Below are 70,634 nucleotides of genomic sequence, written 5' to 3' on the forward strand. Positions count from 1 at the left end.
TGGCTGTGTGTTTATAGAACTCTACAGATGTTTTAAAGTGCTGTGTGTTTATAAAACTCTACAGATGTTCTAAAGGGCTGTGTGTTTATAAAACTCTACAGATGTTCTAATGGGCTGTGTGTTTATAGAACTCTGCTGTTGTTTTAAAGTGCTGTGTGTTTATAGAACTGTGCTGTTGTTTTAAATGGCTGTGTGTTTATAGAACTCTGGAGTTGTTCTGAAGGACTGTGTGTTTATAGAACTCTGCAGTTGTTCTGAAGGACTGTGTGTTTATAGAACTCTGCCCCAGGCCAAATCCCCGTACTTTTTCTGGGAAGCCAGTTAATGGACAGGTCTCGTGCTTTGGGTAATGGGTACTATGGCGAGGCCAAGTATTTTTAGGCCGGTACGCGCTATACCAGCGCCCCGCATTTACCAGGGGGTAGTGGGCATCCAGCCAGAAAAGGCGATGCCAGGTTTGAGCTCGAGACCGCCAGTAAGCCTCCACGGTCCGATATATCCTGTTCCCGCTCCACGCACTAGCCTGGAGGTGCGTGTTCCCAGTCTGGCACGTCCAGTACCAGCACCACGCACCGGGCTTCCAGTGCGTCAGCCCAGTCCGACTCGTCCTGTTCCCGCTCCCCGCACTAGCCTGGAGGTGCGTGTTCCCAGGCTGATACCCCCAGTACCAGCACCACGCACCAGGCTTCCAGTGCGTCAGCCCAGTCCAACTCGTCCTGTTCCCGCTCCCCGCACTAGCCTGGAGGTGCGTGTTCCCAGGCTGATAACCCCAGTACCAGCACCACGCACCAGGCTTCCAGTGCGTCGGCTCAGTCAGGAGTCGCCAGAGCTGCCCGTCAGTCAGGAGTCGCCAGAGCTGCCCGTCAGTCAGGAGTCGCCAGAGCTGCCCGTCAGTCAGAAGCTGCCAGAGCAGCCCGTCTGCCCAGAGATGCCAGAGTGGCCCGTCTGCCCGGAGATGCCAGAGTGGCCCGTCTGCCCGGAGTTGCCAGAGTGGCCCGTCTGCCCGGAGATGCCAGAGTGGCCCGTCTGCCCGGAGATGCCAGAGTGGCCCGTCTGCCCGGAGATGCCAGAGTGGCCCGTCTGCCAGGAGATGCCAGAGTGGCCCGTCTGCCAGGAGATGCCAGAGTGGCCCGTCTGCCCGGAGATGCCAGAGTGGCCCGTCTGCCCGGAGATGCCAGAGTTGCCCGTCTGCCCGGAGATGCCAGAGTGGCCCGTCTGCCCGGAGATGCCAGAGTGGCCCGTCTGCCAGGATCTGCCAGAGTGGCCCGTCTGCCCAGAGTCTGCCGATGACCCGAAACCAAGGGAGTCTAGCAGCAACCCTGAACTAAGTAAGCCTGACAATTTAAAACGAATTATGATTAACTGTATAACTAATAAGTCTGCCTATAGTGTGGAGTGGAGGAGGTCTACATACGATCCGGAACAAAGGGAGTCTGCCTACGGCCCGAGGCTGATCGGGTCGGTCTGCATTCTGGAGGACAGTAGGCCGGAGCCTGAACCACCACCTGCATAGGTGGGTTGGGGAGGGGGGGTGTAGCACTAGTGCCGTCGGGGACGGCAGCCACCCTCCCTTCCCTCCCTTTAGTTTAGGGGGATTTTTTGTTGTTGTTGTTTTGGGTTTTGTTTATTTAGGAGGTGCGTCCGGGGTCTGCACCTTTAGGGGGGGGGGGGGGGGGGGGGTACTGTCACGTCCTGACCAGTATAAGGGTTTGGTCAGGACGTGGCAGAGGGTATTTGTTTTATTTGGTTCGGGGTGGTGGTTGATTTAGTAGGGCATTTGATTTATGTATTCCGGGGGTTTTGGGCACTGTGTTATGTTTAGGTATTTCTATGTTTAGTCTAGTGAATCTGTTTCTATGTTTAGTTAATTGGGGTAGGGACTCTCAATTGAAGGCAGGTGTTGTCTATTTGCCTTTGATTGAGAGCCCTATATATTAGGGTGTGTTTGTGTTTGTAGTTGTGGGAGATTGTTTCTTGTTTAGCGTGTGTGAGCCTGACAAGACTGTTGTGTTGATCGTGAGTTCGTTGTGTTGATTATTTTGGTGTTCACTTTTGAGTTTAATAAACGTCAAGATGAGCATCCATAATCCTGCTGCATTTTCATCCTCCTTTCCCGACGACATCCGTGAAAGACTGTGTGTTTATAGAACTCTGCAGTTGTTCTGAAGGACTGTGTGTTTATAGAACTCTGCTGTTGTTCTAAAGTCGCATGAATTTTAGGCCTACATTGAATACCACACATTAGCTGCAACTGTAGGCTGAATGAAAGAACAGCTATTTCCATGTTAAAATGTTATGGGATGTATTTTCTCCGTTGTTTGTAATGGTAGGCCACTCTGGTAGGCCTACAGTGCATTCAGTATGTATTCAGAACCCTTTACTTTTTCCACATTTTGTTATGTTACAGCATTATTCTAAAATTGATTAAATTGTTTTTTTCCCTCATCAATCTACACACAATACCCCATATTGATAAAACAAAAACAGTTTTTTTTTTTTTTTAAATGAAAATATCACATTTACATAAGTATTCAGGCCCTTTACTCAGTACTTTGTTGAAGCACCTTTGGCAGTGATTACAGCCTTGTGTCTTCTAGGGTATTACGCTACAAGCTTGGCAAACCTGTGTTTGGGAAGTTTCTCCCATTCTTCTCTGCAGATCCTCTCAAACTCTGTCAGGTTGGATGGGGAGGTCGCTGCACAGCTATTTTCAGGTCTCTCCAGAGATGTTCGATCGGGTTCAAGTCTGTGCTGAGGCTGGGCCACTCAACGACATTCAGAGACTTGTACCGAAGCCACTCCTGCATTGTCTTGGCTGTATAAGTTATGAAAGTAAGACCCAGATGCAGACCACGTCGTATAAAAAATGAATAAATCAACAGGAGCAGGCGATAGACAGGTCAAGGCAGGCAGGGGTCAATAAACCAGAGGTGGGGCAACGGTACCGGACGGCAGGCAGGTCAGGGTCAGGGTAAGGCAGAGGTTGGTAATCCAGAGGGGGGCAAAGGCACAGGTCGGCAGGCAGGCTCAGGGTCAGGAAAAAGGAGACAAAGGGCTGTGAGACATGGGTTTGACTCTGGACACATGAAAGATGGGATGCATAGGAAGGGTACGGGGCAACAGAAGATGAACAGCAGAGGGGCTAATGATCTTGGAGATGGGGAACGGGCCGATAAACCGGGAAGAGAGTTTGCGGGATTCCACCAGGAGGGGCAGATACCGGGGGGATAGCCATACCTTCTGCCCGAGAAGATACCGGGGAGCTGGGGTCCGATGGCAATCCGCTTGTTGTCGTTTCCTGTAGGTGGTCTTGAGGAGGGCCGACAGGGCTCTCCTTCAGGTACTACGACAGCGGCGGACAAGCATCTGGGCAGAAGGTATGTCGACCTCCTCTTCCTGCTCAGGGAAGAGCGGGGGCTGATACCCCAGGGAACACTCAAGCGGTGATAGGCCCGTGGCAGAGCAGGGAAGGATGTTGCAGGTGTATTCCACCCACACCAGCTGCTGGCTCCAGGTGGTGGGGTTGGCGGAGACCAGGCAGCGCAGGGTGGTCTCGAGGTCTTGGTTGGCTCGCTCTGACTGGCCATTGGACTGGGGATGGAACCCGGAGGACAGGCTGGCCAATAACCCAATGAGGGTGCAGAACGCCTTCCAGAACCGGGACGAGAACTGAGGACAGCAGTCGGAGACCATGTCCACGGGCAGTCCATGGATCCGGAAGACGTGCTGGACCATGAACCAATTCAGCATGACGCGGAGAACGTCATTCACCAGAGCCTGAAATACGGCAGGGGCGTTGGTGAGGCCAAAGGACATTACCAGATATTCGTAGTGGCCACTTACCTTGTTGAAGGCGGTCTTACGCTCGTCCCCCTCTCGTATCCACACCAGGTGGTAGGCGTTTCGTAGATCCAGCTTGGAGAACACAGTGGCTCCTTGAAGTGGCTGGAAGGCCGAGGAAATGAGTGGTAGCAGATAATGTTTCTTTACAGTGATGTCATTGAGTCCCCGGTAGTCAATGCACGGGCACAGGGTCTTGTCCTTGTGCTAGCGGGAGAGGAAGAGGGACGGATAAATCCAGTAGCTAGGGAGTCCCCAATGTAGTCCTCCATTGCTTTGGTTTCAGTTCCCGACAGTGAGTACAGATGTCCCCGGGGCGGCGTGGTGCTAGAGAGAAGTTCAATCCTGCAGTCATAGGGGAGATCCTGGTACTCCGCGGGAATGGCAGAGAGATCCAAAACCACATCCGAGGACACAGGAAGACGCCCCGGGGAAGGTTGCGCCAACTTCAGACAATGGGCGTGGCAGAACGGACTCCAGCCCATGATGGAATCTGTAGACCAGTTGATGAGTGGGTTGTGTCGCTGGAGCCAGGAGAATCCCAAAACCACAGGAATCTGGGGGGGCTTGATGAGCAGGAACTGAATGGTCTCGCTGTGATTCCCTGACACACGTAGGTTGATGGGAGTGGTGTTATGGGTGATCCGACCTATAGAGCACCTGTCCTATGCTCTAACATCCACGGGAATGGAGAGGGGCTGAGTGGGGATGTTCAGCTCGGAAGCCAGTGTGGTGTCAAAAAGCTCTCATCAGCCCCGGAGTCAACGAGGAAACTGAGAGATTTGGACTGGTTTCCGCACAGCAGAATGACATGAAAAGGGGTGTGAGTAAGGGAAGCAGAAAAGTTCCCCATATGGCCCATCAGAGTACTCGCTCTTACCGGTGAGCCTGGTCTTTTACCAGGCACGAGGACACAAAATGACAAAAAGTCCCGCAATACAGACAGCTCCTTGTGCTGATCCGGTTTTGCTGCTCCGCTGGCAACAGCCCAGCCCTGCCTAGTTGCATGGGCTCGGGAAACAGTGCCTCGGCCCTTGTCGGTGACTCTCAAAGAAGGTCGGGAAATCTCGGGTGCTCTCGGCCACGGGACTGTCGTGGACTTCCGGGATGACTCCGAGGCGAGGTGGAATCCCTGGACATGCGAGTGAAATCGAATTTCTCTCCATCCGTCATTCCTACAAACACCCATCGATGTGGATGGTCATAGCGATGAGGGAGTCAAAATCTGTGGGTAACTCCCAAGGCGCAAGCTCCTCCTTAACCTCCTCTGAGACATGTTGAACAGTGCTTCCGGGTTCCATGCACTCTCCCCTGCCAACGTACAGAAATCCACCACATAGTCCGCCACAGTGCGGACGTCCTGCCGGAGCTAGATTAGCTTCCTGGCAGCTTCTCTCCCGGACAATAGGGAATCAAAAACCTTCCTCACCTCTCTCATGAACCCCTCCAGGCTCGCGCATATGGCCGGATGCTGTTTCCATACAGCTGTAGCCCAGGTGAGAGCGCTACCAGACATCAGTGTGATTAGGTAGGCAATTTTGGAGCGATCCGAGGGGAAGGAGGATGGCTGAAGCTTAAAATTGAGGGCACACTGAGCTAAAAACGCCTGACAGGTGCTCAGCTCTCCATTAAAGCGTTCTGGAGGAGGTAACCCGGGGCTCCCAGGAAGGTGGAGTGGCCGGTGGGGCGGCATTGTTAACCGCCGAGTTGCTGAGGGGCGGTGGGGTTACCACCGAGGCAGGCTGCCCCCCAGACGACCCGCAGAATTGCTCCAGCAGCATGTCCAATGCCCGGTCATGACGCTCAGCCAACGTTTTGTCTCCTTAATCAGCCAACGAAGCAATTCCTTGTGCCTACCAATTGAGGCTCCTTGGGAGGTGATGGCGTTGTGCAGCTGGTCCAGGTCTGCTGGGTCAGTCATGGCCAGTTCATACTATCAGATATGAAGGTAAGACCCAGATGCAGACCACGTCGAATAAACATCAGTTTAATAATTCAACAGGGGCAGGCGATAGACAGGTCAAGGCAGAGCTCAGTAATCCAGAGGGGGGAAAAGGTACAGGTCGACAGGCAGGCTCAGGGTCAGGGGCAAGCAGAGTGGTCAGGCAGGCAGGCTCGGAGTCAGGACAGGCAAGGGTCAAAACCAGGAGGGCGAGAAAAGAGAGACTGGAAAAAGCAGGAGCTGAGACACAAAATGCTGGTTGACTCGAACAAACAAGACGAACTGGCAACAGACAAACAGAGAACATAGGTATAAATACACAGGGGAAGATGGGTGACACCTGGAGGGGGGTGGGAAAATCACAAAGACAGTTGAAGCAGATCAGGGTGTGATAGGCTGAGTGCTTAGTATCTTTGCCCTGTTGGAAGGTGAACCTTCGCCCCAGTCTGAGGTCCTGAGCACTCTGGAGCAGGTTTTCATCAAGGATATATGCACTTTGCTCCTTTCATTGTTCGCTCGATCCTGACTAGTCTCCCAGTCCCTGCGGCTGAAAACATCCCCACAGCATGATGCTGCCACCACCATGCTTCACCGTAGGGGTGGTGCCAGGTTTCCTCCAGATGTGACACTTGGCAGTCAGGCCAAAGAGTTCAGTCTTGGTTTCATCAGACCAGAAAATCTTGATTCTCATGGTTTGAGAGTCCTTTAGGTGCCTTTTGGCAAACTCCAAGCGGGCTGTCATGTGCCTTTTACTGAGGAGTGGCTTCCGTCTGGCCAATCTACCACAAAGGCCTGGTTGGTGGAGTGCTGCAGAGATAGTTGTCCTTCTGGAAGGTTCTCCCATCTCCACAGAAGAACTCTGGAGCTCTGTCAGAGTGACCATCGGGTTCTTGGTCACCTCCCTGACCAAGGCCCATCTCCCCGATTGCTCAGTTTGGCTGGGTGACCAGCTCTAGGAAGAGTCTTGGTGGTTCTAATCTTCTTCCATTTAAGAATTATGGAGGCCACTGTGTTCTTGGGGACCTTCAATTCTGCAGAAATATTTTGTTACTCTTCCCCAGATCGACACAATCCTGTCTCTACGGACAATTCCTTCGACCTCATGGCTTGGTTTTTGTTCTGACATGCACAGTCAACTGTGGGACCTTATATAGACAGGTGTGTGCATTTCCAAATGATGTCCAATCAATTGAATTTACCACAGGTGGACTCCAGTCAAGTTGTAGAAACATCTCAAGGATGATCAATGGAAACAGGATGCACCTGAGCTCAATTTCGAGTCTCATAGCAAAGGATCTGAATACTTTTGTAAATAAGGTATTGCTCTTTCTTTTATTTTTATAAATTAGTAAAGAATTCTAAAACCCTGTTTTCACTTTGCCATAAGGGGGTATTGTGTGTAGATTGATAAGGGGGAAACATATTTTTTCAATTTTAGAACAAGGCTGTAACGTAACAAAATGTGGGGTCTGAATACTTTCCGCATGTACTGCACATTATGATCAAACAGCCACAGTAGCCTACATGGCCACTGTTAAAACTGTAAGTTAAAGTTGGTACAGCCTCAGTGTTCAAAGTAAGAAGTTGTGCTGGAATTTGCACAGAATTTTCACAAAGTTCAAGTTTGTGCTCAGCAGACCTGAAATTTGCTCAGTGCCGAAAAACATTACAGGGAACATTGGCTGTGTGTTTATAGAACTCTGCAGATGTTCTAAAGGGCTGTGTGTTAATAGAACTCTACAGATGTTCTTAAGGGCTGTGTGTTTATAGAACTCTGCAGATGTTCTAAATGGCTGTGTGTTTATAGAACTCTACAGATGTTCTAAAGGGCTGTGTGTTTATAGAACTCTACAGATGTTCTAAAGGGCTGTGTGTTAATAGAACTCTACAGATGTTCTAAAGGGCTGTGTGTTTATAGAACTCTACAGATGTTCTTAAGGGCTGTGTGTTTATAGAACTCTACAGATGTTCTAAAGGGCTGTGTGTTTATAGAACTCTACAGATGTTCTAAAGGGCTGTGTGTTTATAGAACTCTGCAGATGTTCTAAAGGGATGTGTGTTTATAGAACTCTACAGATGTTCTAAAGGGCTGTATGTTTATAGAACTCTACAGACATTCTAAAGGGCTGTGTGTTTATGTGTTTTTGAAAAATAAAGTTGCACACTTTATCTTTAATACTCCCATGATATGTATTGTGGATGAACCAGTTTTGACCTGGCATTCAAGCAATAGAAAATCTGAGTTACTGGGTCAGTGTACCAGCCCCTTCCACCCCATGTCAACCACTGTATAGGATGATGGAGAGCAGTGATTGTTTCCTGGTTTATTTTAAGCTCTTCTGATTGAAACATCCTAGTTGGCTTCATGTATTTAGGTGTGCTTATCCCTGTGTTTTCCCCTTGTATAAATACAGAAAGTGTTCTGGTTGTTGTTTGGGTTAATTGATGTTAAACTAGACTGTCACAGCCACAGGATCCTCTCACGCTCTGCCTGTTTGTTTCCTGGGATCCTGGGTATTCCCCTGTAGTATAACGTTTCCAATGTTTATGTGAGGTAATTATGTGAGTGTAAAACTACACCAGGCCGGAGCACAGAGCACTGTCAGAACCTCTGAAGCCTGCCTCTCCAGTCCACATCAATTTAACCTGAAATGGAACAATGATGTCAGCTGTAAATAGATGCATTTAGCTGACGTAAAAGGAAGGAAGGAAGAGTGAACGTGACATCATTTGTCAATCGATAGAGACCTTGCCCAGAATCTAGTTTACCATCACCCTCACTTTTCTTACACAAGTTTTTCTATATATTTTTTTAGCTAAGTCTACTCAACAAAAGTTTCTAAAAACTTGTATGTATTAGAAATGCTCTGACTGAATAGCACTTCTGAGATTCCAATCACATTGATTGAATTTACCTCTTAATGTGATTTGTCAGTCAATTTTGAGGAGAAATATTATTGCCTATTGATTGATTATAGCTGCCAAACATAAATCCAGTTTTTATTGTCTTTCTTCTGTAGCAGCCAATGCTGTCTCTGTCGCCTTCATGTGCATCCATAAATTACTGCCACTTCCATAACTAGTGAAATATGTGTTTTCATACCTTTGAAAGGGAATAGTTTAACGTGCCACTCTTTTAGAACCCTATTAATTTAATGGCAGACAATTCACAGTAAACTAAAAAATTTACTGTTTTGTTCATGACCTAGGCTACAAGAAACTGCCAGCTTACATAAAGTAGCCCAGGCTGTGCTTAGGAATTGACGACTTTCCTCACATAATTGCTTTAAAAGCTTTTTATTTGGCCAAGGATCAAAATATCACTGCTCCCTGATGTAGCATGCCTGCCCCCTTGTGGAATGATGGGACAATGTCACTTTGAAAGTCATCAAAACTTGAAATGGGGGAAAAAGATCAGTATCATTCTTTCAGTATGAGATTTTTTTTTTTTAAATAGGGCATAATTATCCGGTATATAACGTTTTATTATTTAATATATTATACCATCATGAAACAGTAACCCAGTTCAAAAATAGACAGGATACGTTTAACTCCATCTAAGGGAAAAATTGGGGTTTACAATGCACCAGTAAACCCATCATTTTTGGCAGAGAGTGTCTGAGAAGTATTGATGGTTCCACCATATAGACTTTCACCAAAATCGTCTCTCATTAATATGCTCATTCATCTCTATACAAAAGCAACTGTGTAACGTAATTAGAACCGTCAAATCAAACTGAAATGCAAAAACAAATCTACTTGGCAATTAAAGCTGTTTCAATGGTTCACCACCCGAAAGCTATTTCAAAGCTCCAGGGATCCAGAGTTTAGAGTTTAACATTTCCTTTATGAGAAACACACTTCTTCATTAAAGAAAAACTCCAGTCACAGAGATCGGGAGACGCCAAACATACACACACACACACACTCAGACGCCAGTGAGTGGTATTTTTGAAGCTGTGCGTCAGAGCCGTGCCATGGGCCAAACCACTTATTAAACAGAGGAAAGCCAAGTGCCATAAAGGCAGGAGGCGGGCAACTTGTTATTATTCTTTCTGTGAGGTGAACAGCCAGAGATCAATGGCCATGGTGGTTTCCTCTGCCACAACTATGGCCTAGTAAAGTACAGAGCTCCAGCCTACAGAGACAGATATTAACTAGCTCAGTTCCTTTGAAGCCAATGCCAAGAATAATTTCCCACATGTAACATTTCCCACCAAAACCACAGAGTCACTGCTGCATTCTCTACCCCACCACACAGAGCCAGGCCTATAGGCTACATTCACACAGAGTGAGAGAGGAGAGAGTGACAGAGAGAGAGAATGAGGGTGAGAGAAAACCAGTGAAAAGGGGAGTGGACACATATAATTTCTGTCATGAAATTGTCTTTGTGAAAGTACATACAGTGCCTTCAGAAAGTATTCACACCTCTTGACTTTTTCCACATTTTGTTGTGTTACACATTGGGATTAAAATATATTTAATTGTCATCTACACAAAATACTCTGCCATGTCAAAGTGGAATATTTGTATTATATTTTTATGAATATAAAATAAAACATTAATATATCTTTATTAGATAAGTGCCCCAAGTCAATACATGGTAGAATCACCGTTGGCAGCGATGACAGCTGTGAGTCTTTCTGGGTAAGTCTCTAAGAAAGGGGGACACCTAGTCAGTTGTATAACTGAATGCATTCAACTGAAAGTAAGAACTTTGCAATCCAGGATTGTACAATATTTGCCCATTCTTATTTTTCAAATTCTGCAAGTTCTGTCAAATTGGTTGTTGATCATTGCTAGGCAGCCATTTTCAAGTTTTAGTCAAAACTGTAACTAGGCCACTCAGGAACATTCAACATTTTGCAGACAGGTCACCTGTGATACAAGTCAATATTCGACTTCCATTCTTGTCTGAGGATGTTGGGAGATGACGTGGAAACCAGCCACTAGGGGCAACAGTGAGCGCTGTTACCTTCGAGTAGGTTTTGGTTTTGTTAAGGTGTTGTGGAAAGTGGTGGTGGGTGGGTGTAAGCGTCTGCCTCTGGTTGCATGTATGAATCCAGTGATAGAAAGTTGTTTTTGATATTTTGGTTTTAAACCTATCCAAAACCTTAACCTTTACATTAACCATTCAGAGTTAATGCCAAACCTTAAGAATGTGGAGTTAATGCCTAAACTTAACCTTGGAACAATAAAGAGAAGTAACCAAAAACTTAGAAATTTGACGTTTGAGAAACATGGATGAACATCTAACTCTGACGTGAGGCTGTGAGAGTCCTGTTTTTTGCAGTATTATTTAGTGCCTTATTGTAAACAGGATGCATGTTTTGGAATGTTTGTAAGCTGTACACGCTTCTTTCTTTTCATTATGTAATTAAGGTTAGTATCGTGGAGTAAAAACAATGTTGTTGATCCACAGTGGCGTGTATTCATGGATATCTCTGTGTTTCATAATTTTACTACAATTCGCAAGAAGCTGAATGTATCTCACAGGAGAAAGCATCCGAGCGAGCGAAACAGCGCCCCGCTGTCTAGTCTGTCTCGTCCAAATGAGTATACTGTTGCCACCCTTGGCATTGAAGGCAAGGGAAGCCAGCGAGCATCTGGCCTTCCTTGACAAAAAGAGTATAATTTGCCAATCAGCGTTGTGCTAAACTTAGCGAGCTCAAGTGTGAATGGTCCTGTCACACCAAAAAAAAGTGTCAATGGAAGCCAGCTTGGATTTGGCCATCACTCCTGTCTTTTAGATGTCACTGTATTAGACCAAGCAGAAGTGATTTGATGATGTTGAAATGTTGAAGTTGAAATGGTGGAGGCAGCTCCTGTTTTCCACTTCTGGATTTGCTTCAGGGGGGGTTGAGCATTGGCTTCCCCCAGGGATTTACCATCCAAAGTAATAACTTCACCATACTCTAAGGAATATTCATTGCCTGCTTATTTTCTACCAACAGGTGCCCTTCTTTGTGAGGCAATGGAAAACCTGCCAGGTCTTTGTTAGAAATGCATTGCTTGACTGAGGGACCTAACAGATAATTGTATAGGTGTGGTACAGAGGTGAGATGTCATTCAAAAAATCATGTTAAAGACTATTATTGCACACAGAGTGTAATTTATGTGACTTGTTAAATACATTTTTACTCCTGAACTTATTTAGGCTTGCCATAACAAAGGGATTGAATGCTTATTGACTCAAGAAATTTCACCTTTGGTTTTTGATTAATTATTAAATGTTGAAAAACATAATCCCACTTTGACATTATGAGGTATTGTGTCTATAGCAGTGACAAAACAATCTCAATTCAATCAATTTCAAATTCAGGCTGTAACACAACACAATGTGTGAATACTTTCTGAAGACACTGTAGCTACCTGGACTATCTGCATTGACCCTTTTTGCGCTAACTTTGACTCATCACATGCACTGCTGCTACTATTTATTATCTTTCACTTTATTCCTACATGTACATACAGTATCTACCTCAACTACCTTGCACATGGACTCGGTACTGGTAGCCTGTGTATATAGCCAAGTTATCATGACTCATTGTGTATTTGTTATTACATGTCTTACTTTTCTATTATTTCTCTATTTTCTTTCTCTCTGCATTGTTGGGAAGGGCCTGTAAGTAAGCATTTCACTGTTACTCCACACACGTTTACGAAGGATGTAACAAAAAATGTGAATTTGATTTGAAAAGATCCATCTTTTTGTTAGTGACAGTAAATCAAAGTGAGGATGTCATCCTTTGACATCTTCTTCAACAACTCTCTGCAACCATAACCCTCCTTGTAATTAAATCCTGACATTTTAAAAACTACAAAGAGCTCATTTAAAATCAGTAACTTGTGCTGAAACTTTTCATAGTAACTTGATGTCAGATCATGCCAGCAATATATGCCGATTTAACCAGTTCAATTTCAGCAGAGCATATCTGGGAGCTTTTGATTTCAATTACGCAAAATAGAAACCTTTGTAACCTCAATAAAAAATGGAATTAAATGTTAAACATTTGGTTCATTAACCAATGTATTGATGGTCTATTGCAAAATTATTGCGCAAAACATTGAAAAGTAATGCAAATTCAGTGAATTATAAGACTGCATAAAGCACAGGTCGAAAGAGAACATATACTGTAGGACTAGGTGCATTCAGAAAGTTCAGACCCCCTGACTTTTTCCACATTTTGTTATGTTACAGCCTTTTTCAAATTGATTAAATTACTTTTTCCCCTCATCAATCTACACACAATACCCCATAATGACAAAGTGAAAACAAGTTTTTAGAAATTTTCGCACATTTATGAAAAAATCTAAGCAGAAATACCTTATTTACATAAGTATTCAGACCCTTTGTTATGAGACTCGAAATTGAGCTCAGGTGCATCCTGTTTCCACTAATCATCCTTCAGATGTATTTAGAACTTGACTGGACTGCTGTAAATTCAATTGATTGGACATGATTTGGAAAGGCACACACCTGTCTATATAAGGTCCAACAGTTGGAAGTGCTTGTCAGAGCAAAAACCAAGCCACGAGATCGAAGGAATTGTCCATAGAGCTCCGAGACAGGATTGTGTCTTGGCACAGACAAAAACTTTATGCAACATTGAAGGTCCCCAAGAACATGTTGGGGACCTTCTGTGGAGATGGGAGAACCTAAAGGACTCTCCGACCATGAGAAACAAGATTCTCTAGTCTGATGAAACCAAGCTTGAACTCTTTTGCCTGAATACCAAGCTTCACGGTGAAGCATGGTGGTGGCAGCGTCATGCTGTGGGGATGTTTTCAGGGACTGGGAGACTAGTCAGGATTGAGGGAAAGATGAACGGCGCAAAGTACAGATATTCCTGATGAAAACCTGCTCAGTACCTCAGACAGGGGCGAAGGTTCACCTTCCAACAGGACAACGACAAAAGCACACAGCCAAGACAACGCAGGAGTGGCTTCGGGACAAGTCTCTGAATGTCGTTGAGTGGCCCAGCCAGAGCCCGGACCCGATCGAACATCTCTGGAGAGACCTGAAAATAGCTGTGCAGTGACATTACACATCCAAACTGACAGAGCTTGAGAGGATCTGCAGAGAATGGGAGAAACTCCCCAATACAGGTGCCAAGCTTGTAGCGTCATACCCAAGAAGACTTGAGGATGTAATCGCTGCCAAAGGTGCTTCAACAAAGTACTGAGTAAAGGGTCTTATGTAAATGTAATATTTAAGTTTATTTTTAATAAATGTGCAAACACTTCTAAACCTGTTTTGGATTTGTCATTATGGGGTATTGTGTGTAGATTGATAATTATATATATATATATTTTTTAGAATAAGGCTAACATAACAATGTGGAAAAAGTCAAGGGGTCTCAATACTTTCCAAATGCACTGTAAGTCACATACCTGATCAATGTCAATACAGTTAATATAATATTTGCCAAACAGGATGACACAGAGCGAAGCAAACAGTACACAAGCAAAGGTTTAAATTATTTTTAGTACTGGTATGATACATATTTACAATATAATATACTTCAAGTTTTAGCCATATACCGTTACCGATGATAGAGGCATGCTTCTGCTTACTTATAGACTATTCTACATAAGGCACAGATCACAGGTCATTGAAGGGAAAACGCCTCAAATGACAGAACAGAAGAATCGTGAAAAACACACATTCCTACACCAACCAAGAACTTTTCCCATGGAGAGTAAACCTAAACATCCTGGAATATAGTATTAACAGCAGTAAATAATAGTTAACTATATAGTATTGAGGAAAACAGACCATGAAATGTATGTTTACCCCATCATGACAATTAAATGACTTGCATAATGTATTGAGTTCACTTTGTCTTTCATTCTCACAGGCATATCTCTAACCACTGCTCCCTTATGGTCTACAGAGCTGACCTCTTCTCTTAGTGACACCAAGTGTGAATTTCAATAATCTGAAGTGTCTCTCTCTCTCTCTTCTTCTTTCCTTCATCTGCACTGACCTGAGAACCCAAGATAGGTGAAAACAATATGGTGGATGGTGACGTTGGCAATTTACTTTCACCTGTCCATGTTTTTCACGAGTGCAGATAAAGGAAAGGAAGCAAGGAGAGGAAGCCCCTTTAGACTATTGGGATGCACCTCAGTTCCCTCATCTACAGAGCAGCTGTAGTTCAGAGGAGCTGCAGGTCAGTGCAGGCGAGGCCAGCTCCTCTGCTCCTCCCAGGGCATCCTGCCCCCTGATCTTCAGGTCGACAAACTTGATCTTCCAGCTGTTCTGTTCCAGCGGTGAGCGGATGAGGCCAAACACCTGTTCATAGACTCCTAGGCAGACATCATGTCTGTGAATGGTCCCTGCCACAGCCACCAGCACCAGGCCGTGGGGGGAGGACAGGACCTTCAGGCCAGGAGGGTCAAGGTTGGGGCTCAACAGGAGCCTCTCGTCCCTCGCCAGGGCCAGGAGACGCAGGCTGGTCAGCTCAGAGCCATGGAACTCTTCCATTTGTTGGCCATCAGCACTGAGACAGAGAGTGAGAGAGGTCCTATGAATTAATATGGTATTTAATACTGTATGTTCAATACAAAATCAAATGGTAAGTTAGTCAAAATCAATACTTAGTCCCTAAGAGACTAAAAACTATATAATTTGTGTCCAGATTTTTACCTGGAGAAGAGGCGCAGACGGACGTCCTCCCAGAAGTGTTGTGGTCCCCAGTCCTTAGAAGGCTGGCCCAGGGAGGGGTTCTGACTGTTGAGAAGCTGGAAGAACCACTGACAGAACTGTCTGGCCAAGGCCAGGTGGTCAAAACCAGAACTGTACCCTGCCTCAGAGGAAACAGAGACACTCTCAGCTGGTCTCAGACTTAGGCTGGTCTCAACTGCTGGGGTTTGATAGTCCAATGCCTACAAACAAGACCACAGACATTAAGTGACAAAATTCTTGCCAAATTCAGCCTCTATGAAACACAGAAACACGAATGTGTCTATACCTTCCCAGTAGACCAAAACTCTAGAGTCCGCTTCACTAGCTGGTGTTTCTCACTGTTGGGGGGCATCACCACCCCCTCCTTTGCCAGGTACTTGAATATAACGTCACGGTGCACCTTTTTTCGTTTTAGCAGCTCCTCCGTATCCTTGGTGTATGAAAGAATGGCCTCAACTGCTTCTGTAACAGACAGAGACGACCCCAAGATTTTACTATGGTATACCAGTTACGGATCAAAACCTGCAATGGTTGGCAGCTAGCTAGTTAGCTAGCCCAATAATGGACTAAAGGAGCCTAATGTTACTCCTTATAGTCCAAGGACCTTACATGTTCTGTTTAGAGGCGAATTGGCTGTCAGCCAAATACTCCATCTAAATGTGAATCGATTCTCAATTGAGGTATGGTTCTAGAAAAAAAAAGCCCTTTACCTTCATATCACAAATGAAAAATATACACTTACTGTACACTGTTTTAACACAGATGCAGCCAACAGTGCTGTAACTTGGAAATATTGCCTTGTGGGAATCTTAACAAAGGTGTGTAATAACTGAACCTTTTGTTTTTTGAAAAATATTTCTCGATTATATGAAAGATGTACAATCTTTATGTTTCTAAAACCATACCACAAGCGATGCGTTTTAACGTTCAGAACAAGCATCGAGGCTCTTAACAAAATGCCCTGGCCAGAAGACACTATCATCAATAGGCGCTAGAGGTAGTTATGAGTGGGTTAGCTACCCCTTGATCATGACTCTTATTACACATAAGAGTCATTGGATGAAGGCGTCTTTTGTATGGGGGTGTTTTGTCAAGAGTCCCGACTTTCAGTCTGAACATTAACAGCATGGCTTGGGGTATGGTTTTTGATGCATGAAGGGTCCTTATCTTTCATATCTGGGAGAAATCATAAAAGAGGTTTCATTGATACACATATTTATAGGGTTTGGGTTCCCACACATATGTCCATGTTACAGCGCTTGTTTGCGGAAAAATACGTTAGACAGTGGTTGGACTAGTTACATGTGCTAATTAGCTATCTGCGTCTCCGAACACCAACCTGTATTAGAGGTCGCCCGATTAATCGGAATGACCGAATAATTTGGGCCGATTTCAAGTTTTCATAACAATCGGTAATCGGTATTTTTGGACACCGATTTGCTGATCATTTTTTTTATAAACCTATATTTAACTAGGCAAGTCAGTTAAGAACACATTCTTATTTTCAATGACGGCCTAGGAACGGTGGGTTAACTGCCTTGTTCAGGGGCAGAACGACAGATTTTTACCTTGTCAGCTCGGGGATTCGTTTTTGCAACCTTCAGGTTACTAGTCCAACGTTCTAACCACCTGCCTTACATTGCACTCCACGAGGAGCCTACGTGGCAGGCTGACTACCTGTTACGCGAGGGCAGCAAGAAGCCAAGGTAAGTCGCTAGCTAGCATTAAACTTATCTTATAAAAAAACCAATCAATCTTAACATAACCACTAGTTAACTACACATGGTTGATGATATTACTAGTTTATCTAGCGTGTCCTGCGTTGCATATAATGGATGCGGTGCCTGTTAATTTCTCATTGAATCACAGCCTACTTCGACAAACGGGTGATGATTTAACAAGCACATACGGTTCCGTATTTCACTGAAAGAATAAACGTTTTGTTTTTTAAATGATAGTTTCCGGATTCTACCATTTTAATGACCAAAGGCTCGTATTTCTGTGTGTTATTATGTTATAATTAAGTCTATGATTTGATAGAGCAGTCTGACTGAGCGATGGTAGGCACCAGCAGGCTCGTAAGCATTCATTCAAACAGCACTTTCATGCGTTTGCCAGCAGCTCTTCGCAATGCTTCAAGCATTGTGCTGTTTATGACTTCAAGCCTATCAACTCCCGAGATTAGGCTGGTGTAACCGATGTGAAATGGCTAGCTAGTTAGCGGGGTGCGCGCTAATACCGTTTCAAACGTCACTCGCTCTGAGACTTGGAGTAGTTGTTCCCCTTGCTCTGCATGGGTAACGCTGCTTCGAGGGTGGCTGTTGTCAATGTGTTCCTGGTTCGAGCCCAGGTAGGAGCGAGGAGAGGGACGGAAGCTATACTGTTACACTGGCAATACTAAAGTGCCTATAAGAACATCCAATAGTCAAAGGTATATGAAATACAAATCGTACAGAGAGAAATAGTAGTATAATTCCGATAATAACTACAACCTAAAACATCTTACCTGGGAATATTGAAGACTCATGTTAAAAGGAACCACCAGCTTTCATATGTTCTCATGTTCTGAGCAAGGAACTTAAATGTTAGCTTTTTTACATGGCACATAGTGCACTTTTACTTTCTTCTCCAACACTTTGTTTTTGCATTATTTAAACCAAATTGAACATGTTTCATTATTTATTTGAGGCTAAATTGATTTTATTGATGTATTATATTAAGTTAAAATAAGTGTTCATTCAGTATTGTTGTAATTGTCATTATTAGAAATACATGTAAAAAAAATAATAATAATAATAATCGGTATCGGGCATTGAAAAATCATAATCGGTCGACCTCTAACCCGTATGTAACCAAACCGAAGACAGACGCCAAAAACATGTTGACACTTAACAATACTGTGGGCTGCGACTGTATTAAAACAATGTACAGTAAGTGTGTATTTTGCATTTGAGACATTTTTTCGAAGTGTGGCCTAGCTGTTAGAGCGTTGGGCCAGTAACCAAAAGGTTGCTGGATCGAATCCCCGAGCTGACAAGGTAAAAATCTGTCGTTCTGCCCCTGAACAAGGCTGAACACTGTTCCCCGGTAGGCCGTCATTGTAAATAACATTTTGTTCTGAACTGACTTGCCTAGTTAAATAAAGGTTACATTTATTTTAATAATACAAATTGTGATATGAAAGTAAAGGGATTTAGGGTTCTACAGCCGAACCGCAATTGACAATCGATTCACGTTTAGATTGAGTATTTGTCTGTTTTTGCATCCAGAGTCAAAGTCATTTCGCATTTAAACAGAACATGTCGTCATTGGACTAAAAAGCAGCAACGTTCGGCTCCTTTAGTCCATTATTATTGGGCTAGCCTAGTTTACATTAGCCGCTAAGTTCTCACCTGTAATGTTTTCCACTGCAATCATTTTGTTGGTGACTGTATCGCTAAGCGAAAGTATGTCGCCCCTTGACATGATACCCAACATATTTTTACAGCCCTTACGCTCCGTATCGGACAATACAGGCATATTTAAAACAATAGCATACAACTTTTAACCCAGTAAACACCTGCAACGGCTGTGGTTGTACTTCCGTCATCCACCACTCGAGGGTACCAAAGGGAACGTCCGGGAGGAAACACCGCATCCCTCAAAGGTTCCGCAAGTGTTTGCACGCTGCCTGTAGACAGAAGCAGAAGTGACAGTGCCATCTATAGTGAGTTAACTAATCATTTTCAGCATGTACTAGGTACTATTTTTTTTCTTCTTAATAATGCATACTAAGGCATTATTATCGCGACAGAAGAACATAATTTATTCCGTGGCGATAACGGTTGTGGCGTATTGCAAGTAACGTTAGGGTGTCCGACGTCGTCCCAAAACAAGGTAGGCAACGATGATAACTAGCTATGCTAGGGTGAGTATCATTAGCTACCTATGTCAAGAATCTGCATTTTATATGATAGCTTAATGTTGGCCAGTGGCCAGTTGATAGTACACTACTGTACTGGGCTTCGCAATCATTTAGCGATTCAGTAGCTAGCTATATGGGACTTGCTAGTACAGTATGATGACGTTCATTAGCTGAGGGTGTTCCTGGCTAACGGTACGTTAATAGCCCTAGTAACCCAAACAACCCTAACCCTAAACGAACCTTATTACCAGAGAGGATGAACCTCTTTGCAGTAGATTTGACAAAGTGGATGTCATCAGTAGCCAAGTTTTTTTTATTTCTCATGGTTGCTCTATGTTGTCAGATTTATTAACAGGAAGTTGTAGGCAATGTTTAAACCACACAGTCCTTCAACAGTGTGTTAAATGTCATCATGGAGGTAAAAATATACTTTTTCCAGTATTGATGAACTCTGCAGGTAAGCTTGTTTTGAGGAGGAAGTTGATTGTGTACCATGATTTCATCAACCCAATGAACCTATATTGCAAATCACTGTCATTTCCCCACAAGGAACTTGGTACATAATTATTGCTACACCTCCTCAAGGAAGTGTTGTCAAAACACTTATTTTCACCACTACCACCCAACAATAGCTGCTTACTTAACCTCTGTCTCTTCTCTGTTTATCCTCTCCGGTGGCTGTTCAGATGGGGGAGACTGAAGGCAGGGTGCTGGGCAGGGTGACGGTGTACTCTGTGCTGGGCTGTCCCCACTGTGTGCAGGCTAAGACAAGCCTTGGCCGTCTGGGTCTGCCTGTGTGGGATGTAGACATGGGAAAGCACCCAGAGCTGCGGGGCAGTGTGAAGGAGCTGACTGGACGGAGCACAGTTCCTCAGATCTTCTTCAACAGTGTCCACATTGGGGGGAATGATGACCTACAGGAACTGGTGAGAACACTGTCTCTCAGATGGATGGATACATCGTCTCTTTGACTGTTGTATATTCAGTCATTCAGTTAAGTGAACTTTAGGTACTTTACCAAAAAATGTACGAAAGGTGGGTTTGCTATTGTAGTAAGTAGAGGCTTGCTTCTGAATGCCTTGCCTGGCTAAATAAAGGTTAAATTAACACTACTCTCTGAAGCTTCCAGAGGAGTTGGAGCGTCTAGTGCGTTTGGTGAGGGAGGAGCCTGTCTTGCCAGAAGCCCTGCCCCTGCCCGAGGAGAACCAATCAGATGGCTCCGACACAGCTGAGGAGGCTGATGGAGGTCAGTGGACACACAAGAAGCCCTGTGCCTGATTAGATTACGGTCGATTTATAGTTGGGCCCTGCTCTATAGAAATGTTTGCACCTCAGAACTGTAATGGGTAGACTGGAATGGCTGCAAAGACACATTCAGTCAAATGTGTTTATTAACCATTTTTGCCTATTGCAGTTAAGACAGACCTCGTGTGGCGAGACTAATCTAGTCTTCCTCTAGTTATAAACATGAGCTCTGATTCGACAGGGTTATTTGGATATGATACGGATATTACTGGACATGCTACTGTTTGAATACCAGCTGTAATATCAGTATCTTAAGACCTGGGGAAGAAGTGTCTGTCTTGTCAGTGTGGAATGTTGGCGTCTGCTGCATGAGAGACAGGCTGGTTTTGATTCAGCAGCCACAGCTCTCTGTGTGAGTGTGTGTGCGCCCGTCTCCTGTCACCACAGCAGACGCAGAGACAATGGATCAGTGTTACCTGATAGCCCCAGACCAGCCAGCACCTGGCCTCTCTGCCCAGCCACAATATGCGTCTCTGAGTTCTAGTCTCCTCTGCTATCACTCAGGTCCATAAAATACATTCAAATGGACTACAGTAAGAAATAAATATTGTCAATTGCTCCAACCATTTTCTCTTACACATTCCTATAGTGTTGATGTCTGGTAGGTGGCATCCATTCACACATTAAATGATTGCCAAGCCTTCTGTGCATTCTCTGCAGAGTTTAAGTGTGAGAGGGATGCGTTAGCGAACGTGGTAGAGGATCTCAAGCGGAGCGATGTGATTGGATTTCAGTGGAGGGGACTGAGCATGTGCAGAAACAGCTTCACAGGAGCACAGCTGGTTGGCTGGCTGCAGAAAGACAGGGGCATGGGTAAGGAATGAGAATGAGTAAACAGATATTCCTAAATTCTACATTCTAATTCTATTGTTCTATTCTATGATTCTAACTGATTCTAATTCTCGGATTCTGGCAGAGATGACTAAGGCATGTGAGACTGGGCAGGTGTTACTGGACAGGAAGTACATGGTGGGCGTGGCTGGGGCAGGGAAGGGGGAGGGGTTTGGAGTGAGTGACAGGCTGTACAGGCTGATGGAACACAACCCTCACTCGGCCCTGAACGCAGGACAAACTGCTGCATGCTCCCCTTTACAGAGTAGGTAGGGAGGACTCCCTTTTCCGAGTCTGGTTCTTCTCAAAGTTTCTTCTTGCTAGTGAGCTTTTCCTTGCCACTGTCGGCTCTGCTTGCTCTTTGGGTGGTTTAGGCACTTTCAGATAAATCCCACTGTGTAGGTGGGGGCTTTCCTGCATGGAGCTTCTCTTTCTGCTAGTTAAACACACAAGTGTAAGAGGCAATCCACACCTGGTGTGGGCTATTACATTCATTCCCTGATACGATTAACTGGGATTGCAGTAGGTGTCCTTAAAAGCAGCTGATCTGTCTGTGTTCGTGCAAACGTGTGTGTGTGTGTGAGTCTCTGTCATTGCATAAGTTTAGCCTTTCTGCATGCCTCTGTTGTCTTGCATAAGAAGTAACCTTAATCAGAATGTCTTTCCTAGTTAGGACATCTGCTCATTATCTGTTAAAAATAGATTATTAATTATATAATGTGTCTATATTCTCTCTTTCTCCCTCTGTCTTTCTTCCTCTCTCTCAGCTGCTGAGTTGTCTGCCATTCTAAGGGATATGATCCTGAAGTTGTTCTCTGAGTACCTCTCTTCTGATGGAAAGGTAACAGTCACACTGAACTAACTGAACCCTCCACTACAGTAGATCTATTATGACATGACAGTTGTACTACAATATGTGCGTTTCCTTACAGTGTGTGGACTACAAGGCCATGTCCCTGAGCCCAGTGTTTGAGCGCTACTGTGAGCTGGCTGTTCAGCTACAAAGAGTGGAGCTGCTGTCGCTGACCAGAGAGGAGAAACTAGCCTTCTTCATCAACACCTACAATGCTCTGGTCATCCACGGAAACGTCCGGATGGGAGCCCCAACCAACATGTGGCAGAGATACAAGGTAAGAGCACCATCTAGGATTGTGGAAAGACAACAAGTCTGTTTAGCAGTGATATTACTTTGTTCCTGTGTGTTGTTTGCAGTTCTTTAACTACGTGAGCTACCTGATTGGAGGAGAGGTGTTCACTCTGCAGGACATAGAGAACGGAGTTCTGAGAGGGAACAGAAAGGGCGTCGCACAGCTTCTCAGGCCCTTCTCTAAGACTGACCCTCGCCTACAGGTACACTACTCCGCTGGACCGAGAAAACTATTCAACTTATTATCATTTTTTTATTCACATCTCTGATTTACTGGTGCAAATGTATGTTTTTATCTGAAATGTTGCACAATCTGTGGTTGTAGTGGTGATAGTGGTTGTTCTGTTTGTCCACCAGGTGGCTCTCCCAGATGCTGAGCCTCTCATCCATTTTGCTCTGAACTGTGGAGCTATGGGCTGTCCACCCATCAAAACATACACTCCACAGGTAACACACTGGGTTTGTACATTGAAAATACTACACAGGTAGTGACACAGTATTTTCTGAATCTGGAGTTGAGTAAAGTCACATGATTTGTCCTCTCTGACCAATCAGGACATCGATAGTCAGCTGCGCACGGCGGCCGAGTCCTTCCTGGAGAACGATGATGGCTGTGTGGTGGATTCTGAGAAGGGCGAGGTCCGTCTCAGCCAAATATTTAAGTGGTACAAGGCAGACTTCGGAGGCACAGATGAGAAGGTACCTCAACACTAACCTTTCACCTTTAACTGAAGAGTACGGTCTCCTGTCCTAACACAGCCTTGCCCGCTCTCTCCTTCAGCTGTTGAACTGGATCCTGGAGCACATGGGGGAGTCTCCCAAGAGGTCCAGTCTGCAGAGTGTCCTCTCCTCTGGGAAGATCAAAGTCAGCTACCTGCCCTACGACTGGAGCACCAACAGCTCTCACTGAGGCAGAGTAACAAGCCATAGGAACACACTGTTCTGTCCACAACACAGAGAAACACACAGCTCAGCCTGCAGACATATCTATCCTCAGTAAAGAGGTCTGTGTGTCTAACAGCATGTGAACCTATAGTTTAACCTGATTTTACTTCCTCTTCTTACTGGGTCTTCCATTTCCAGCCTTGGAAGTGCTAATGCTGCATTTTAGCACGCACCTACTTATTATAAATCAGTTTTATCATTGATTATAAATATATTTATTGATACTGTATATGTTAGGAAGGCTTGATTAATTCCATGCATGTTTATGATCCAATTCAACACTTAAAGGACACATTTGTACTTTTTCTAACAAAATAAAAAGTTAACTATTTATAAAAAAAGCTAAAACTGTTTAAAACCTTTAGCCCAAATGGTTTGTTCATCTCCTGTTTTATGCATACCACATGGCGCTGGTCTCTATAGCCAGGTACCAGTAAATTGTTCTCCAGAAAGAGCTTTGTACTGTGTAGCACACTGAGTCTATTCTAGCCCATCTGTTTCTAGAACTCTCCCAACGGTATGACAAGAGGGGTATGTCTCCCTCTTTACCCACAAATCACTTGTGTGTTTATCTCAGGTCAGCTGCCCCATGATGCAATGGTAGGACTTCTTGTATGAGCAAAATCTGGAAAACTGTTGTCATGATATCACAATAACATGTAATATCTGTATCATTCATATACCTGCAGTGTACTGTACTATTTCTGTCAAATCCTGATGTAGCTTAACCATTTGCTCTTTCTCCCACTCCGATGTTTGGCTTTGTTTGTTGGGTTTCTGTGAGATTTGCTGTGCCTCTAGTGAAGCAGATTCTCCAGTGAGAGGAATAACTCTCCTGCTCCGAAGGCAAAGCCGACCTTAGATACTGTTTAGAAGTATTACTAGGCATTACTATTTTTACTGTCTCATTCACTCACTGAAATGCATGTTACAATGACTGGAATGCGTTAGTTTGTTTGCTGCATGTACTACTGTATGCTTGGGATGCTGAATCCTCTCATCCTGAAGCCTGTTGTTAGAATATGACCCTGTTCTCTAGCCAGTGCCTTCTAACCCTGCATGAGAGAGAGAGTACCTCAGACCCTGGCCACATCTATAGCTAGTACTCCTAACCCCTACTGCTAACAACAGGCACCAGTACTTCATACTAACAGAGTTATAACTACTAGTAAGTACTACACTGGTAGACATGTTGCCGGGAAATTCCAGTTGGGCAGTGTTCTTTACTCCTGGTCCTGGATATCCACAGTATGTGCAAGCTTTTGTTCCAGCCCTGCACTAACATACGTGTTTGACCTTGATTAGCTCCAGGACCAGTAATGAAGAACACTGATTTAGTAAGGTTTCATGCTTCTGCAACAGTAAGAGCTTGTACTCTGAATGATACCCTAGAAGTTGGAGAGCTCAGTCTGCTCTGACGACTACTGTACTTCCCTAAACTTACCTCATCTCTCTTTGTATTTGTCAGGGGGAAAAAATGTGATGCAAACCTGTAGAGAACAACACTGTCGTGGCTTTTGCCTGGATCTAACTCTGACCTAACTCTGAAGCAATACTTTTTATGATGGAAATGATGCAATTTGTCATCTGAAATAAATATCTTATAGTTCACTGGCTGTGCTCTCCCTTCTTGACCCATTGCAGTAAAGCACTACTTTGGTTTATACTGTAAATAGTTTATTGAAAACAAGTGACTTTTCTTTAAGAAAAATAGTTGAATTGAGGATATTTACATTGAGTACAAACTTAAATAACATTTGTACATATAAACAACCAATGTAGGTAAGTGCACATCACTATATTCATCCCATTATGGGCTCAACAGTGATTTTTATTCTCAAATGCATTTGGATTCTCTTTTACAAAATATTTAAATTAAATGCATAGATGATCAATTTCTAATACATTGTGAAACAGTTTAATTTGTCAGAACAAAATCAGTTAAAATACTGAACTAAAATACACATTTTATGTGCCAACTAAAACTTATGCCTAACAATACAATTAGAAGTACTTTTGAAGCACCATACCTACAGTGTGATTCTTCATACTGATTTTAAAGCAAATAAGAATTGAACAAAGTGTAATGACTGAAAGGCAGTACTGTTCGGTCCACATGTATGTACAGTGAAGTGTAGCAGTAACACTGATTGCAGAGGATTGTGTGTGTTGTATTTTTAGTGCCCGGCAAACTTCAGGCTGCAAGTATTAGTCTGCCACAAGAGTCTGGCCCTACAGCTCTCAGAGCCGACTGTCTGCTAGTAGTGCCTGTATTAGGCCCAGTTCAGAGAGTACAGATAAAACACAGAAGTAGAGACACCTGTCTGATAGGAGCATTGTGGCGCTTCATATGGTCTCTGTAGTGCTCGAACATGAACAGAAAATCATTCTCCACCGGCACCATGAAGAGCATTTCACTCCACCACTAACCTGGGAAGGAATAGAGCAACATTTATATTTGCTTTACAAAACAGAGTTGTCACATTACTATGCAAATGCTTATTGTATACGATAGAAAAATTGTTGACCAAGTTTGTCATTGTTGTTGACCAAATTCATGTTTCAAAACATTCTCTCCCTTTTGATATAAAGCTGTGCTCTATTCATTAGGTGTACCGTAGCTCCTTTTCAAAGATGCATTATGGTACATTACAAGCTCAAAACATGTTTCAACAAATTACAATTCTGATAATAAATGGATATTTGCATGACAATTAATCGTTACCCCAAATGTAATAATGGTCACAGCCCTAGCTCCTCGTTTGACAAATTCACTGAACAGAAACTCCCATGTACGCTACTCACTGTCATCATCGGAGTCGAAGCTGAAGAGGGAGGAGCAGGTATTTTGGGAGAGGTGTTTCTCCAGTTCCTCGGTGCTAGTGAAGGAGGAGAAACACTTGGAGCAGCGCTGTCTTTGAGGGGCCTCCTTCCCCACCACACTCCCCTTTACCGCAGCCTTACTCTTTTTGCCAGTCCCGCAGGAAGTGATCTCGCTGGGCTTCCTGCGCTTGCGCATGCTGAGGGCTGCCTCGGTCAGGTATGTAGAGGGGGGCGGGCGGATGAGGGGAGCTTTGGCCAGTGGTAGGTAGGAAGGATCCTCTAGTTTGAAGGTCTTGTGTTCCGCAATGACAGGTTCCTCTCCGCCAGGCACCACCTGAGCCAAACTAACGATATTGTCCACGTCCCTCATGGTCATTGGCTCAGTGATGTTTTGGAGGATTCTGGGATGGGGGTGTGTGGATGTGGTGGTTTGGGATGGGGGTGCGGGAGAGGGAGAGGTGGTAGTGGTGGTAGGGACGGCTGTCTCGGTGGCTTGGTCTTTCTTATCCTTTTCATCATGGCCGTTGATGAGTTTCAGTGTGCAATGATTAGGTGTGGTGACAGCACCATGAACAGTGCCTGGAGTCTCCATTGGGCCGTCATAGTCGTTACCGTTGGTGTCTAACTCCGGAGTCTGCCCCTCCTCTTTGGTAGCGCTCTGCTCCTCTGTCGGCTCGTCTTTAGGCTGGGCCTGGATGTAATGCCTCCACTCGTGGTCGTGGAGAGAGGGGAGGTGGGAGAAGATCAGCCCACAGCCGGAGTACCCACAGGGGGCCTGGAGAGGCAGGTGCGTATCCATGTGCTCCCAGAGTAAGTGGGTTATGGAGAAGCGCTGGCCACAGTTCAGGTGGAGACACACCTGTTTCAGAGGAGCATCATGGATCTTCATGTGTTCTAGGAAGTGCTGGTGGTTCCACAGGTACCTGGAACAGAAAAGAATAGAGACATAAGCAACACCATTTTCAACAGGCCTTAATTTACCAGCTTAACCATCTATGGGCTGGTTCCCCAGCCTAATCATGGAGAGCAGTAGATTTGGTGCTCTCACTGGCTTCTGCAAGTCGTGTCTCAGGCCTGGCCTGAAGAACACCTCAAGGTTGAAATGTTGTTTTGATAGAAATAATTTGACAGCAGTGTGTGGAGTCTCCCTCTTTTCACCTGTTACAGTAAAGGCACTTCTCATGAGGATCAGAGCGCCTGCTTTTGGGAGTAGGCGTTTCCCTCTGCCCCTTCCACCCGTGCACTGTCACATCCTGGCTCTTCGCCCTCTGTTTCCCGGGGGCCTCGCCCTCAGGGCTCAGCTCTGTGGTAGCGCCCTGCTCCAGCTCGTCTTTAGACTGGTGCTGGGTATAGTGCCTCCACTCGTGGTCGTGGAGAGAGGGGAGGGTAAAGAAGATCTCCCTACAGCCGGAGTACCCACAGGGGGCCTGGAGAGGGCAGTGGGTGTCTATGTGGTCTTTGAGCTCCTGGGCAGTCTTGAAGCGTTGGCCACAGTTCGTGTGGAGACACGGATGTTTTAGAGGAGCATCGTGGAGTTTCATGTGGTCTCTGTAGTGCTCAATCACCAACAAGAGCCTGGGGCACAACAAGAAAAAGATGGAGACATAAGTGACACCATAGTAAAGTTGGAACCCCTGCCCCACCTAGGTACATTTTGGTCTAGTTGGAGCCTACATATTTTTCTGTGCCTTTGCATCTGACCTGGGAAATAATCTGTGGGGAACACCATTCTTACCTCTGGCAGATCTGGCACTTCCCCTTCCCCCACTGGAAGGTCTTGTCCAGGACGGCTGCGTCCTCCATGTGGTAGGTGACAGCGTGTCTCAGCAGCGATGGGCCGATCTTCATAAAGATGCTGTCACAGCCCTCCGCAGGACACAGGTGGTACTGCTTCTGCTTCCCCTCCTCCTCTCCTCCCTCGCTCTCCTTGTCCTCTCCTCCCTCTGTCTCCTTCCCAGGCACCACTTCTCTCACGATCACCACTTTGTCTTTCACAGTCACCTGTTCATCAGTCACTTCCACAGACTTCAGGTTGTCCGTGTCCATTTTACACTTCTGGGTCTTTCTGATCAGGTTTCTCAGGTTCTGGATGATTCTACTCTGCTTGCTCACCACCGGCTTGGCTTTAACACGTTTGGGTTTAGGAGGCTGGTCCGTCGGAGTCGAGGGCTCGGTCACGTTCTCACCGGGTTTCGCTTCGTTCTCTGAGGCTTGATTAATATTCTTTGAGGGATATGTCTCCCCATTGACAGCGGGTTTGACCTTAATGTTGGCTGTGGAAGTTCTCAGTTCCTCTATGTGCTCTAGAACGTGTTCCTTGGCGCGGTTGTACCTTTGGAAGTGTTTGCCGCAGAAGACACAGCTGAGCCTGGTCTTCCTCAGCTTCAGGTGGGCCAGGGTGTGTCTCACCACGTTGCCTCCCTTGAAGAGTTTCTGGCAGTGACTGCAGTGGAAGCGCAGGTGTTTGGAGCGTACTGGAGCCTTGCCTGGCTCAGTCTCTTCACCCTGCAGGTGCAGAAACAAGCTGTTATGCTGTCAAAGTGTAGAGGTGATATTCACAGAACCGGGTGTACTAGATAAACACTAAAGAACTCTGGAGGAAGGTTAAGAATACATTATAGATTAACATTATAGATGAATGAATCACTAGATTTTTTTTTGCTCCAGATAACACTAACCTGAGTGTTTGAGTCTGGTCCCACCTCTGTCACTGTGAATTCACTTTCTCTAGAAAGTAGTTCCTTAGCAGCTGTCCCTTTGGAAAGTTTGGCGTAGATGTGGAACAGTTTCAGTGGACACTCCTCCATCTCCAAGGCTGGACCATCCAACTCTGGGTCAGTCTGCTCACTGGGACCTTCTAAAACCTTCACGTCTAAAGGCTCCACGTCTAAAGGCTCTACTTCTAAAGGCTCTACTTCTAAAGGCTCTACTTCTAAAGGCTCCACGTCTAAAGGCTCTACTTCTAAAGGCTCTACTTCTAAAGGCTCTACTTCTAAAGGCTCTACTTCTAAAGGCTCTACTTCTAAAGGCTCTACTTCTAAAGGCTCTACTTCTAAAGGCTCTATGTCAGAAGGCTCTACTACTGAACGTTTGGAGTCTAAAGGCTTTGCGTCTGAAGGCTCCACTTCTAAAGGCTCCACCGCCGAAGGCTCCACCACCGAAGGCTCCACCGCCGAAGGCTCCACCGCCGAAGGCTCCACCACCGAAGGCTCCACCACCGAAGGCTCCACCACCGAAGTCTCCACCACCGAAGTCTCCACGTCTGACTCTGGTTTATACTTAAACGGTCTCTCACCATACACACCATTAGGCTGTCCCATGTTAACATATTTCTCAGAATCACTGTGCTGTTGTTTAATACGAACACTGGGTTCTAGATGACTCTCTACCACTTCCTGGTCAACAGGCACTTCATTTTCAGGGAAGGACAGCTCCATGCAAGATATAGTCCGACGGTAAGGTCTCTTACTCTCCCTTCCCTGCCTCATCTCTCTCTTATCCTCCTTTCCATGCCCCCTCTCTTTCCCCTCCCCTCCCTGTCTCTTACCCTCTCCTCTCCTTCCCTCCCGTCGCTTCTCCCTCGTTCCCCCTGGGGACATGTTCTCTGTCTGTCTGGTCATCTCCAGGAGCAGCCATCTTGGTTTCCTGCTGCGTCTCTTCAGGATCTTGTTCTTCACATGTCTGGCCAGGTATTCTCTCTGCCGATTGGCCGGTAGCTTGGTGGAGCTTTCAGAACTGAGATTGTGAATGAGGGAGTACTTAATGTCTGGGTCGTCAGCATACTCAATATCTGACCTACACTTTCTTCTCCTCCACCTCCTCTTCCTCCTCCTCCTCCTCCTCCTCACAGAGAAGTCCTCTGTCTGTGACTCAGGAGCATCCCCATTCAATGCCTCCTCATGTTCCTGACCTACAGTGTCAGAGCTCTCCAGTGCTGTGTTAGTGTGTGGGTGGAGGTGGGAGGCGTCTGTGTGTATTCTGCATGTCTCCTCCTCCATCCAGTAGCTTGGTATCCACTCCTCCTCCACCTGCTCCAATTCCTCTTCCTCCTTCAGCTCATTGAGAGCATCCCTCATGGCCTTGTCAGTCAGCAGCTCCAGACAGTGGGTTCTCAGGGTCAGCAGATTCCAGAACTCTGGGTCAAAGAACAGACCTTTCTTCAGCACCTGGACCAGGACAGAGTTTTCAATCCTAAGTATTACATTATTATTACAACATGTATCCTCAATGAGGAAATCCAACATTTTCTTACATAGAAAAAAAATACATAGCCCAATGGGCTTTCAAATGCCATACTGTACAATGAAATACGCTTTTGACAAACGTACTCCCTGTCTGACCTGTAGGATATAGAAGCGGATGTTGGTTCTGACATGGGTGTGCTGGGGGTGTGGCTCCTCATCGGGGTATGTGTAGAGCAGATACATGGTCTTGTAGGCCTCCATGCTACGTTCCAGACAGAACACTAGCAGGGCACAAAGGCGACATACCTCCAGGTCCCTGGGGAGCAGGAAGGCCATGGTCTTACACAGCAGACAGCGTGTTACAGGGTCAGACTGGAGGTCTGTCTGTAACGCTGTAGCACAAAGCTCCACACACAACGGCACTCCCTCACTACCCATCTGGCAAAGAAATAAGAACAATGTGTAACACTTAATTATGTAAATAGCAGAACAACAAAGTTGATTTCTAAGTCAGGGTAAACTAGGACTACAAGCAAACAAGAGTGTCAGATGTGTTGGTGGTTGGCTGTACACCCACCTCTGCTGTGATGACTTTGATGAAGGGGAAGATGGCGCTGGCGTTGATGGCGGACAGCATCAGCTGGCGACACTCAGACAGGAAGCCCTGCTTAGAGGGATGGGCCCTGAGGTACAGTCTGCTCCACAAGAACACCAGATCCCTGTAACAACACAACATTCTATTATGTTACAGTACTGTGTTATTACTCACCAGATGTAGTACATGAGGTATATATATCACAGTGTTACTGACCAGATGTAGTACATGAAGTTATATATATCACAGTGTTACTGACCAGATGTAGTACATGAAGTATATATATATCACAGTGTTACTGACCAGATGTAGTACATGAAGTATATATATATATCACAGTGTTACTGACCAGATGTAGTACATGAAGTATATATATATCACAGTGTTACTGACCAGATGTACTACATGAAGTATATATATATCACAGTGTTACTGACCAGATGTAATACATGAAGTATATATATATATATATATATATATATATATATATATATATATATATATATATATATATAACAGTGTTACTGACCAGATGTAGTACATGAAGTATATATATATATATATAAATATATATATATATATATATATATATATATATATATATATATATATATATATATATCACAGTGTTACTGACCAGATGTAGTACATGAAGTATATATATATCACAGTGTTACTGACCAGATGTAGTACATGAAGTATATATATATCACAGTGTTACTGACCAGATGTAGTACATGAAGTATATATATATATATATCACAGTGTTACTGACCAGATGTAGTACATGAAGTATATATATATCACAGTGTTACTGACCAGATGTTGTACATGAAGTATATATATATCACAGTGTTACTGACCAGATGTAGTACATGAAGTATATATATATCACAGTGTTACTGACCAGATGTAGTACATGAAGTATATATATATCACAGTGTTACTGACCAGATGTAGTACATGAAGTATATATATATCACAGTGTTACTGACCAGATGTAGTACATGAAGTATATATATATCACAGTGTTACTGACCAGATGTAGTACATGAAGTATATATATATCACAGTGTTATTGACCAGATGTAGTACATGAAGTATATATATATCACAGTGTTACTGACCAGATGTACTACATGAAGTATATATATCACAGTGTTACTGACCAGATGTAGTACATGTCTCCGTTGTGTAGCCGTTGGCTGAGGAAGGCTTTGCACAGAGACAGCAGCAGCTCATCTTTCTCCTGGCTCTCTGCGTTACAGATTATCTCTACTGCGTCTCTGCCATCAATCTCAGCCATCTGAGGGAGGAAACAAAACCATGAGTCCATGCTGATGATGCTCATTGTCCATCAACCTACTCTGATTAGAGAGACTGTCTGAAGATAGAGTGAAAGGTAGTTATAGATGGTTGCTGTACCTCCTCGTGCAGGTGTTGGTGTAGTGAGGCCTTGTACAGGCAGGTGAGGTAGGCCTGGTGGAAGAACAGGTGCCTCCACACCTCTGGGTGCTCCAGGCAGCACTTAGCCAGGGCCATGGCCTCCCGCACGCGCTCACAGGCCTGCAGGTACCGCACACGCAGCTCAAAGAACACTGGCTTCTCTGAGCTCAAATACTTCTCCACTTTAACAGGGAGAGAGAGTGGGAGAAGGAAGAGAGGAAAAAGGAAGAGAGGGGGAGAGGAGATAAGAGACAATAAGAAATGCATAGGAACCTCACAAACAAAAAAACAAACAGAGAATGTGTGTGTACCTTCTGTCTGTGTGAGGGCTGTGTCTTTCAGGATGGCCTGCAGAGCAGGTCTCTCCCAGGGACCGCCATCTTTGATGATCTGCCTCACCTGCAGCAGGTACACGTTCCTGTGTCTCAGCAGGCGGCGATGGCAGGCCTACAGAGGAGTAATAAAAAAATAAAAGATAGTCACACACTCTATATATAAACTCCCAGTAATGTATTGGGTAAATCACCAACATTTCGGCATCACTGTGCCTTCTTCAGGGTCAAAGAGGAGGAAATGGGACTCACGTTAACACAGTTTACATGGATCATCATGATGATTGACAGTGAGAATAAAAACATGACTCTTTTTTGCCTCACCTGAAAAGAGGCTAATATGTCCCTCAGGGGGGCCTCCAGGAACTCCTCTTTCCCAAAGAACAACATCAGCTCAAAGAAGCTCCTGAAAATGACATTTACACACACACACACACACACACACACACACACACACACACACACAGCATTTGGAAAGTATTCAGACCCATTCCCTTTTTCCACATTTTGTTACGTTACAGCCTTATTCTAAAATTGATTAAATACATTTTTTTACTCAATCTACACACAATACCCCATAATGACAAAGCGAAAACAGGTTTAGACATTTTTGCAAATGAATTACATTTAAAAACAGATACCTTATTTACATAAGTATTCAGACCCTTTGCTATGAGACTCGAATGTATTTTTTTTACCTTTATTTAACAAGGCAAGTCAGTTAAGAACAAATTCTTATTTTCAATGACGGCCTAGGAACAGTGGGATAACTGCCTTGTTCAGGGGCAGAACGACAGATTTGTACCTTGTTAGCTCGGGGATTCGAACTTGCAACCTTTCAGTTACTAGCCCAAAGCTCTAACCACTAGGCTAGCTCACTAGCTCAGGTGCATCCTATTTCCATTGATCATCCTTGAGATGTTTCTACAACTTGATTGAAGTCCACCTCTGGTAAATTCAAATGATTGGACATGATTTGGAAAGGCACACACCTGTCTATATAAGGTCCCACAGTTGACAGTGCATGTCAGAGCAAAAACCAAGCCATCAGGTCAAAGGAATTGTCCGTAGAGATCCGAGACAGGATTGTGTCAAGGCACAGATCTGGGGAAGGACACCAAAAAAATTCTGCAGCATTGAAGGTCCCCAAGAACACAGTGGCCTCCATCATTCTTAAATGAAAGAAGTTTGGTACCACCAAGACTCTTCCTAGAGCTGGCGGCCTAGCCAAACTGAGCAATCAGGGTAGAAGGGCCTTGATCAAGGACAGGATTATGTCGAGGCACAGATCTGGGGAAGGGTACCAAAACATTTCAGATCCTCTCAAGCTCTGTCAGGTTGGATGGGTAGCGTCGCTGCACAGCTATTTTCAGGTCTCTCCAGAGATATTCGATCTGGGTTAAAGTCCGGGCCACTCAAGGACCTTCAGCGACTTGTCCTGCGTTGTCTTGGCTGTGTGCTTAGGGTCGTTGTCCTGTTGGAAGGTGAACCTTTGCCCCATTCTGAGGTCCTAAGCACTCTGGCTCTGAGTGCTCTCCACCACCACGCTTCACTGACAGTAGAGATGGTGCCAGGTTTCCTCTAGACGTGACACTTGGCATTCAGGCCAAAGAGTTCAATATTGGTTTCATCAGACCAGAGAATCTTGTTTCCCGTGGTCTGAGAGTCCTTTAGGTGCCTCCAAGTGGGCTGTCATGTAAGCCACTCCTCAGTAAAAAGCACATCTGGCAACTCTACCATAAATGCCTGATTGGTGGAGTGCTGCAGAGATGGTTGTGCTTCTGGAACTATATATACACACAGTACCAGTCAAATGTTTAGACAACCCAGGAATGAGTAGGTGTTTCTTTATTTTGACTATTTTCTACATTGTAGAATAATAGTGAAGACATCAAAACTATGAAATAACACATGGAATCGTGTAGTAAACAAACAAAAGTATTAAACAAATCAAAATATTTTTTATATTTGCGATTCTTCAAAAAGCCACCCTTTGCCTTGATGACAGCTTTGCACACTTTTGGAATTCTCTCAACCAGCTTCATGAGGTAGTCACCTGGAATGCATTTTAATTAACAGGTGTGCCTTGTTAAAAGTTCATTTGTGGAATTTCTTTCCTTCTTAATGCGTTTGAGCCCATCAGTTGTGTTGTGACATGGTAGGGGTGGTATAGAGAATATAGCCCTATTTGGTAAAAGACCAAGTCCATATTGTCAAGAACAACTCAAATAAGCAAAGAGAAACAACAGTCCATTATTACTTTAAGACAGGAAGATCAGTCAATCTGGAAAATATCAAGAACTTTTTAAGTTTCTTCAAGTGCAGTCGCAAAAACCATCAAGCGCTATGACGAAACTGGCTCTTACGAGGACCGCCACAGGAAAGGAAGACCCAGAGTTATCTCTGCTGCAGAGGATAAGTTCATTAGAGTAACCAGCCCCAGAAATTGCAGCCCAAATAAATGCTTCACAGAGTTCAAGTAACAGACACATCTCAACATCAACTATTCAGAGGAGACTGCATGAATCAGGCCTTCATGGTCAAATTGCTGCAAAGAAACCACTACTAAAGGACACCAGTAAGAAGAAGAGACTTGCTTGGGCAAAGAAACACGAGCTATGGACATTATACCAGTGGAAATCTGTCCTTTGGTCTCATGAGTCCAAATTTGACATTTTTGGTTCCAACCGCCGTGTCTTTGTGAGACACAGAGTAGGTGAACGGATGATCTCCGCATGTGTGGTTTCCACCATGAAGCAGGTGGTGTGATGGTGTGGGGTTGCTTTGCTGGTGACACTGTCAGTGATTTATTTAGAATACAAGGCACACTTAATCTGCATGGCTACCACAGCGATACGCCATCCCATCTGGTTTGTGCTTAGTGGGTCTATCATTTGTATTTCAACAGGACAATTACCCAAAACACACCTCCAAGCTGCATAAGGGCTATTTGACCAAGAAGGAGAGTGATGGTGCTGCATCAGATGACTTGGCCTCCACAATCACCCGACCTCAACCCAATTGAGATGGTTTGGAATGAGTTGGACCGCAGAGAGAAGGAAAAGCAGCCAACAAGTGCTCAGCATATGTGGGAACTCCTTCAAGACTGTTGGAAAAGCAATACAGGTGAAGCTGTTTGAGAGAATGCCAAGGGTGTGCAAAGTTGTCATCAAGGAGAATGGTGGCTACTTTGAAGAATCGCAAATATAAAATATATTTTGATTTGTTTAACACTTTTTTGGTTACTACGTGATTCCATATGTGTTATTTCATAGTTTTGATGCCTTCACTGTTATTCTACAATGTAGAAAATAGTCAAAATAAAGAAAAACCCTTGAATGAGTAGGTGTGTCCAAACTTTTGACTGGTACTATCTATATATACAGTTGAAGTTGGAAGTTTACATACACCTTAGCCAAATACATTTAAACTCAGTTGTTCACAATTCCTGACATTTAATCCTAGTAAAAATTCCCTGTCTTAGGTCAGTTACAGGCTGACCACACCGCTCGCGTCGTGTGCGTTGCAAAATAAATTTAGAAATCTATGTTATTCAATTATTGCGTGCGCCAACGAGCGTCTGCGTTGCCAAGGGCTAAAATAGAACTCAGTTCCATTTCTGACACAGATTGCGCTGCAATTCCTGCCTCTCCCATCTCCTCATTGGTTTATAGAAGCAGGTACCCACGTGCCATCTCCTCATTGGTTATACCCACGTGGGTGACTGAAAGACAAACAAGGTCAGTGGCGGTAATGCACCTAATTTATGAAAGTTGCCAATCGCAATATAAAGTCAAGAGAATAAAAGGCCTGGAAGGAAGAGAGATGACTAGAAACGATTCGGTTGACTGTTTTATGTGTGGATTAATTGCCGGAGTAGAAGACCTTGTGCATTTCAGGTAAAATAACAACTCAATGTTTATATCCCTGGAAAAATTTGCTAGCAACAGCAAGCTAGCTAAATAGGATAACTTAGCTAGCAAGTGCAAGCTAGCTAGCTAAATTGCCATAAAGGTTTAATGCTTTTCGACCTGTCTCCAAATGAATGTAATTGGTTCAGAGTTTGTTTTGATATTTTAACCTGCGTGTCGTGATCGTGTTTGGTGTGGGGGGACAAAATAAATGTATGCGCAGCCGGTTTGGGTTCCGTGTAAGGATCTTTAAGCTTTAACTTCCTGACTGATGTCTTGAGATGTTGCTTCAATATATCCACATACTTTTCCTCCCTCATGATGCCATCTATTTTGTGAAGTGCACCGGTCCCTCCTGAAGCAAAGCACCCCCACAACATGATGCTGCCACCCCCGTGTTTCACAGTTGGGATGGTGTTCTTCAGCTTGCAAGCCTCCCCCTTTTTCCTCCAAACATAACGACGGTCATTATGGCCAAACAGTTCTATTTTTGTTTCATCAGATCAGAGGACATTTCTCCAAAAAGTGCTATCTTTGTCCACATGTGCAGTTGCAAACCGTAGTCAAGCTTTTTTATGGTGGTTTTGGAACAGTGGCTTCTGTCTTGCTGAGCGGCCTTTCAGATTATGTCGATATAGGACTCGTTTTACTGTCGATATTGATACTTTTGGACCTGTTTCCTCTAGCATCTTCACAGGGTCCTTTGCTGTTGTTCTGGGATTGATTTGCACTTTTTGCACCAAAGTGCGTTCATCTCTAGGAGACAGAACGCGTCTCCTTCCTGAGCGGTATGACGGCTGCGTGGTCCCATGGTGTTTATACTTGCGTACTATTGTTTGTACAGATGAACGTGGTACCTTCAGGCGTTTGGAAATTGCTCCCAAGGATGAACCAGACTTGTGGAGGTCTGCAATTTTTTTCCCATGATGTCAAGCAAAGAGGCACTGAGTTTGAAGTAGGCCTTGAAATACATCCACAGGTACACCTCCAATTGACTCAAATTATGTCAATAAGCCTATCAGAAGCTTCTAAAGACATTACATCATTTTCTGGAATTTTCCAAGCTGTTTAAATGCACAGTCAACTTAGTGAATGAAAACTTCTGACCCACTGGAATTGTGATACAGTGAATTATAAGTGAAATAATCTGTCTGTAAACAAACTGTATATATATATATATATATATACACACACACACACTTTCAGAGAACAGTCGTGCTGGATAGCACATTGTTGAAAGAGAATATTCAAGTCAGCTTTGTACAGTGTGGGTCAGCATTACATGATGAAAACCAAACAAGTACTTACAAAGCCAAGCTGCTGAGAGCATAACAGACGTGCTGACAGTCATCGGGGTAGGCAACAGTGGCTCTGGTGAAGCAGGTCAGAGCCGTCCGCAGCACCTTCAGCTGGGGCAGCGGCACCTGCCATCTCCCTGTGTGCACCTCTACCAGCTTTACAGGAAGACAGAGATACAGGGGCTGTGATTGAGATACACAGGCCAGTGCACATTATTGGATCCGTATGTCATGTGTTGTTGTGGTTCCTGAATTCTGAAATATTAAAACCTTTTTTCAGGTGATTTTCATGTATTGTAGAGATCTCAGCATCTGTGCAGTCGAGACGTGTGTAGCTGGCTAGCAATCTAGATTTTAGACCATGTGGCAAGGGAATGTTTCATGGAAGAGTGCTACTCAAATTGGGTTTCATTTCTCGTTAGATGTGCTGGGTAGTACCACCTCAAGACTTACTATAAAATCAAGTGACAGAGCGCCTTATTTGTCAACGTTATTGGCAAGTGGAGTGAGCCAATATATTTTTTACATGATCCTCTCTTTGACTAGACTACTAACGTTACACAAAATTCAAAAGGAAGTAAGGCACATTTGCTCATATGAATAAATTCAACGTTTCTGCTTACCGTTTCATACACATCTGTGTGGTTTTACTATGAAGATGATACGTTTAATTTGTAACTACATCCTTCGTAAAAAGACATTGATTACACTGGTGGTCATTATGTCAACAATATCTATGTTTTTGCCACCCGTTATAACTAATTGGTGGCGCAGTCCGTTGCTGTTTTCATGTTATCCAGAGTGTTGGTGACTGGAACTGTGCTGCTGGCAACAATTTAATTACGCTTTTTTACTGACACCCGCCATATTCAACCGTGCGAGTGCTCTGAAATCGGAGAAGATTGACAATTCTTGCTATGTCCATTGAAACGCACAATGACTATCCCACTTAGCTAAGAATGATGTGAATAATCAAGTCAATAAACGTTGGTTAGTTGCATGGCAAGTTCGATGTATTTTTTATCCAACTACGTAACTAGGGGCGGACGGTAGCCAAGTGGTTAGAGCCAGTAACCGAAAGGTTGCTGGATCGAATCCCCTTCTTCCCTGGTAGGCCGTTATTGCATATAAGAATGTGTTCTTAACTGACTTGTCTGGTTAAATAAAAAAAAATGCTATTCGTAGCTAACAAATTGTCAGCCAACGTAACGTGTAATGTAACTTGTTTGAAAAGTCATTACATTTTCTTAACATTTGTCAGTTAGTTCTCGTTGGACTTTGGCTGCATATTTTCCGCCATTTTCTTCAAAACTGAAAACTATGTGAAGCCACGCCCATTTCCTGAAGAACGTGCGTATACTTCATATTTTCGCGAAATTAGTACGCAGGAACTTTTGGCATACTCACTACATCCATACTATGACCAGTAAGCATACTATATAATCAGTGCGGGTTAGTATGAGTATTCGAACACAGCTCTAGTTAGTTTCTAGTAATCTCTCCTAGTTCAGTCTTGTTCTTTGGATTTTATATGGCATTTGGCAAGCAACTTTAAGGTGCATCAACCAACTGGACTGGAGTGTGGACATCATTCGTCTGCCAATCACCCACGTGGGTATATCCTCCTAAAAACAAATGAAATGGGAGAGGCGGGACTTGCAGCGCAACAAGCGTCTAAAATAGAACCAAGCTCTATTTTAGCGCCTGGTTACGCAAATGCTTGTTGACACACGCGAGCAGTTTGGATGAAATTATTGAATAACATGCATGTGTACATTTATTTTGCAGGCGTTGTGGTCTGCATGTTACACAGCAAGTGGCAATAGATTTCATGAACTCAGCGCCTTACTACTGTGAGGTAACTGTCCAGAACCACATTTGTAAGCGATGGCCATTATTTTATGAGTGTGCCAGTGGACTTATGGTAAGAATGCTTTACTGAGAAAGTGTTGGGATCAGGTACATTTACCCACCAATAAACGAATATTTATGAGCAATTCCCCCCAACCACAACTTCTCACCTTAATGCATTATTTTCTTTTTCTTGGAGGTGCTGGGCAAAGGCTGAACTTGGGGTTGAGAGTTACTCTTTAAACGCATATCCAGTCGTTGAGATCTGATTCTGCGCAGCGCAAGATGAGACAGGCATATCATCAATCAACCACATTTCTCAAATACTTTGGGGCTAAATTCCAGTAAAACTTGGGAGAAGGGTTCAAGTGCAGCCTGCAGTTCAGATCGATCCTGCATATGCAGGAACACCTCTATACTTATATTGGTACATGTTTATTAAGCTAGGACAGCGGGAGCTCTCCAGTGCAGTACGTGGTGTCAATGCACAATGTTGGATATCAGCCGCAGATAAACTCCACTGAAAAATGAGCGGGGCCGAAAACAGTAACTAGCTAGCAATACACCCGCAGACAGTGTCCTTCACCCTGCCTGTCGGGCACTGTTTTCCCGCAGTTCTGTTAACGACAGCAGGTGATAGGCAGGCTGGAGCGAAGGACACTGCTAGTTTATCCAGCTAGTCCGGAACACAGCAGGCGGGGGCTACACCTGCTACCTGTGGCTACACCGTGTGCTAACTAGCTATGTGCGCTAGCTAACTAGAAAGCTAACTAACACATGGTGTCGTTAACTAGCTACCTAGTTCGCTAGCATACGGTATCGCCCCAGCCTGCTATTCTAGCGGGAGGCGGATGCTACTGGTAGACAGTGTCCTTCGTCCCCGCCTATCAGGCACCGGTTTCCCCATAGTTCTGTTAAATACGATGAGGGCAATCTAGAACACGGTGTCACTAACTAGCAAGCTAACACATGCAATCGCTCCAACCTGATGTTCTAGCAGGAGCGACCGGTAGACGGTGTCCTTCGCCACTGCCTGTTAGGCACTGTTTTCCAGCATTTCTGTTCCGCAGGCAGAAGAAAAGGACAGTCTACCAGTGTCGATCCCGCTAACTAGCAAAGAGGATTTTGGGAAGCAGGGGATTAAAGAACCTTAGATAATACTTTTATTTCTCACATTCAAAAGTGTCAAGCGTGAAGATGTGCCCGCTGGGGTGGCCTAACGACTTACAAAATGCGTGCTTCTGACGAAGTAAGGTACCTTAACATTTAAGGTCATTTCATAAAACTTGAGGCTCTCCATGCTCACTATTTGCTCATTCAACATATTTGCTGCTACTTCAATCAGTCCCGTTTTAAAATACTCCCTTATCTGTTTTACATTCCCTGAGACCAACCAGAAATTATTTGTTGGCCAAATATTCCCAGATTTCTCGTCTCTCGTTTCTGCATCACCAAATTTTGCGTGAGGCAAAAAAAGTAGGCTACGTGTGTTTCTATTAGCTCGTTCGGTGCCGTGGGAGCAAGGCTGTAGTGGAGCGCTTCTCACAATGGTGCTTAGATCAAAGCTGCTGAATCAATAACAAAACATGTATTTGTACTTCTCTAATTACATTGATAACCAGTTTATAATAGCAATAAGGCACCTCTGGTGTTTGTTGGTGGTATATGGCCAATATACCACGGCTAAGGGTTGTATCCAGGCACTCCGTGTTGCAGTAGGCTTTAGAACAGCCCTTAGCTGTGGTATATTGGCCATATACCACACCCCCTCGGGCCTTATTGCTCAATTAACACCATCTGCTGTAATCTGCTCACAAAAAAACTTGATCTAAATGCATATTCCCATGAAACTGATTTGAGATCAAATGATTGACATGCAGATGAAACTTGGACGTTTGACGTGAAAAATTGTCATTCATGATTAACAGTGATGGCCCATTTTGAAACTAACATTACTTGGTGTTTGGGGGTGTTAAAAATAGGTGCTGCCATTTTTTAAAATGAATGTAGGCTACACTGTCCTACAATTATCCTGTTGTCCTCCATATGGGTATTTTAAATCTGGTCACCCTAGCTTTTTGCCAACAGACCCTTCATAGCCTGGTTTCTCTCTAGGTGTCTTCCTAGGTTCTGGCCTTTCTAGGGAGTTTTTCCTGGCAACCGTGCTTCTACACCTGCATTACTTGCTGTTTGGAGTTTTAGGCTGAGTTTCTGTACAGCACATTGATATATCAGCTGATGTAAGAAGGGCTATATAAATACATTTGATTTGATGTGACAGCTTTAGCTAGCTTATTAGCCAACTGGCTAAATGTAAACACTGTATTAACATATTAGCGAAGAAAAACGTATTGCAGCACAGCGAGCTACATGCCAGCTTATTGTCATTTTAACTAAACTTGTGGACACAATCAGTAACGTTAGGCTTCTTCACAGTGATAGGTAGACAGCTTTGCATGCTAGCTAGCAATCCTAGGTTGTGTTCGTAAATAGACTCCGGAGAACGTTCGTACATTCAGAGCGTTGTCAGATCATTGTTGTCCGTTCATAAATTCAGAACGTTTCGCCACAGAACAATGAGACATATTTTACCGGATGTATAAATGTGAAGCATCTGGTTGGCGTTTCCACTCACTACCAAATATCCTGCCGAGACGAAACCCAGTAGCAGGCAGTGGGAGAAAATTGATTTTGGCCGACATTCTGCACATTTTCTCCTCGATGAAACATTTGATCTCCATACAGTTCAGAAAAGTAATCTGTAACAAACAGTGGACTGCGTTTTGTAGACTTTACCATTTGCAAAATATAAATATACAAAATAGTAAATAGTGTTGTTTAGGAGTGCAAGGGCGAATCGAGTTAATACGCACATCAGAGTATGCGTTCCCTAACGGAAATATGCAAATAAATGCTAGAACGCGCCAATTGGATCCCGCTAGCTCGTTCTAGGCTCTGCCCATCTCCTTGCTTGTTCTGCCCACTAGGATTTATTTGCTCCCATTGGAAACGACAGCTCTTTGGTTACGCTCTCCTGATCGTACGCTGTGGCTGAGGAGTAGGGTTGATCAGAGCGTTCTGGCCTCACAACAACAGTCAAACATCCAAGCTAAATGAGCTTGCTAACAAGCTACTTCCAGACACAAATGAGAGAACACCTCACTCTGGCCATTTTAATCACCCTAGCAGAACTGGTTAGGCTGTTTTCATGTTATTTAAGAGCGGTGGTGACTGTGCTGCCGTTTACAGTACTGAAATCGGTCATATTCTACGGATGTTGCGCGTTCGTAAATTCCTCATTCTTCGAGTGCTTTGAATTCGGAGTAGATAGCTAGTGAATTTACGAACGCACCCATAGTTAGCGTGCAACGTCACATAGTGGTAGTTAAAGTTGGCTAGCTAGCCAACTCAAAGAGAAATAAAAGCTCTGTAGGGTAAGGTTATAGCTAGCTAGGCCAGTATGGGTTGACTTCATTTGCGATGAATGCTAGCTAGCTAATTAACGCGATGCTACGTAACGTTAGCAAATACATTACTTTCCTAGCCATCTACAGTAGCTGAACTGCTTCGTACTGCAAGCAACTGGCTAATAGTAGCTAGCAAGCTTGGCCTAAGAACTCGCCTCTCTCCCAACTAAAACCAGGAATTGTCGTGATTTAGCTTACCTTACAAAACTCAGAGCAATATTCTTTGCTTTGTACCGAACAGTTGTCGTTAGAGTATATGTACAAAGTCTCCAGTTCCAATTCTAGCCTGTCTGTTTCCAAATCACTTTCCCCCTCCGCCATACTGGCTCGTTTACCTTGCACATAAAGGGCCTACTAGCGGATAGGTTGACATACTACAACAACTAATATCCTGGATCTAGATTGGATAAAAACTACATCAATATGAAGGGTTATGAGAAAGCAAGGCAGTTGCTCGTAATGCTTTTACATTTTTTTATGACCAGGCATTAAACTGCAGGAAATCTTACGGACTGTGCATGGTTTATTTTATTAAGTGCCAAAGTGATGATAAACTGGGTAGACAACAGAGATCAATACACATGGGTAAAGCCAGTGCTTGACTTGGGCAGGAGCTCACTGGAACTGAGTACCAGCACCTCAAATGTTCTTCTGCTGGAGATCCTGCATCTCCTAGAATATTAGCTCAAAAGTATAGAGTTCCTGCACCTTAATATAAATGGTACGTAGAGAGAACATTCATGTCACCGTGCAAAGGGCGGTTGATGTCCCTCAAGAATCTCTCTGCCCTGCCAGGAGTGGCATCACTATCCACATACTGCAAAGCAACGTGGAATGTCAAAGCACAATACAATAGGCAGAATAAGGCAATACAATACAAGTGACCCCAAATAGAGGAGAATACATGATTCAGACAGCAAGACATACAGTCGTTGATTGATGAGATTAGTTTTTATATAACAGTGAGAAATTATTTTGGAGGCAGTGATTTGGGTTATGAAGCACCCTTGGCTCTCAGCTTGGATAGCAGCATTTAATTCTTACGACACTCCTGTAAGAAAGAGTATTGGATTAGTAAAACAACATCAGTGATTCACTTTATCAGTTTAGAAGGGAAAATGCAAAAAAAGACAAAAATAAAATCAGCTCTGGGAGACTACAGCAGAACACATTCATAAAACAGTTAACTAGTTTCGGCATGTTTTACCATACATAACCCGAATGCGGTTCTCTCTCAGGCCTCACCTCTTTGAAGTCCTTGACAGTTTTGAAGTAGAGCCTCTGTTTGTCCAGAAGCTCCAGGTACTCATCATTCAGCTGGTCTCTCCTCATCTTATTCTCCATCTGTAGACCAGGAGGAGACATCACCAATATGCATCACACAGCACTGCCATATTTAAGTGTTTTTCACTAGGGCCAGGCGGAAAGCACCTGGCGTCTTCAGTTCAAGCTATCATTAGGCAGCAGACAGTGAAGATGAGAGATGGTTAGTTACTGTACTCAACTTACTGCGGCTTTGTTTGATTCCCTCCACTATCTGCTCCATCTGTCTCAAGAACTGCTCCTTGGTCCCCAAAGACGCCATCGCCCTGAGCAAGACAGAAGATCACGGCTTAGACAGGAGGTAAACCTGCTGGACTTCATTACCCATAATACGAAAAGCAGGATAGGTTTATAAAGGGTAAATTGTGAAAATACTCACTGTTGGAAGTTGTCATGGATGGAATTCAGCAAGTTCACCTACAGAAACAGATCAACACGGGGTGGCAGGTAGCCTAGTGGTTAGAGCAATGGGCCAGTAACCGAAAGGTGACAAGCTGACAAGGTAAAAATCTGTCGTTCTGCCCCTGAACAAGGCAGTTAACCCACTGTTCCTAGGCCATCATTGTAAATAAGAATTTGTTCTTAACTGATTTGCCTAGTTAAATAAAAAAAACACATGAGTAAACAAGCTGATTTCAGCTGCAATGGCTCTATGAAACTGATGCCCTCTCCTCTTACCTCCTTCTCTGGGTATACCTTCTTGTCATCTAATGTGTTATACAAGGTGAAGAACTACTTGGTCTCTTTATGTGTTGCTGAAACTAGGGGACACACACACAAAAGTAATGTTTCTTTGATGTAAGAAATTGTTAACAAATCAGTAAGTGGTTGAGGCTAAGATACCTACCTTGGCCATAGAGCTCAATGAACCTCTTCTGATACTGGTTCAGTTCTGCCCTGCTCGGCAACTCGTCTATCTTCCTCTGCAGGATGGCGATCTCACGGTTCCTCCGAGCCTATCAGAGAGTAGCCCTCAGGTCATGAGCAAATAAAGGATTTGGTAAGAGGACCACTATTTGCATGCTCCAAACAGAATGCCTAAGTGAATTCAAATTGATTAAGCAGGAATGAATCCTGCTACAGCAGTGTGCATTGGTGCTTTTACCATCAGCAGTCTGATCTTCTGTAGCTTATCTCTGTCTGTGTTGTACTGCTTGTCGATTAGGTGACTCCTCTCCTTAGGGAGAGAGAGAGTGAGAGAGGGGGAAAGAAAGTCAGTCACAGTGTAACATTTGTTAAACATAGACAAAAAAAAGAGTTAGCTGGTCTTGGGAGTGTGTTACCTTCTCGTCCTCCGTATCATCTCCTGACTCCATCTTCAGGTCCTCAATGTTCTGCTGCAGGCGATCCATCTCCTCCTGGAAAAAAATTGCACTCCATGTTAGTTGTTTTCCTCTTACCAGGAAATAAGGGAATTACATCACAAATACACCTGTGAAGTAGTTCCATTTCAAACTTAAATCTAACAAGTCATATGGACGGACTATGACAGACGAGCTAAATTACTTCTATGCAAGTAACATTGAAACATGCATGAGAGCATCAGCTGTTCCGGACAACTGTGTGATCACGCTCTCCATAGCTGATGTGAGTAAGACCTTTAAAACAGGTCAAGGCCGCAGGGCCAGATGCATTACCAGGACGTAATGCGCTGACCAACTGGCAAGTGTCTTCACTGACATTTTCAACCTGTCCCTGAGTGAGTCTGTAATACCAACATGTTTCAAGCAGACCACCAAAGTCCCTGTGCCCAAGAACACTAGGTAACCTGCCTAAATGACTACCGACCAGTAGCACTCACGTCTGTAGCCATGAAGTGCTTTGAAAGGCTGGTCATGGCTTACATCAACACCATTATCCCAGAAACCCTAGCCCCACTCCAATTTGCATACCGCCCCAACAGATCCACAGATGATGCAATCTATACTGCACTCAATACTGCCCTTTCCCACTCATCACTAAGCTAAGGACCCTGGGACTAAACACCTCCCTCTCCAACTGGATACTGGACTTCCTGATGGGCCACCCCCAGGTGGTAAGGGTAGGTAACAACACATCCGCCACGCTGATCCTCAACACGGAGGCCCCTCAGGGGTGCGTGCTCAGTCCCCTCCTGTACTCCCTGTTCACTCATGACTGCATGGCCAGGCACGACTCTAACACCATCATCAAGTTTGCTGATGACACAACAGTGGTAGGCCTGATCACTGACAACGATGAGACAGCCTATAGGGAGGTCTTCAGAGACCTGGCCGTCTGGTGCCAGGACAACAACCTCTCCCTCAACGTGATCAAGACAAAAGAGATGATTGTGGACTACAGGAAAAGGAGGACCGAGCACGCCCCCATTCTCATCGCCACGGCTGTAGTGGAGCAGGTTGAGAGTTCCAAGTTCCTTGGTGTCCACATCACCAACAAACTATCATGGTCCAAACACACTAAGACAGTTGTGAAGAGGGCACGACAAAACCTATTCCCCCTCAGGAGACTGAAAAGATTTGGTATGGGTCCTCAGATCCTCAAAATGTTCTACAACTGCACCATCGAGAGCATCCTGACTGGTTGCATCACTGCCTGATATGGCAACTGCTCGGCCTCTGACCGCAAGGCACTACAGAGGGTAGTGCGTACAGCCCAGTACATCACCAGGGCCAAGGTTCCTGCCATCCAGGACCTCTATACCAGGTGTTGTCAGAGGAAGGCCCTAAAAATGTTCAAATACTCCAGCCACCCTAGTCATAGACTGTTCTCTCTGCTACCGCACGGTACCGGAGCGCCAAGTCTAGGTCCAAAAGGCTTCTTAACAGCTTCTACCCCCAAGCCATAAGACTCCTGAACAGCTAATCAAAGGGCTACCGAGACCCCTCTTTTACGCTGCTGCTGCTCTCTGGTGCTCTCTGGCATAGTCACTTTAACTCTACCTACATGTACATATTACCTCAATTAACTTGACTAACCGGAGCCCTTGCATATTGAGTCTGTACCGGTACCCCCTGTATATAGCCTCGCTATTGTTATTTTACTGCTGCTGTTTCATTATTTGTTACTTTTATTTTCATATTTTTTTTGGGGGGCTTATTACTTAAAACGTATTTTTCTTAAACTTCTTGAAGCATTGTTGGTTAAGGGCTTGTAACTAAGCGTTTCACTGTAAGGTCTACACCTGTTGTATTCGGTGCATGTGACAAATAACATTTGATTTGAAAGTATGCAGACTCTAGACTCTCTACTACTCTACAATGAGTCCGTGCTTCAGGTTCTCATTCATGCCTACCAGAGCCCTCAGCTTCTCCAACAGTCTGTGGCACACACAGAGGATGAGAAAAGTCCAAAACACCTGTATAACTTCAGGGAGTTTATATACTAACAACCACTGAATGAATGCCCTAATGGTTTGGTCTGTATGTGCAGCACTCACCCAGTATCAGCCCGGCCCTCAGCCTCTTCCAGGGCACTCAGCTCTTTCTCCAGTCTCTCTGACTGCTCTGTGGCCTCCATCAGTTTGCTCTTAGCTTCCACACACCCTGATTTTACCTACAGGTGTTTGGCTTGTAGCTGAAAACACACCAAATACACATACTTTTAGTTACTTCTGACAGGAAAATAAAGTGCATCGTATCCTTCCATTTAAGAAATGCATGGCTATTTTACACAACGTTCTGTGAAATTCATAAAGTCCAGTCGTCACCTCCTCCAACTGCTTGGTCTTCTGTTGGATCTGTTTGTTCAGAGAGGTCACTATCCTACGGTGCTGCTGGACTGGCCCGTACCGCTCTGGACGGTCCTCTGCAGACCTCTCCAACTGATGGAAATGTGTATGTGGAAATATTTAACTACACACTGTGGCATTGACTTATTCTTTAAAATATGACAAATATTTTATGATTGCAGTTAACCATTTAACCCTGCTGTGGGAGTCGCTCACCTTCTCAGCATACTCAGATGCTGTCTGTTTAATCTCCTCAGACTGCAGCCCAACTATCTGTCCCACTGTGCTAGCCGTTAGCCTCCCCTGTGTTGGTGTTACATATGAAATAAAACAACTTTACACAGTAATCAACCACACAGTAAAGGCACTGGCCAAGAGTAGAACTAAAGCCATGCCTACCTCCTCAGTCGCCATGGCAGCCATGCTGGTCATCAGTGTTTTGATGCGCAGCTGAGAGGATATATCACAGGGAGTCAGGGACATCATCACAAAGAGGGATGCATTTCTGTAGTATTGGACATGGGGCTACGGTTGGGTTTAGAGCGATACACATGTGATGTGACCTCACCTACTCCGCTGCCTGCAGGTCCTCCTCCTCCTGCGACCCCTCTGTAATCCCTGGGGGTGTGGCCTGAGAGCCTGGCATCAACGAGGCTTTCCGTTCCTCTGCCTGTAGGGAACAGGGGGATACCATCTTTCATCGGGGTTTCACTTTCTACTATAGCTACAGTTCACAGAACACCTATGATCTACCAGTCTCCATCCCTGTAATATTGGTTGTAATGATCGACCTCTTGTCCCGGTCTTCATCTTTCTGTAGAAGGCTGTAGTTATAGGCTTTGAATTCATATAACGCTACAATTAACTTTACACATATGACAGTAATTTCAATAAAGCTCACCTGGTCCTGTTTTGTCTGCTTGCTGAATCCATACCGTCTAAAACACAGGAGTAATAAGTACTTAAATCACTGTTAGGCACAGGAGGCTGGTGGCACCTTAATTGGGGAAGACGGGCACGTGGTAATGGCTGGAGCGTTATAGTGGAAAGGTATCAACAACATGTGTTTGATGCCATTCCATTTGCTCCGTTTCAGCCATTATTATGAGCCGTCCTCCCCTCAACAGCCTCCACTGCTGTTAGGATACTGGTACATGAAAGGAGCACATAACACATGTATGCACACACACACCCACTCCATGCTTGTTTGAAGTTTTGTACTCTCTTCTGTATCGAAACACTCACACAACAAGCATTCATGTGAAACTCTCCTTGCAGTGAACGAGTCCATTTACATACTTACAGAAGGTCATCTGACATTCTAATATAAGGATGGATGAGATGCAGGAAAAGAATAGGAAAATGAAAGGAACACAATTGTCAAATGGGATGGGATCACATTGGTTCTGATTCTCAGTGACAAGGTAAAAATCTGTCCTTCTGCCCCTGAACAAGGCAGTTAACCCACTGTTCCTAGGCCGTCATTGTAAATAAGAATTTATTCTTAACTGACCCACCTAGTTAAATAAAGGTAAAACATTTTTTTTTTTATGTGAACATGTAACATGAACTGTGGAGAAAGTTGGATATGGAGGACTGAATACGGAGAGAGCGAGAGAGACAGGCAGCCTACCTTCCATACTCCAATAGAGTGGAGTGAACCCTGGACTCTCGTCCAGCAGCGCTCCTGCTTCAACCTGTCTCTTGTATTTCCTATGAGGTTTATACACTTCCTGTCAATACCAGAGGAGAAAAACAACATGCTGTGTGGTTTTAAAGTTTCTATACTATTACAAGGGGGTCTTTAAAACAAATCAAATTTAATTTGTCACATGCTACGTAAACAACAGGTGTAGACTATTTTTATTTAACCTTTATTTAACTAGGGAAGTCAGTTAAGAACAAATTCTTATTTACAATGACGGCCTACACCGGCCAAACCCGGACGACGCTGGGCCAGTTGTGCCCCACCCTATGGGACGGCTGGTTATGATACAGCCTGGAGACGAACCAAGGTGTCTGTAGTGACGCCTCTTGCACTGAGATGCAGAGCCTTAGACCGCTGTGCCACTCAGGAGCAACAGTGAAATGCTTACTAACGGGCCCTTCCCAACAACGCAAAGAGAAAAATAAGGGAGGAATAAATACACAGTGCGTAACGATAACTTGGCTATAAACATCGGGTACCGGTATCGAGTCGAGTCGATGAGGTAATTGAGGTAGATATGTATATATAAGCAGAATTGGTCAGAAGCCTGTAAAACGTCTGCTATCCACTGCAGCACCATCTTTATTGTAAAGGCTCATGGAATAATTTGACCCAGGCATGGCATGTCAGCTTCATGTCAGGGAGTCACTCACCAATACATCTAGGACTACTTTCACAGCCTTCTCCTTCCTCTGGGGGAAGTCTTCATCCTAGGATGGAGACAATACGACAGGGGTTTATTCAGTGAAAAGTTCAGAACATTGCACTTAGAAATGTAATGAGTAGAGCTGGAGTTGAATATCCCTGCCATGGACCCACCCTACAATAACAGCACTCACCTCAGGGAAGCTGTGTGTCTTCTGGAACTGAGAGGCAGAATAGGCTCTCACATAGTCTCCCATCTCCTCCCTCGTCTCTATGGCCCTCTTCACCAGCCACTGAAGATCATACAACACAGGCAATGAATCAGACATGAGGTCACAAACCAAGTGTGGTACTCTATTACAAAACTCTAATGTCTCAGGAATACACACCTGTATCACTGGAAATATATGGATGAAATCCAGCCCTTGGATCTGATGGGGCTCCAGGCGATGAGGGCACTTCATTTTGGGCAGAACAGAGACAATCTTCTCTGTGAGAGCTCTGCAAAGATATACACAAAATCATCCAACATCAGTTACACTGGTCCAGCAACATCACTAACAGTAAACAAAACAATGCTATATGTTAGCTACTTACATGTTGAATTCTCCTGGAACAGCAGATCCACATCAATGTCAAAGTTAAATGTTGTGATGCACCATGTCATCCCTCCAACCACCTATAAAAAGACATGGTTCAGGGAATGGAAATAGAAAGGGTAGCGAGGAGATGGTAAAACCAGGAATCAAAAGCCTGCAGATCTTCAGGTTTGTAATGTAAGTTGGTTCTCACCTTGTCTAAAGGTCCCAGTCCTTTTATTCGGGGCTCTGACATATCCAGCAGCAAGCAGAAGTTCCAGGATTTCTGCTAGCTTGACACTCTGCTCCTCGTCCTTCCTTGTTTCAACCTGCAAGCCACAGTTGCTAACATCAGTTGCTTTATTTAGCAAACTGTGAATTCGCTACCTCCTGTAGCTATCTAGCCAAGTGGCAAACCCATAAATGTTTACATTGCAATGTTGTGTTGTTATATTATGACAGAAACCGCACCATATTAGGAAAAATTACAGACACAAAAATATGTTACCTGAATAAGATTGCCCTCTTGATCATACTGAGCTCCTATTTTCGACCCTGTTCTCCCTCTGTGGAAAACAGACGTGGCCGCCATGTTGGACTGTGGTGTGTAGTAACATGACGAAAGCATATGACTTTGGTCTTAATCCTTGATAAATTGTGCGGTCAAGATGTAGCTGTAATTTTTATACAAAAAGTAAGCTAACCTCACTTGCAACACGGCCACTTTCGAGTGATGGGAGTCAATAAAGTGAGAATTGAGTTAACATTTACAAAAACAAAAGGGAACAATGTTGGATGTGAATCGCTGCAGCGGTTCTAAACGTTGCAATTCCACTTTCGTCCACTGGAGGGAGGTCTAATGCCACTAAAGATTATATGGAAAGGCTGACATGATGAAGCTCTCTTGGTCTGAAGCCTTTCCAACATCATTGAATCTTTCATTTGAACAGGGTTGTCAGTATTCCTGGAGACAAATAAATCATGCACGTTGTGATTAATGATCCTCAATTGTTGAAGTGATGTAAGGAAGCAGGACCATCAAGTACACATCCTGTCCACTGATCCTGCCATAGGCCTATAATGCAAACCATCAGTTTGTCCCATAAAACGTAACATCTATTTGCTGTGTGTGTGTGTGTGTGTGTGTGTGTGTGTGTGTGTGTGTGTGTGTGTGTGTGTGTGTGTGTGTGTGTGTGTGTGTGTGTGTGTGTGTGTGTGTGTGTCATCAACCCTCTGCTGCTCTCAGATCCAGTGTTCATCTGTCATGGGGGAGATATTCTCAATAGGGCAAAAGTGCGTCCTCTCCTCGACTCATCTGTCCTCCTTTCCAATGTGACCCACGAAAACCGATAAGTGGTTGCCAAATGTAGGAGCGCATCAATTAGTTAATAGGTGAACAGAGAGTAGTTTGCTCCTCTCCTCGACTGCCTTCTTCTGGCAGAGGATGCTCTGGTGTATCCTAAATGGAAGAGATTTAAAATCCGCCACAAACCCTTTGAAACATATTCTCTGAGGTGAAAAGCATGCACACATTTAAAAACGATATGCTACGTATCTTTTTATCTATAAAATGTCTAGCACAACTAGCTAGATGTATTTTTCTAACAATTTTTTGGGGGATAATTTTTTTTTAGGATGTAAATCATAATTTACCTGATGGCATGCTAGAGGAGTGTGTGTGTGTGTGAGCGAGAGAGAGAGAAAGCGAGAGAGAGAGAGAAAGAGAGAGAGACACTAGAACGCTCCCATTTAACAACTTGTGTTTTTGAATTCCTTCTGCCTATGTCTTCAGTATGCTTTTTGTTACAAAGAATAGATTTACCATATTTATAAGTAGTACTGCGCCATTGTGTAAAAGAACAGCCATTACAGAGCGGGTTAGACCTTCACATAGGTGCGAGTGCTTTGGCAGGCACCTGATGTCTATGTATTTCACATGAAGAAAGCTAAGATAACTGAGCTAAACGACTATCGCCCCGTAGCACTCACTTCCGTCATCATGAAGTGCTTTGAGAGACTAGTCACGGATCATATCCCCTCCACCCTACCTGACACCCTAGACCCACTGCAATTTGCTTACCGCCCCAATAGGTCCACAGACGACGCAATCGCAATCTCACTGCACACTGCCCTAACCCATCTAGACAAGAGGAATACCTATGTAAGAATGCTGTTCATCGACTACAGCTCAGCATTAAACACCATAGTACCCTCCAAACTCGTCATTAAGCTTGAGACCCTGGGTCTCAACCCCGCCCTGTGCAACTGGGTCCTGGACTTTCTGAAGGGCCGCCCCCAGGTGGTGAGGGTAGGAAACATCTCCACCCCGCTGATCCTCAACACTAGGTTCCCACAAGGGTGCGTTCTCAGCCCTCTCCTGTACTCCCTGTTCACCCATGACTGCGTGGCCATGCACGCCTCCAACTCAATCATCAAGTTTGCAGACAACACTACAGTGGTAGGCTTGATTACCAACAACAACGAGACGGCCTACAGGGAGGAGGTGAGGGCCCTCAGAGTGTGGTGTCAGGAAAATAACCTCACACTCAATGTCAACAAAACAAAGGAGATGATCGTGGACTTCAGGAAACAGCAGAGGGACTACCCCCCTATCCACATTGAAGGGACAGTAGTGGAGAAGGTGGAAAGTTTTAAGTTCCTCGGCGTACACATCACGGACAAACTGAAATGGTCCACCCACACAGACAGCGTGGTGAAGAAGGCGCCTCTTCAACCTCAGGAGGCTGAAGAAATTTGGCTTGTCACCGAAAACACTCACAAACTTTTACAGAAGCACAATCGAGAGCATCCTGTTGGGCTGTATCACCGCCTGGTACAGCAACTACCCCGCCCACAACCGTAAGGCTCTCCAGAGGGTAGTGAGGTCTGTACAACGCATCACTGGGGGCAAACTACCTGCCCGCCAGGACACCTACACCACCCGATGTCACAGGAAGGCCAAAAAGATCATCAAGGACATCAACCACCCAAGCCACTGCCTGTTCACCCTGCTATCATCCAGAAGGTGAGGTCAGTACAGGTGCATCACAGCTGGGACCGAGAGACTGAAAAACAGTTTCTTTCTCAAGGCTATCAGACTGTTAAACAGCCATCACTAACATTGAGTGGCTGCTGCCAACATACTGACTCAAATCTCTAGCCACTTTAATAATAAAAAATTGGATGTAATAAATGTGTCACTAGTCACTTTAAACAATGACACTTGATATAATGTTTACATACCCTACATTACTCATCTCATATGTATATAGTGTACTCTATACCATCTACTGCATCTTGACTATGCCGCACGGCCATCACTCATCCATATATTTATTTTACACTTGTGTGTATAAGATAGTTCTTGTGATATTGTTAGATTACTTGTTAGATATTACTGCACGGTCGGAACTAGAAGCACAAGTATTTCGCTACACTTGCATTAACATCTGCTAACCATGTGTATGTGACCAATAAAATTTGATTTGATTTGATGGACACTATTAAAGTGGAGGATCCCATAATGGAATATGCATCAGTGCAGGTAATAGTAGTCAGGTTGAGCACCCAGGAGGCAGTGGAGGATTCCATTAGAGACTCACAGTTCCTAAATCAGTAATTTTCTCTCTCTCTCTCTCTCTCTCTCTCTCTCTCCTCTCTCTCTCTCTCTCTCTCTCTCTCTCTCTCCCCTATCATTCTCTCTGAGTGTGTATTGAACTGCCTCTTTCGGGTAATTACTACAGCTTCATAAACTCTCTACTCCTCGGCCTCCTCAACAATGAAAAGAGACCTAGTCCTTGGACTTATCAATGCCCACCCAGCTGAAACCATTACACAGTGGCTCTCTCTCAAGCATAAGAGGCTTACAACAGAACATCACCTGACAACAGGTGTATAGACTGAAGCCATCTCAAAACAGGGTTTTGGGCTATAGGTTTTTGTTATATGTTGAAGCCATATTGCAAGTTATTTATAACAGAATAGGCTAAAGGTTTTTCTTAGGGTGATTACAATATTATTATTGCAATATTATAGCTTACTGTGACCACTATTGTATCATATATATATATATATATATATATATATATATATATATATATATATATATATATATATATACAGTTGAATTCAGAAGTTTACATACACTAATGATGGAGTCAGGGGCTAGGCCCCTTTTTTGTCAATTTCCGCCTGAATGACGTGCCCAAAGTAAACTGCCTGTTGTTCAAGCCATGAAGCCAGGATATGCAAGTTTGTAGAAATGTTAAAAATAATGTAGGAGAATATAACACAATAGATATGGTAGGAGAAAATCCAAAGAAAAACCAACCGGACTTCTTTTTTTGAGAGAGACCTTGCTCTTACAATGGAAAGCATACTGGAAATTAGCTCCCTGGATGCAATTCCTATGGCTTCCACAGGATGTCAGCAGTCTATGTTCAAGGTTTCAGGCTTGTAACTTTAAAATCGAGGAAGAAATATCAGTTTTAGTACAGGGACACAGTCTTGGAAATTCGTGTTTGGCGCACCATGAAGAAGTAACGCACCTGCTAAAATCGGTTTCCTATTGAACATACTTCTTTCCGTAAGAAAAATCATAGTTTGATTACATTTTAGGGTATCTGAGGAATAAATAGAAATGTATTTTGACTTGATGAAACAAAGTTTAGGGGTAGATTTTTGGATTCCTTTCTCTGCATGTTGAATGGGTCGATTACTCAAATCGATGGCGCCAACTAAACAGACTTTTTGGGATATAAAGAATGATTTTATCTAACAAAACACCACATTTTATAGCTGGGACCCTTTGGATGACAAATCAGAGGAAGATTTTCAAAAAGTAAGTGAATATTTAATCGCTATTTGTGAATTTATGTAACCTGTGCAAGTGGAAAAATATTTTGATGTGGGGTGCCGTCCTCAAACAATCAAACAATAGCATGCTTTCGCTGTAATAGCTACTGTAAATCGGACAGTGCAGTTAGATGAACAAGAATTTAAGCTTTCAACCAATATAAGACACTTACATTTACCTAAATGTTTAATATCCATAATTTTAATAATTATTTATTTGAATTGTGTGTCCTCCAGTTTCATCGAATGTTGTCCCGCTAGCGGGACGCCTAGCCCTAAGAAGTTTTAAAACTCGTTTTTCAACCACTCCACAAATTTCTGGTTAACAAACTATAGTTTTGGCAAGTCAGTTTGGACACAAGTACTTGTGCATGACACAAGTACATTTTCCAACAATTGCTTACAGACAGATTATTTCATTTATAATTCACTGTATCACAATTCCAGTGGGTCAGATGTTTACATACACTAAGTTAACTGTGCCTTTAAATTGGGATAGGGGGCAGCATTGGGAAGTTTGGATGAAAAGCGTGCCCAGAGTAAATTGCCTGTTACTCAGGCCCAGAAGCTAGGATATGCTAGGATGTTGCAATCCTGTACCTGTCCAGCAGCTGTGATGTTCGGATGTACCGTTCCTGTGCAGGTGTTGTTACATGTGGTCTGCCACTGCGAGGACGATCAGCTGTCCGTCCTGTCTCCCTGTAGCGCTGTCTTAGGCGTCTCACAGTACAGACATTGCAATTTATTTCCCTGGCCACATCTGCAGTCCTCATGCCTCCTTGCAGCATGCCTAAGGCACATTCACGCAGATGAGCAGGGACCCTGGGCATCTTTCTTTTGGTGTTTTTCAGAGTCAATAGAAAGGCCTCTTTTGTGTCCTAAGTTTTCATAACTGTGACCTGAATTGCCTACCGTCTGTAAGCTGTTAGTGTCTTAACGACCGTTCCACAGGTGCATGTTCATTAATTGTTTATGGTTCATTGAACAAGCATGGGAAACAGAGTTTAAACCGTTTACAATGAAGATCTGTGAAGTTATTTGGATTTTTACGAATGATCTTTGAAAGACAGGGTCCTGAAAAGGTATGTTTCTTTTTTTGCTGAGTTTGGTATACTATTACCTTAACTGTAATGAAAGCAGAAGACATTCACAATGGTGTCCCACATATGAAATAAAGCCTGTTTCATAGAAGTCTTTCCTGTTTGCCCGTGATCCAAGGCCCTCTCCTCGCCCGCACTGACAGTTGTAAGATTAACGTAGTAAGGTGCGAACCTGCTCATGCGCACCAAATTAAATTAATGGAACAAATTTCCCTCCTAATTAAGATGGAAATTTGTGTCAGTTGTAACCTTGCTGAGCACTAATTATGTACAAATGATTTGTCATCTGTTTGGTCCTGAATAGCAATGGTCTCACCTCACTGATAGCCATGGCCGCAGTTTAAGAGATAGGCTGCTCATTAACACTGAGAGTTTGTGCTACAGAGGAGCAGCCAATGAGAACATATGCACTGAATCTCCCTCCTTTCAATTCACCTATATTGGATGCGTAACTGAGTTTCACTGGGCTCGGCTCTGACATATTTCTCTTTCCTGAATGAAAATAAAGTGTCTGCTGACTGATATTTTTTGATGAGTGTTTCTCGGTTTGTAATTGATGATGAATCCCATGTAGGCCATTTCAAATTGAGAGTGCACTGATTATGCCTGTATGATGACTGATAAATATACTGTAGGGGTGAATAAACATCCTCATATAGCACTCCTCATATATTGTCTTCTCTTTCCTCCCGTTAGAAACAATGGGTTCAGTAAAGCACATCTGAGTTTGTGCATTTGACTTGATAGGTTGACCAGGCTAGTTCTATGATGGTGCCAGTAGATGGTGCAATAGGTTAAGATTGACAGTGAGCAAGTGGGGTATAAAATGCAGTTGGGCTAAAAATGGCAAAACACGCAGAACTCTGTACAATGGTGTAACTGGTGTATTCCATTTTATTTCCCTCCTTTAGAGCTACATGGGAAAATACATTTCAATGGGAGCCAACAGTGATTAGCATTAGAATCCTGGTCCTCTTGGGGGTGAGGACACACTGGCCAATCTGTAATCAGCGTTCCACAGACTTGCTCACAAGGGATATGGCATGCTTTGTCATTATCATTCAAGATGCCACACACATGCTGGTATTGGTGCTTCTGTGTGGCCAGCTAAATTACATTAGCATTTTACCTCATACTCTTAAGAATTTTCAAAGACAATGATGAACTAGTAGACTACCCTCTGTTTCTAAAGCTCCAGCATATATATTATTTTCCATACTGTGTTTCTTTCTCATTTATTTTGAATTATAGACATAAGTGTGTGTCCCTGTGTGCCTGAATGCTGTGCTCCTTAAATACCACATGGAATGTCTAATCATGCCGTTATGGACCATTTGACTTTCCATTATTACTCATTGAGCAATACCATGAATATGACGGTTGGTATTTTATTGTTGCATTAAATGCCAATATACTTTCTGAGGGAGGTACTTGCATGGTTCTTTATTAATTCTTGGCTTATCTTCTGCTTGGCCATCCTCTGCTGCTGTAAACACAACCCATTACAGATGTTCATGCAGATACACAGCATGTCAGTCAGGCAGAGAGAGAGAATAAATATGTCAAGCCCTGCTGATACACCCTGTGAGCCCTGCGGACCAGGGGGCACGCTAGAACGTGCAAACAGATGTGCATTGGTGGAATTTCAAATAAGGCATTTCATTAATATTATGAGTTTATGTTAGAAAACTATTCTTAATTCTCTATGGCATTTAGACAACAGCTTTAGTAATGTTATGTTTTAAGTGATTGAAGACTACCACCGTTGTCACCAACAGAAATGACACGCAACGGCATAAAATATGTTACAGGTATTTATTGGTCATGATGTACAGGCAGCCCCAGTGAAACACATACTCAGCCATTTTCCTTTGTTGCCCTCAGTGGTTTTTAGTTTTAAATAACACCTCTGAGAGGCTGAGAGTTCCAGTGGCACTGCAAAATGCATCTATTATCCCTGTCTGGGGATTGGTGGGCGAGTCAGAGAGGGGAGGGGTTTAGGGGTTAATTAGAGACAACAGAAAGGTCAGGGGGGCTATTATGTGTGAGCTGAGACCTGTAACAGGCCAATAGGGGTTGACTTTAACTAGAGCACACCTCACCCTGCACCTTCCCCATCAGTCACATTTATACCAGGGTTGTGTCTGACTGGGACACACGGGGCTGGTAATGAAAAGGCCCTTAACATTGAGCCAGTCAGGATGATGAATTGGGTCCCTGACCATTTCCTCTTAGCGCTAGGGGGCCTCCAAATAGCCCTTGACAACTAATTGAAACCCCTTCTGTATCCTGCCTGTACCTAGCAGGCTCCCTCTATCACTCTGATTATTAGGGTTAAGGACATCTCCCCGGGGATCGTTGGTACTGCTGTAGTGGATGGGATTTGCAGTGTCCCGATTGAATCCAGAAAACCCAAGGTGATAACAGTTCTAAATGAATTCACCACCACTATTCTTCTTCTCCTATTCTATGTGATTTTACGTCCTAGCCATCCAGTGTAAATGGATACTAAGGTGTTTTCACTGGTGTGTTGGGAAGTAGTTTAGTGACAGTTCATCCTACTGTATGTCAGAAGAAATGGAAATATCCCTTAATAGTTGAACTATCTCTGGGCAAAATAATTCTAAAGGCTTTTGTGTCCCTCAAAAGTACAGCTGCCCAATATCCCTGTCCTGCTTCTCACTGTATACTCAAAAATAAATGTGATCCCATTCTCTCCTGTCATCTTTCATTCATGATGGCTGAATGGCTTCCCTTAAGTCTCTTACCACTGTTCAGTCAAGACATTCCTTTTGCTCCAGCATGTAGTCTAATAGGCTTATGCTATGGAGGTGAGGCAGTCACAGTGTGGAGTAGATCACAGATAATCCCCATTTCCACTTGATTTGGTATTCAGTATTCAGACTTTTGCCTTCTCAAAGTCTTACAGACCATTCACACACTGTCTATTAGGATTTATTGTTATGTTTACAGAAACTCTGGATTTCATCCAATGGATAGACCAAAAATTACAATAGGCCTACATTAATGACAGATGTGATCCACATTAAAGACATTCTTATATAATGGGATGGCAGGTAGCCTAGTGGTTAGAGTGTTGGATGAGTAACCGAAAGGTTTTTAGATCGAATCCCCGAGCTGACAAAGTAAAAATCTGTTGTTCTGCCCCTGAACAAGGCAGTTAACCCATTGTTCCTAGGCCATCATTGTAAATAAGAATGTGTTCTTAAGTGATTTGCCTAGTTAAATAAAGGTTACATTTTTTGTTGTTGAAATAATCATCATTGATTTGATATACACACCCAATGCCAAACAATTTTATCAATATGTTTATAAATGAATGTATTTTAATTTTAACCACTTCTGTGCATTTTCTAATGTTTTATATCAAAGACAATTTTGCATTTATTCTACCTGGGCAAAACGTGGGCTTTGTGCAATGAGATTACGTCAGGGTTTTAGAAGCCGATTGGTTGGCCACGTAGCCAGTGCCAAACCAGTTCATCCGAAATTAGCGAGAAGACGATTTTTTTCCCCCCCTCGAAGCTAGTTCTCAAACTCCTGCTACTACCTAAAAAATAGAATCAAAATGTGTCTTTTGCAATTTTTGAAAAATACTTTATAAACATTGAAGGTAATATTTATTATTTAATTCAAGGCAAATAGCGTGTGACTGTAAATATCAGCTGACGAAGTGTGCTAGCTAGCTAGGCTAATAAACAAGATGTGTATGCTGATTATCAGCAATCAATTGTTGCTAGCATATATACAAAAACTATCAAATTCGTTTTATTTAACACTACACTATATAGTTAGCTAACGTTTAGTAATTATTGGTTGTATCCAACAGTGTATTCAAAGTATTAATGTTAGCTATTATGCTAGCTGGCTATCTATGTTAGCTGGCTATCCTCTAACGTTAGCTAATTTAGCTGTTTTCGATGACCTTCGCTAGCTAGTTAGATAACGTTACGTTGCTCTGGCAGTGCCAATACTGCCACAGGTTGCTGTTATATCAGCTTCCAATCTCGAAGTAGATGAAACGTCACTGTAGGTAGCTAACTAGGTCAAAAGTAGAGAGCCATCTGGCAAATGTGATGTATGCATTTGCTGAGGCTGAGCATAACGTGGTTTGATCAAATGACTGAAGAGTTATTGTCTCTTCTTGAGACAAAGAAATCAACATTAGGCATAGCTAGCTACTCTTAATTATTTGACTAGTGTTTGTAAGCTGAGACATGAACATTGACTAACTAGACCAGGGATGAGCAACTCCAGTCTTCAGAGTCTGGAGTGGTGTCACACTTTTTGCCCATCCCTAGCAAATACAGCTGAAGGTCATGATTAGTTGATTGTTTGAGTCAGGTGTGTTAGCTGGGGCTGGGGAAAACGTGTGACACCAAATCAGGCCCCAGAGGACTGGAGTTGCCCATCCCTGAACTAGACAGACATCTGTGTTTGTCCACTGACTTCACACCTCTGGGCTGTGGTTGTTTTATTGGATGATCATGTAGCCACACCTGAATATGTTCCTGTGTTTCAGGGTATTGGTGATGTCAGTGGACAGTGCGATCACTGGAGGGTAAAGCTAGCATTTCCCCTTCTGTCCTGGTGTCCACGATTGCCCTGGCAGCCATGGCCGACTCCACAGTAGTCAGCGACCAGCAGCGGTCTGGGTCCAGTCAGACCGCTCCTTCCAGAGCACCATACATTGCAGTGATCACCAACAGAAGCACCACCCTGGTGATCCGTGGGTTCATGCTGTTCTCTATAGGAGTTTTCCTGGCTCTGGTGCTCAACCTGCTGCAGGTGAGCTATGTTTGTATTTTAATGATACATATCTTGAATGGGGAAATATTTAAGGGGAAGATATGACTAAGAGTACTAAAGTAGCTAATATTTGTTTTCTCTCACTGCAGGTACAGAGGAATGTCACTCTGTTCCCGCCTGATGTCATCAGTAGCATCTTCTCATCAGCCTGGTGGGTGGCGCCCTGCTGTGGGACCGCCTCAGGTAGGGGACACACACATTTACATTTTAGTCATTTAGCAGACACTCTTATCCAGTGTAGCTTACAGTTAGGGCATTCATCTTAAGATAGCTAGGTGGGACAACCACATCACAGGCATAGTAAGTACGCTTTTCCTCAAAGTAGCTATCAGCAAAGTCAGCAGTAGAAGGGGGACACACACAGGTTTTTGCTGCCAGACTTGACTACTATCATTATTGAATTGTTGTCCCCTGGGTCTACAGCACAGAGAGTAGATGTAGCTGCTGATTCCTAGTGGACCAGTAGAAAAGCACAACAGCCGCAGGCCTGTATCCCCCTGAGACTGAGACTGCCGCGCTCGACTGCTCAGCCTGGGGGGAGATGCAGGTTTCCACTGTTACTGCGCACTGGGCTGTTTGCATCATGCAGTAGCTATCGGGTTTTATTGACTAGTCAAGACCAGAGCAGTTCACTGTACAGTTACCTAAATTTGCACAGCAGTCTGTATAGTTCTTGTGTAATATTTAAACAATAGCTTTAAAAGGAGGCCAACCTCAACAACAGTGGGTTTGTTTTTTGGTGTGTCATCAGAATAGCGTTGATGCTATGTGGTGGGCTGGCATGGCAGCCTTTCTCTCCACAACCATATTAACAGGAATGTACGACACAGGCCATGCTACTGCAGCAATAAAGCTGCTTGTTGATCTCTGATCCCCTCTTCCTATTTCTGCACCCTCAATCCCTTACCTTTATCCCGGTCTACCCCTCTCTCTCAGCAATAATCGGTCTGTTGTATCCATGCATTGACTGTCGGCTCGGCGAGCCCCACAAGTTCAAGCGGGAGTGGTCCAGTGTGATGCGCTGTGTGGCCGTGTTCGTGGGCATCAACCATGCCAGCGCTGTATCCTCTATGCCCTTAAACTCAACTCTGGACCTGGAATCCAGTTCCACTGCATTTTTTTCATTGTTCCCCTCTATAATCAGGGACTGATTTAGACCTGGGACACCAGGTGTATGCAATTCATTGTCAGGTAGAACAGAAACCCAGCAGGCTCCAGACCACATAGGGTAAGAGTTGAGTATCCTGCTCTATTCCTACCTGCCTGTCTGAAACTTACTGAATTTGATGTGAATAATAAAAAGATGTGTAAAAACCTGTAAACCATGGGGCAAAAGCATTCCATGTTGACATTTTTACTTGCAAATCAAACTTGATTTAAATTGTATTTATAATCGCAACACACTTTACAATAAAACAAAATGAATCTGTCGATGTACCCATGGGCAAGGCACTTTACCCTAATTGCTTCTGTAAGTTGCTCTCTATAAGAGCATCTGCTGAAAGACTCAAATGTAATGTGTAAAACAATAAGATCAGTGACTAAAGGCCCAGCTAAAACGATGGGCTTTTAAATGTGATTAAACAAGCCTGTTTACAAGAAGAACCTTACTGAGCCGAACCCATGGTTCCTGTGTGGACTATCCTACTACATGATCAGCTGTCCTTAACCCCTCTCAGAAAGTGGACTTTGCGAACAACGTGCAGCTGTCCCTGACGCTGGCAGCCCTGTCCATCGGCCTCTGGTGGACGTTTGACCGGTCTCGCTCTGGCTTTGGCCTGGGGGTGGTCATCGCCCTGCTGGCCACTCTATCCACTCAGCTCCTGGTCTACAACGGAGTCTTTCAGTGGGTACTAATACAATACAGTTTACAGGACATGCATGTATAATAATTAAGCAATTAGGCGCGAGGGGTGTGGTATATGGCCAATATACCATGGCTACGGGCTGTTCTTATGCACGAGGCAACGGGGAGTACCTGGAAACAGTCCTTAGCCATGGTATATTAGTTATATACCACAAGCACCCAAGGTGCCTTATTGCTATTATAAACTGGTTACAACCTAATTATAGCAGTAAAAATATGTTTTGTCATAACCGCGGTATACGGTCTATTATATACTGGGTGGTTCGAGCCCTGAATGCTAATTGGCTGACAGCTGTGGTATGTCAGACCGTATACCACAGGTATGACAAAACATTTTATTTTTACTGCTCATATTACGTTGCGTCGTGCCTAAGAACATCCCTTAGCCATGGTATATTGGCCATATACCACACCCCCTCGGCCCTTATTGCTTAAATATACAACTGCTTTGAGCCAATCAGCATTCAGGGCTCGAAACACCCAGTTTATAATATTTTTCAAGGTACGGGAGGGATTTCTGTAGATTTTCATGCTCATTTGGGGATTGTCCTACGTTTTAATACCTGTTCTCTTGTTTTGTTTCAGGTATACCTCTCCAGATTTTCTGTACATTCGCTCCTGGTTACCTTGCATCTTCTTCGCTGGTGTGATAACCATGGGGAACATAGGACGACAGCTAGCCCTGGTGAGGAAACTTTATGCTGAATTAAAGTGTCATAGGTTTATAAATGTCCTACATACATGCATGTATACATTCATTCCAACCAGAGCTTTTTACTGAATATTCAACTGCCACATTACATTATCCCTTGTCTCCTTGGTTCTCTTTTCCAGTATGAATGCAAACTTATGTCAGAAAAGACTCATCAAGACTGAGAGAAATTCTGGCTATATAAAACCTTTGCACAAAATTACATTTTCGTAGCAACAAAAAGCCAAAAGGAGATGGTAAAGGACATCTGTATGCAGCGTTGATGGAGATTGGTCAACCTTGGAGGAGGCGGAGCAGTCATCCACAGGCAACAAATGATGTGCTTCTGCTTTGCTGATGAGTGCTTCACTGTGGAAAATAGTGTTTTGGTTGGTTCTTATGTGCCCTTTCTGGGCCTAGGGGGACAGACACCAGCTCGCTTTACTATAAGCATTCAATGGATGTCTAAGGAGAGGAATAACAACTGCCGATGTGATGTCGTGTGTGGTAGGTAGGCCCCATCTACAACGCAATCTGTGATTGCAACTCAACAGGCACCAATATTAGTGTAGCTCTGCTGTTGTTCAGGGCACTTTCAGCACCAGTGGTGAGAAACCTTTGGCTCCATCGTGCCAAACAGGATCATCTGAATAATTTTCTTTCGTCATCCATTCTTTATATCCTTTATATACTGGTAGAACCTGCAGTGTATATGGCCCATATATGTATAGAGAGACATTTATTCCATGCTTTTACAACGTACAATTATATACACATATTAGTTTTTTTTTTTATGCTGATAATGTCTGTGTTTGCTGGCAGTCATGAAGGGGTGAAGTGTTCAGTGTTGCACTTATTTGTGCCATCCCAGCGTTATATCAAGGCAACCAGCATCCTGGGTCCAGTTTGGTATTTCATCCAGCCTTACCAGACCCAGCTTTTCATTAATTTCATTTTGTAATAAAACGCTCATAGAAGTTTATGGGCAAATTTCACTTCATTAACTTAATTTTGGTTAATTTCCTAAATTCAAAACTGAATTTAGCAAACCCTGATGAAATCCAATCAGAGACCAGGCTTCCCATTTCATTGTCCAACCTCCAGGTGCACGCAAGTATCCACATCATCAGTGGGTTCTTTGGTCAGGCATCTAATGGCAGATCTGCATTTTTTTAAATAGAAAAATGAGATATAATACAGTGTTACATTCCTGGATGCAGTTGGACTTGATTTAGGAACCTCACTTCTCATCGTAAAAGATGGTCTTATTGGAAATAGAGACCAAGAAAAAGGGATGGCTTTCTATATCTAGAAAATGTTGCGAGACTGCTAAGTGAAGGAATTTTATTCAAATGTTATTTTTTTACTTTTTAGAAAAACTTTAACAAATTTAACATGACTGGTTGAATTAGAGGATGCTGAAACTGTGTTTAAGTGTCTCAACAGTGTTTTTGTAAAATATTGTTTGTAATTTCACTGTGCATGATAAGGCAAACAAACTGCCAATGACTACAGAGGAAAGAAAATTAAGAACCAACAATCAATATTAAAATGACTAACTTGGATATCCTAGCATGTCAGCGTTATAGCTATGGTGATTTTTTTCTAGAAATATGATGAACTAGTTTTATTTCATCCATCTCTTCAGGAAGTAGAGGATTTAACTGGTTGAACTGGGACATTTTCATCCTCTCACCAAACAGAAAATCTGGAACTTGTGCAATCTCTGGTTCAATAAAGAACATTCCTTTTGTTGACGACAGGTTTATGTTGTTTCTCCTTGATCACGCACACGGCTCTGAAAGATTTTAGGGAAAGTTTGGAAAAGCATTTTTTTTGTTCTAGATATTGTACATTTTGTTGTTATATAGAGAGCCTCTTGGTCATGATGCTTAGGCTACTCTACATGGTTAAATGAATGTGTTTTGGCATGAATATACCAGTGCTGCAGTCAAAATGTGCAGTGCCTGCTATGGCAGGTTTGGCCTATCTAACTGGTGTATTCTACTAATGTGGATTAATGTTGCCTGTCTTCACCTGCCTCCCACAATAACAGGCTTCTATAGACACATCATTAAGATGAATAATCTGAAGTTGACTCCTTTGTTTGCGTGGTTGCTAAATTCCAGGAGATGTGGATGCTTTTTTTTCTTTGGTTTTACAGTCCTGTATGAGGCAATTTACTGTGTGAATGTTATTGTTCAAGACTAACTAGCTAAAACAATAGGCGTGATGTGTCATAGCAGAAAGTGGTGCTGTGAAGAGCTAAACTCCCTCCTGCTAATGAATTCATTAATCTCTCTATTTATTCCTGACAAGTAATTATCTCTTCTTAGAGACTGAGGGTCCGGAGGCAAGGTTGAGAGCACTCAGATACACTGCAAGGAAAAACTGAGATGGGCTCTTTTCCCAACCGTTCTGCAAGCTCCTTAGCGTGGTCGTGGATTGTGGGTAACACGTTCCTTTGAAACGTTCACCTTGAGCGGTGTTAGCTATCCCCACTTCTGACACCAGTGTAGCTGGTATTGAACCCAGTAGTACCCTATTGCACTGAACGGTAAGGTACAGTTGTGTCCAACACTCGAAGCAAGTCTGCAGTTAACTGTGGTCACTGCATTTGCTCATCACATGAAAACAATGGTAGGAGTTTGACCTTGCCCACTGAGGTGTTTTCACACACAGCAGGGCACAAAATCCATAAAGTCTCAGTGAAATTGAAATGGGGGTGGGTCTTCATACAATGAAATGGATGCTCCACTGCCACGTTTCCTGTAAGTCTCTGAGGAATGACCATCTAAATCGGAGCAAAATCCTGTTAAACAGTGTCAACATGAATCACCGGCTGCACAGACATCCATCAGGGCTAAGAAGTTGACCACAAATGACCTGTGAACCACTATATATTGATTACTCATGTACGGCCAGTGTCAGGTTTAATGTTGTGGCCGCCTGAGAGTGGTGCCTCTGACAGCGCGTGATCTAACTCTCCTCTAATAGATTTTAATGGTGAGATATTGATTTCTCTGTGGCCAAGGTCTCCCATTGAGGATCATTTATTGGGGTATTGCAGGACAACCCATGCATCCATCACAATCTATCACTTTGACAGGGAGCACCAGATATTATCCACGACTGAGAGGGTTGAGCAGAGAGCTACAGTACATGGCTGAGAGCTCCTGCAGAGAACTGAAACTCCAGCTAGATAATATGAATACTAAGATGTGTTTATTGAGTGGGAATGCTCAGCAAATCAGCACTGACGTGAAAGCAGCTAGTCGGAGTGTCTGGAGCAGGGAATGAGGATCTCAGTGAGAGGGTCTATATTTTATTTGAATGTCTGAGGCTGCTCGAGACTGCAGCAAGTAATGTGTTGTGTTACAACCCAGTGGCTGTATGGTTCTCTCCACCCACAGTGATAACACACCAGCTAATGGGAGCACATCAATCACAATCACACTCCTATTCCACCAGTGTCTCGATCTGCTCTTTCCTCCTCCCTACCAGCTCTGTAGCATGAACAATTCCAGTAATAATGGAGTTTTGTAGCCTTACACATTCCAGGATCATATTTACAGCTAAGGTATGAAATGGCTTTGCCAAGTCAGCATCTCTTTGAAAAGGTAACAGAAAAGTCAGTGAAAGAATCATGAGAATCATGAGGAAGGAGATGATGAAAACCGGCCTTTTGTCAAATATTGTAAGGCCTTCCATTAGTATTATAGTGATATATTTTGTTATCACAAAGGCTGCGTTTAAACAGGCCGGCAGCCCAATTCTAGTATTTTTCACTAATTGCTCTTTAGACCAATCAGGTCAGCTCTGGTAAAACAGCTGATGTGAAAAGATCTGATGTGATTGGACAAAATACCAATTATTGGAAAAAAGATCAGAATTGGGCTGCCTGTTTAAACGCAACCCATGTGTTGTGAATGGGAGCTGGATGACCAGAAGGGGGCACAAAACTACAGGACTGTTACACCAACCTTGATCTGTGTATAACTCAATTGCTCTGTGAATGGAGTTCCTGAATGTATTATTGTTTCCCTGTAGATATCGTTTTTTTAAATTATAGATGTACAGTACCTGTAAAAAGTTTGAAGACACCTACTCATTCCAGGGTTTTTCTTTATTTTTACTATTTTCTACATTGTAGAATAATAGCGAAGACATCAAAACTATGAAATAACATATATCGAATCATGTAGTAACCAAAAAAGTGTTAAACAAATCAAAATATATTTTAGATTCTTCAAAGTAGCCACCCTTTGCCTTGATGACAACTTTAAACACTCTTGGCATTCTCTCAACCAGCTTCATGAGGTAGTCACCTGGAATGCATTTCAATTAATAGGTGTGCCATGTTAATTTGTGGAATTTCTTTCCTTCTTAATGTGTTTGAGACAATCAGTTGTGTTGTGACAAGGTAGGGGTGGTATACAGAAGCCCTATTTGGTAAAATACCAAGTCTACATTATGGCAAGAACAGCTCAAATAAGCAAATAGAAATGACAGTCCATCATTACTTTAAGACATGAAGGTCAGTCAGCCTGGAAAATGTCAAGAACTTCTAGTTTCTTCAAGTGCATTCGCAAAAACCATCAAGTGCTATGATGAAACTGGATCTCATGAGGACCGCCACAGGAAAGGAAGACGCAGAGTTACCAATGGATTAGTCCATTAGAGTTACCAGCCTCAGAAATTGCATCCCAAATAAATACTTCACAGAGTTCAAGTAACAGACACATCTCAACATCAACTGTTCAGAGAAGACTGCGTGAATCAGGCCTTCATGGTCGAATTGCTGCAAAGAAACCACTACTAAAGGACACCAATAAGAAGAAGAGACCTGCTTGGGCCAAGAAACACGAGCAATGGACATTAGACCGGTAGAAATCTGTCCTTTGGTCTGATGAGTTTTCGGTTCCAACCGCCGTGTCTTTGTGAGACACAGACTAGACTAACGGATGATCTCCGCATGTGTAGTTCCCACCGTGAAGCATGGAGGAGGAGGTGTGATGGTGCTTTGCTGGTGACATTGTCAGTGATTCATTTAGAATTCAAGGCACATTTAACCAGCATGGCTACCACAGCATTCTGCAATGAAACGCCATCCCATCTGGTTTGTGCTGGTTGGGACTATCATTTGTTTTTCAACAGGACAATGACCCCACACATCTCCAAGCTGTGTAAGGGCTATTTGACCAAGGAGAGTGATTGAGTGCTGCATCAGATGACCTGGCCTCCACAATCACCCGACCTCAACCCCATTGAGATGGTTTGGACCGCAAAGTGAATGCAAAGCAGCCAACAAGTGCTCAGCATATGTAGGAACTCCTTCAAGACTGTTGGACAAGCATTCCAGGTGAAGCTGGTTGAGAGCATGCCAAGAGTGTGCAAAGCTGTCATCAAGGCAAAGGGTGGCTACTTTGAAGAATATAAAATATTAGTTTAACACTTTTTTTGGTTACTACATGATTCCATATGTGTTATTTCTTAGTTTTGATGTCTTCATTATTATTCTAGAATGTAGAAAATAGTCAAAATAAAGAAAAACCCTTGAATGAGTAGGTGTGTCCAAACTTTGACTGGTACAGCATGTATGTATAAAAATGTTAAATGTAATTTATTTTTAAATAACACTTAAAATTGTTCAGCGCTACACTATTTTTATTTTGGTAAAAAATAAAATAAAAAGCTTAGATGACCCAACTATCCTATAGCACCTTTAACATATTTTTCAGTAAATATATTATATATCAAAACATATATTGAGAATGTATATGAATAACAATTTCCAATGGTGTCTGTATTGAACTA

The 70,634-nt window shown here is 43.7% G+C and overlaps 5 protein-coding genes across 11 annotated transcripts; 2 read left to right on the forward strand and 3 right to left on the reverse strand.

Moving 5' to 3' along the window:
- Positions 1-14,251: 14,251 nt before the first annotated feature.
- On the reverse strand, positions 14,252-19,212 carry c25h3orf38 (chromosome 25 C3orf38 homolog). 2 transcript variants are annotated; one of them, XM_082969099.1, is made up of 4 exons: positions 19,033-19,212; positions 15,760-15,935; positions 15,435-15,673; positions 14,252-15,288 (listed from the first exon to the last, which is right to left on the reverse strand). In XM_082969099.1, the coding sequence occupies exons 1-4, from the start codon at positions 19,172-19,174 to the stop codon at positions 14,922-14,924; spliced, it is 924 nt and encodes a 307-aa protein (XP_082825225.1). In that variant the 5' UTR covers positions 19,175-19,212; the 3' UTR covers positions 14,252-14,921. The 2 variants fall into 2 exon arrangements, with proteins under 2 accessions (XP_082825225.1, XP_014029487.1); XM_014174012.3 differs by having other exon boundaries at positions 18,866-19,094.
- On the forward strand, positions 19,093-25,216 carry zgc:152951 (glutaredoxin (thioltransferase)). Of its 5 annotated transcripts, none has more exons than XM_014173965.1 (11): positions 19,093-19,179; positions 20,064-20,303; positions 20,500-20,623; positions 21,343-21,495; positions 21,599-21,778; positions 22,281-22,354; positions 22,446-22,643; positions 22,726-22,863; positions 23,018-23,107; positions 23,216-23,359; positions 23,442-25,216. In XM_014173965.1, the coding sequence occupies exons 2-11, from the start codon at positions 20,064-20,066 to the stop codon at positions 23,568-23,570; spliced, it is 1,470 nt and encodes a 489-aa protein (XP_014029440.1). In that variant the 5' UTR covers positions 19,093-19,179; the 3' UTR covers positions 23,571-25,216. The 5 variants fall into 5 exon arrangements, with proteins under 5 accessions (XP_014029440.1, XP_014029439.1, XP_045563173.1 ...); XM_014173964.3 differs by having other exon boundaries at positions 19,121-19,349; XM_045707217.1 differs by lacking the exon at positions 21,599-21,778 and having other exon boundaries at positions 19,121-19,349.
- Positions 25,217-25,260: 44 nt separating this feature from the next.
- On the reverse strand, positions 25,261-43,868 carry LOC106586581 (uncharacterized). Its single transcript, XM_045707657.2, has 13 exons — positions 43,711-43,868; positions 38,205-38,350; positions 33,310-33,391; positions 32,965-33,100; positions 32,633-32,835; positions 32,377-32,513; positions 31,190-31,331; positions 30,769-31,050; positions 29,107-30,594; positions 28,164-28,933; positions 27,587-28,003; positions 26,411-27,351; positions 25,261-26,035 (listed from the first exon to the last, which is right to left on the reverse strand). The coding sequence occupies exons 1-13, from the start codon at positions 43,831-43,833 to the stop codon at positions 26,031-26,033; spliced, it is 4,872 nt and encodes a 1,623-aa protein (XP_045563613.1). The 5' UTR covers positions 43,834-43,868; the 3' UTR covers positions 25,261-26,030.
- Positions 43,869-44,022: 154 nt separating this feature from the next.
- Positions 44,023-52,067, reverse strand: LOC106586582 (coiled-coil domain-containing protein 93). Its single transcript, XM_082969232.1, is given in 22 exon segments — positions 44,023-44,563; positions 44,758-44,856; positions 45,022-45,101; positions 45,215-45,252; positions 45,514-45,596; positions 45,683-45,791; positions 45,941-46,012; positions 46,119-46,193; positions 48,069-48,082; positions 48,085-48,134; positions 48,254-48,390; positions 48,524-48,637; positions 48,761-48,847; positions 48,944-48,994; positions 49,113-49,214; positions 49,446-49,482; positions 50,178-50,217; positions 50,220-50,277; positions 50,906-50,962; positions 51,092-51,190; positions 51,287-51,398; positions 52,057-52,067. Coding segments are annotated over 21 exon segments (1,437 nt in total). The 3' UTR covers positions 44,023-44,563; positions 44,758-44,845.
- Positions 52,068-60,905: 8,838 nt separating this feature from the next.
- Positions 60,906-66,574, forward strand: insig2 (insulin induced gene 2). 2 transcript variants are annotated; one of them, XM_014173959.3, is made up of 7 exons: positions 60,906-61,063; positions 61,973-62,238; positions 62,349-62,442; positions 63,196-63,320; positions 63,939-64,109; positions 64,712-64,811; positions 64,961-65,247. In XM_014173959.3, the coding sequence occupies exons 2-7, from the start codon at positions 62,065-62,067 to the stop codon at positions 64,963-64,965; spliced, it is 669 nt and encodes a 222-aa protein (XP_014029434.1). In that variant the 5' UTR covers positions 60,906-61,063; positions 61,973-62,064; the 3' UTR covers positions 64,966-65,247.
- Positions 66,575-70,634: the final 4,060 nt, after the last annotated feature.

This window comes from Salmo salar, chromosome 25 (assembly GCF_965601325.2).
Source record: "Salmo salar chromosome 25, fSalSal1, whole genome shotgun sequence".
Classification (NCBI taxonomy): domain Eukaryota; kingdom Metazoa; phylum Chordata; class Actinopteri; order Salmoniformes; family Salmonidae; genus Salmo; species Salmo salar.

Coding starts and splice junctions, on each gene's coding strand:
- c25h3orf38 (XM_082969099.1), bottom strand. CDS start 19,174: ATGGCACTGTCACTTCTGCTTCTGTCTACAGGCAGCGTGCAAACACTT. Junction 15,936..19,032: donor TACAACCACAGCCGTTGCAG/GTGTTTACTGGG, acceptor TGTCTGTTACAG/AAGCAGTTGAGGCCATTCTT. Junction 15,289..15,434: donor CGTCTGCGCCTCTTCTCCAG/GTAAAAATCTGG, acceptor TCTCTGTCTCAG/TGCTGATGGCCAACAAATGG.
- zgc:152951 (XM_014173965.1), top strand. CDS start 20,064: ATGGGGGAGACTGAAGGCAGGGTGCTGGGCAGGGTGACGGTGTACTCT. Junction 20,624..21,342: donor AGCTGAGGAGGCTGATGGAG/GTCAGTGGACAC, acceptor CATTCTCTGCAG/AGTTTAAGTGTGAGAGGGAT. Junction 21,496..21,598: donor GCAGAAAGACAGGGGCATGG/GTAAGGAATGAG, acceptor GGATTCTGGCAG/AGATGACTAAGGCATGTGAG.
- LOC106586581 (XM_045707657.2), bottom strand. CDS start 43,833: ATGGCGGAGGGGGAAAGTGATTTGGAAACAGACAGGCTAGAATTGGAA. Junction 33,101..33,309: donor ACATATTAGCCTCTTTTCAG/GTGAGGCAAAAA, acceptor ACTCCTCTGTAG/GCCTGCCATCGCCGCCTGCT. Junction 27,352..27,586: donor AAGTGCCTTTACTGTAACAG/GTGAAAAGAGGG, acceptor TTTCTGTTCCAG/GTACCTGTGGAACCACCAGC.
- insig2 (XM_014173959.3), top strand. CDS start 62,065: ATGGCCGACTCCACAGTAGTCAGCGACCAGCAGCGGTCTGGGTCCAGT. Junction 62,443..63,195: donor CTGCTGTGGGACCGCCTCAG/GTAGGGGACACA, acceptor CCTCTCTCTCAG/CAATAATCGGTCTGTTGTAT. Junction 63,321..63,938: donor GCATCAACCATGCCAGCGCT/GTATCCTCTATG, acceptor AACCCCTCTCAG/AAAGTGGACTTTGCGAACAA.